The sequence below is a fragment of the Nerophis ophidion genome, unplaced genomic scaffold, assembly GCF_033978795.1.
Source record: "Nerophis ophidion isolate RoL-2023_Sa unplaced genomic scaffold, RoL_Noph_v1.0 HiC_scaffold_33, whole genome shotgun sequence".
NCBI lineage: Eukaryota > Metazoa > Chordata > Actinopteri > Syngnathiformes > Syngnathidae > Nerophis > Nerophis ophidion.
In genome coordinates this window covers 1,167,176-1,232,631 of record NW_026906955.1, presented here as the reverse complement: position 1 = coordinate 1,232,631, position 65,456 = coordinate 1,167,176, and the positions used below count along the sequence as shown (strand labels likewise).

Sequence of the window (65,456 nt, the reverse complement as noted above, 5' to 3'; positions counted from 1 at the left end):
TACAACAGCCAATCACATTGCAGGTCAGCTTGTATGCTCTCAGTACAACAGCCAATCACATTGCAGGTCAGCTTGTATGCTCTCAGTACAACATCCAATCACATTGCAGGTCAGCTTGTATGCTCTCAGTACAACAGCCAATCACATTGCAGGTCAGCTTGTATGCTCTCAGTACAACAGCCAATCACATTGCAGGTCAGCTTGTATGCTCTCAGTACAACAGCCAATCACATTAGTACTGTTGTTTTGCTCCCACAGCACTCATCCAATCACATTGCAGGTCAGCTTGTATGCTCTCAGTACAACAGCCAATCACATTGCAGGTCAGCTTGTATGCTCTCAGTACAACAGCCAATCACATTGCAGGTCAGCTTGTATGCTCTCAGTACAACAGCCAATCACATTGCAGGTCAGCTTGTATGCTCTCAGTACAACAGCCAATCACATTGCAGGTCAGCTTGTATGCTCTCAGTACAACATCCAATCACATTGCAGGTCAGCTTGTATGCTCTCAGTACAACAGCCAATCACATTGCAGGTCAGCTTGTATGCTCTCAGTACAACAGCCAATCACATTGCAGGTCAGCTTGTATGCTCTCAGTACAACAGCCAATCACATTAGTACTGTTGTTTTGCTCCCACAGCACTCATCCAATCACATTGCAGGTCAGCTTGTATGCTCTCAGTACAACAGCCAATCACATTGCAGGTCAGCTTGTATGCTCTCAGTACAACAGCCAATCACATTGCAGGTCAGCTTGTATGCTCTCAGTACAACAGCCAATCACATTGCAGGTCAGCTTGTATGCTCTCAGTACAACAGCCAATCACATTGCAGGTCAGCTTGTATGCTCTCAGTACAACATCCAATCACATTGCAGGTCAGCTTGTATGCTCTCAGTACAACAGCCAATCACATTGCAGGTCAGCTTGTATGCTCTCAGTACAACAGCCAATCACATTGCAGGTCAGCTTGTATGCTCTCAGTACAACAGCCAATCACATTAGTACTGTTGTTTTGCTCCCACAGCACTCATCCAATCACATTGCAGGTCAGCTTGTATGCTCTCAGTACAACAGCCAATCACATTGCAGGTCAGCTTGTATGCTCTCAGTACAACAGCCAATCACATTGCAGGTCAGCTTGTATGCTCTCAGTACAACATCCAATCACATTGCAGGTCAGCTTGTATGCTCTCAGTACAACAGCCAATCACATTAGTACTGTTGTTTTGCTCCCACAGCACTCATCCAATCAAATTGCAGGAAAACCAAGGAAGAATAATTCTTAAACAACGCGCCATTGAGAAAAAAAATATGCCAACGTTGGTTTCGTCCGGGTATAAAAAACTACGACTTGGTCAACAAAAAACGAATTGCCGTATGCAAAACATGCAGTTCGAATATGTAGACGCAACAACTTCCAATTTCGTTCGACATTTGAAGATGCACAAAGAAGGGTAAGTTTTGATTGTAAGCTAAAGTTTATTGGCTGAGTAATGTGACTTTTATTTGCTGTGTAGTTAAATGAGTGAGGCTGTAAACTCACTGCTAACGTTATAACCATAGTCATCTTATAAGTAGACGCGGTATAGAGCACTTCTGCTACTGGCGCTGAGGAGACGAGACGCGCGGCCGCCATCTTGGAGTGGTGATCCGCTTCACTCAGTGCAATTAATTTGGCAGGAGCAATGAACAGTCGGCCGCCATCTTGGAGTGGTGATCCGCTCCACTCAGTGCAATTAATTTGTCAGGAGCAATGAACAGTCGGCGCATTTAATTAATCTTACCTCACTAAAAACCACTGATTTTCGTCATACGTGTAACTATGATAAAAGGACACATGTTTTGGTGTGTTTTATTATTCATTGTTTGCTTAACAGTAACAGAATATTTGTATATGCTATAAGTGACCAGACGTCCCAGATCAATACTGGGAAAATAATCCCAGAGAAGGGGGAAAAAACATATGCATGTATATATGTATATACATGCATATATTATACATAAAAAATGTATGAATACATTAGATATCTATGTATCTTACGGACCTATAGACTATCTCTGTTGCTGCAGCAGCAGGGAGTTCATTCTGCCTTGGCATTTTGTATTGATATTCTATTATATTCTTCCCTTAAATGATCATGTTTTCAGTGATTGTTTTGTATGTATTTTTTATGTATGTCACTTTGGATAAATGCGTCTGCCAAATACTTCAACATAAACATATATTAACACGCCGAGTCATACCAAAGACTATAAAAATGGGACTCATTACCTCCCTGCTTGGCACTCAGCATCAAGGGTTGGAATTGGGGGTTAAATCGCCCAAAATGTTTCCCGGGCGCCCACTGCACCCCTAACCTCCCAGGGGGTGAACAAGGGGATGGGTCAAATGCGGAAGACAGATTTCACCATACCTAGTGTGTGTGTGACAATCATTGCTACTTTAACTTTAACCTGTAAGTTTTTATATCAGCTAAAACCACCAATCTGTTTGACTGGATTCAGAATAAAACTAAATTCTGTTGTACCCAACAGTGTTAGTATTTGAATATTGTTACTTGAAAACTTATTCCTGGTTACCTACATACTGTTAAGAAAGTATTGTCTTATATTTTGCCTAAAATGAGAATGCATCATAATCATTGGCAACTGGTGAATTTTGTTTTAGGTGGGGCTGAAAGTTTGTAAAGCAAATACCTGTAGGGGCGTCATCCTCCCCCAGAAGATTTCTTTGTGATTTTCACATACAAATATTGAAGATCTTTGCTCCTTCACAACTCTGTTGTAATATTCTTTTCACAAAATACAACCATCCATCCATCCATTTTCTACTGCTTATTCCCTTTGGGTAGCGGGGGGCACTGGTGCCTATCTCAGCTACAATCAGGCGGAAGGCAATAGTACGTTAATGTTAAATCTTACTTGTGAAAAGTAATCCCCCAATTCCTATTTTCAACAGTCCGCTAATATTAACAGGAAAACGCTGAACACCGCCCGGCATCTTTGTTTTCTACCTGTCAACTGTCAGTTTAAGCTGCTCGCCAGCTCCTCATCACCACTTCAAGATGGCGGCCAAATTGCTCGCGTCACAGCAGCCAATGCGGCGTCTACTTATAAGATGTCTCTGGTTATAACGTCATTGCAAACACGACAATCTGTTGCATCCACTGCAGTTTGCTACCATATTCATACTTTTTGTAAAGTGATTTTTTTCAAGCAGGGTTGCATGAGGTACCTACACATAGCGTCACGTTAGTCAGTGTATCACAAACGGTAACGTAAGGTTATACGGTGGTCAGCAGCCCCGCATATTTTAGCCACCTACAAAAAGACAAACATAGTCAAATAAAGGTCAGTTAAAATGTACACTATATTAAGAATATGTGTACAGATTGCTTTTGCATAGGGCCCTGAAATCTAAACAGTACATTGTTCATTGTTATTTTCATGTATTTGTTATGTTTTTCATGTGTACGCACACATCAACACACAAACAGTATGAGATGAGATCAATGACATAAGGTAAGAACAGGATAGAAACTGCTGTGGAACTAACTAGCTACAATGCAATATGACATGGAAATACAATGTTAACACTTTGTTTACAAATAAGTACAGTTCAACTTGTTTTTCCAAATGTGTTTATTCTGTAAAGCAATGAGTTAAATGTTTAAAATGACTGGTTAATAGTGTTATTATGAATTGCAAGGTCAGCACTATTTTTTTTCCTGCAATTTCAAATGCACCTGGTTTTAATAAATAAATACAGCATTTTAAAAACATACATAATCTGTGTAAATGTATTAGTCTGTGATTAAAATGACTTGAAAGGACTCGAAACTCAAAATGCAGGACTTGGGACTTGACTTGAGACTTTCCAGTCTTGACTTTGGACTTGACTCGGGACTTGCCTGTCTTGACTCGAGAGTTGAGGGCAAAGACTTGAGACTTACTTGTGACTTGCAAAACAATGACTTGGTCCCACCTCTGGCATGAACTCTGACATAAAACAAATTGTAAGTCCAGGAAGTGACGTACTCTTCGCGCATGCGTGGATCGATCGTGTCGTGAATTTATATCAATTTTTAAAAAGTGTGAAACATTTGCTCTCATACACAAAAGTGTCTTTCTTAAAGTGAAATCCAAATTCTAACATTGTGTTAATGATTTGAATTTATTAATTCAATCTTGGAAGATTGTACAAAATAGAAAAAGCCTTTATTATATTTACTGAAATAATTTAAGTGTATCATTTATTTATATATATTTTATTTTAATCTTATTGGAATGGTCTCTCATTTTTACTTTTACTTTCTTTAACGGGTTTTGTTTGTAAGAGGATTGGATTCAATGTGATGTTTTTTATATTGCTGAGTAAAATATTGAAAAATCATTGACTCATATTGTATTGAAAGTACCTTAATGTGTCTAAACATTGTTTATGTGTGTTTAATTGTTCAATAAGAAAAGAAAATAAATACTCAGAAGTAGAACTGGTTAGCAAATAAAGTCTTATGTTAACATAAGACATGTTGAATTCATATTACATGACATTATATAAATATGTATATTAAATATAATTTGAATAGTTGGCAAGTAAACAAAATGCATTTGCCATACCTAATTGTATTATATCAATTATAACTCAACCCCACACTTTACAACATGTATTCACACTTTGTTGTGTGAAAATATTTTACACAAACTTACATTCAATTATAGTCATGATTATAATATATTAAGATATATAACAATGTGTGTTCTGGATCTAAATTAATTCATGGAAAATAAATTGATAAACAATTAATCTTTTTAGTGAGGTGGCATCTTTTTCACCTGGAAACTTATCTCCTTAAGTGTGCAAATAAAGTCTTACGTATTACTTGTATTACATTTGAATAGAACCTTATTGAGCATATTAACAAGATTCTGTTAGAAAATGTGCTGAGTATGAAAAATGTCATTTTGAATTTGCGCACAGGATGTAGAATGACAATGATCTTCACCCACCATAAAACAAATCAGGAAGATTGGAGCATGTGGAAGGAAGTTATGACTGTTATAATTTTCCACCACAAGGGGGCGATGTTGGTGTCGATATTTATGACTAGTCATGATCAGACCCCGACCTAAAGACCTACTGAAAGCCACTACTAGCCACCACGTTGTCTGATAGTTTATATATCAATGATGAAATATTAACATTGCAACACATGCCAATACGGCCACTTTAGTTTACTAAATTGCAATTTTACATTTCCCGGGAGTTTCTTGTTGAAAATGTTGCGGAATGATGACGTATACGCGTTACGTTAAGGACTGTCAGGAAATATTAGCGCTGCGCACACACACAGCTAAAAGTTGTCTGCTTTAATCGCATAATTACTGAGAATTTTGGACATCTGTGTTGCTGAATCTTTTGCAATTTGTTCAATTAATAATGGAGACTATAAAGAAGAATGCTGTTGGTGGAAAGCGGTGGATTGCAGCTGTCTTTAGCACCGAGACACAGCCGGTGTTTCTTTGTTTGTTGTGAAAGCAGAGCGGTCAAGCGAACATGTTTTCTCTACGTCAACCAGCATGTTTTTGGATGGGAAAATGGTGATATATATCTTACCGAAGACATCAGTGGATTATTTGTCGTTCTGCAGCAGCTGTGAGCTTGGCTCCTCGGCTTCTCTCTTAGACTCGAGGTATGCCTTTACAATCTTTAAAACCTAAAACACTATTAAAACAATAAGCAGATAAGGGATCTTTCAGAATTATCCTAGTAAATGTGTCTAATTGCATCTGAAACGCTCACACTGCCGTCGCCTGGAGCTGTCGCTTTATTTTTTTTCCTTTCTATTCCTTCACTTTCAATATCCTAATTCAAGAATCTTTCATCCTCACTCAAATTAATGGGGAAATTGTTGCTTTCTCGGTCCGAATTGCTCTTACTGCTGGTGGCTCCCATTAAAAACAATGTGAATATGTGTGGAACCCTGCAACTCGTGACATCACGCGCACATACTTCCGGTAAAGGCAAGGCTTTTCTATTAGCGACCAAAAGTTGCGAACTTTATCGTCGATGTTCTCTACTAAATCCTTTCAGCAAAAATATGGCAATATCGCAAAATTAAATGATGAAGTATGACACATAGAATGGACCTGCTATCCCCGTTTAAATAAGAACATCTCATTTCAGTAGAGATTTTCAATGAGATTTTCTTATTTAAACGGGGATAGCAGGTCCATTCTATGTGTCATACTTCATCATTTCGCGATCTTGCCATATTTAGTAGAGAACATCCACCATAAAGTTCACAACTTTTGGTCGCTAATAAAAAAGCCTTGCCTGTACCGGAAATATGTGCGCGTGACGTCACGAGTTGTAGGACTCCACACATATTCACATTGTTTTTAATGGGAGCCACCAGCAGTAAGAGCAATTTGGACCGAGAAAGCGACAATTTCCCCATTAATTTGAGCGAGGATGAAAGATGTGTGAATTAGGATATTGAAAGTAAAGGACTAGAAGAAAAAATGGCAAAAAAAAAAAAAAAATGTGACGGCTCCGGGCGACGGCAGTGTGAGCGTTTCAGATGTAATTAGACACATTTAGTAGGATAATTCTGGAAAATCCCTTATCTGCTTATTGTTTTAATAGTGTTTTAGTGAGGTTTTAAAGATTGTAAAGGCATACCTCGAGGTCGGATGGCTGTGGTGAACACACTGTGTCTCAGAGAGAAGCCGAGGAGCCAAGCTCACAGCTGCTGCAGAACGACGAATAATCCAATGATTTCTCCGGTAAGATATATATCACAATTTTCCCATCCAAAAACATGCTGGTTGACGTAGAGAAAACATGTTCGCTTGACCGCTCTGTGTTAAAAACAAACAAAGAAACACCGGCTGTGTCTCGGTGCTAAAGACAGCTGCAATCCACCGCTTTCCACCAACAGCATTCTTCTTTATAATCTCCATTATTAAATGAACAAATTGCAAAAGATTCAGCAACACAGGTGTCCAAAATACTTTGTAATTGCACGATGAAAAGAGACGACTTTTAGCCGTGTTTGGTGCTACGCTAACATGTCCCCTCCAACAGGTGATGTCACGCGTATGAGTCATCATTCCGCAACGTTTTTAAAGCGGAACATTATCAGCAGACCTATGTAAGCGTCAATATATACCTTGATGGTGCAGAAAAAATACCATATATATTTTTAACCGATTTCCGAACTCTAAATGGGTGAATTTTGGCGAATTAAACGCCTTTCTGTTTATCGCTCTGGAGGGGATGACGTCAGAATGTGACGTCACCGAGGTAATACAGCCGTCTTTTTCATTTTGAACCCATTGTAAACATTGGGTCTCAGCTCTGTTATTTTCCGTTTTTTCGACAATTTTTTGGAACCTTGGTGACATCATGCCTCGTCGGTGTGTTGTCGGAGGGTGTAACAACACTAACAGGGAGGGATTCAAGTTGCACCGAAGATGCGAAAGTGTCTGCCGCCAGACCCCCATTGAATGTACCAAAGTGTCTCCACATTTTACCGGCGATGACAGACATGGCACAGAGTTGTATGGATAACCTGCAGATGCATTTGCAACGATAGTCAACGAAATCACAAAGGTGAGTTTTGTTGATGTTGTTGACTTATGTGCTAATCAGACATATTTGGTTGCGGCGTGACTGCGAGCTAATCGATGCTAACATGCTATGCTAATCGACGCCAACATGCTATTTACCGAGGGTGCTAAAGCAGACATGGCACAGAGATGTATGGATAACCTGCAGATGCATTTGTAACGATAAAGTCACAGAAATCACAAAGGTGAGTTTTGTTGATGTTGACTGCCAGCTGATCGATGCTAACTTGCTTAGCTAATCAATGCTAACATGCTATTTACCAGGGGTGCTAAAGCAGACATGGCACAGAGATGTATGGATAACCTGCAGATGCATTTGCAACTATATTACGTTTCTTTCCACCCACATTTAATGCGAAAAAAACACTTACCAATCGACGGATTTAAGTTGCTCCAGTGTCACGAGATGCGAAAGTCCTGATCGTTTGGTCCGCACATTTTACCGGCGATGCTAACACAGCTATTCGGCCATGCTATGGCTATGAATAGCGTCAATAGCTATTCGCTCAATAGCTTCAGTTTCTTCTTCAATACTTTCATACTCCAACCATCCGTTTCAATACATGCGTAATCTGTTGAATCGCTTGAGCCGCTGAAATCCGAGTCAAAATCAGAGCTAATGTCGCTATATCTTGCTGTGCTATTCGCCATTGTTTGTTTACATTGGCAGCACTGTATGACGTCACAGGGAAATGGATAGTGGCATCGCAAATAGCAAAAATCAAGCACTTTGAAGCTTTTTTTAGGGATATTCGGAGACCGGCAAAATTTTGAAAAAAACTTCAAAAAATACAACATGCCACTGGGAACTAATTTTTATTGTTTTTAACCCTTTTGAAATAGTGATAATGTTCCCCTTTAACAAGAAACTCAAGGGAAATTTAAAGGGTAACATTATCACAATTTCAGAAGGGTTGAAACCAATAAAAATCAGTTCACAGTGGCTTATTTTACTTTTCGAAGTTTTTTTCAAAATTTTACCAATCATGGAATATCCCAAAAAAGGGTTTAAAAAGCCTGATTTTCGCTATCTGTAAATCCACCGTCCATTTTCCTGTGACGTCACATAGTGATGCCAATACAACCAAACATGGTGGATAGAACAGCAAGATATAGCAACATTAGCTCGGATTCAGACGTGGATTTCAGCGATTTAGGTGATTTAACAGATTACGCATGTATTGAAACGGATGGTTGGAGTGTGGAGGCAGATAGCGGAAGCGAAATTGAAGAAGAAACTGAAGCTATTGAGCGAATAGCTTTTGAAGCTATTCGGCGATCGCCTTCTAACCAACGATTGCATCTTTTGACCACTGGAGCAACTTAAATCCATCGATTGGTAAAAGTTTGTTTGGCATAACATGTGGGTGGAGGGAAAGTCTGGAGGCAAATATAGCTACAAATGTACATACAGCTAGCCTAAATAGCATGTTAACATGGATTAGCTGGCAGTCATGCCGTGACCAAATATGTCTGATTAACACATAAGTCAATAACATCAACAAAACTCACCTTTGTGATTTCGTTGTCTTTATCGTTGGAAATGCATCTACTTTGAGTGTCGCAGGATATCCACACATCTCTGTGCCATCTGTCGTAGCATAGCTGTCGTCGGTAAAATGTGCAGAACAAACAAGGGACTTTCGCATCTTTTGACCACTGGTGTACTTGAATCCGTCAATTGGTATGTGTTTGTTTGGCATTAAATGTGGGTGGAGGGAAAGGCTGGATGCAAATATAGCTACAAATGAGGCATAACGATGCAATATGTACATACAGCTAGCCTAAATAGCATGGTAGCATCGATTAGCATGCCATGCTAATCGATGCACACGCCACATAAGTCAACTTGAATCCGTCCCTGATCGTGTTGTTACACCCTCCGACAACACACCGACGAGGCATGATGTCTCCAAGGGACGGAAAACAGTGGTAAAAAAATAATAAATAACAGAGCTGATTTGACTTGTGTGTGTAATGTGTTTGAGAAAATAGTGTATTGCTTCCCGTTGTAACGTCACAGGTGAAAGGTCATCGCTCCGACAGCGAACAATTGAAAGGCGTTTAAATCGCCAAATTCACCCTTTTAGAGTTCGGAAATCCGTTAAAAAAACATATGGGCTTTTTTCTGCAACATCAAGGTATATATTGACTCTTACATATGTCTGGTGATAATGTTCTCCTTTAAAATTGCAATTTAGTAAACTAAAGCGGCCGTATTGGCATGTGTTGCAATGTTAATATTTCATCATTGATATATAAACTATCAGACTGCGTGGTCGGTAGTAGTGGCTTTCAGTAGGCCTTTAAATTTAACAGTAGAAGATGAGAGGCACTACATACAACATCAAATATACATTCATATTAAACATGCTGTGTTTTTAAAGTACATTTAGCACAATCACTAAGTGTTTTTAAATCCCTGCAGCTTCCATGACTGTTACACACTTGTGTTTACTGACCTGACACTTATGCCGGAACATCTTATCACACACAGTGCAACTAAATGGTTTCTCTCCAGTGTGTGTTCTCATGTGTCTGGTCATGACAAGCTTTGTGGAGAAATGCTTCTTACAAACAGGGCAAGTAAAAGGTTTCTCGCCAGTATGTGTTCTCATGTGTGCGGGCATCTTAGGCTTTGTGGAGAAACTCTTCTTACAAACAGAACAAGTAAAAGGTTTCTCTCCAGTGTGTGTTCTCATGTGTATGGAGATGTCAGGCTTTTTGGAGAAACACTTCTTACAAACAGAGCAAGTAAAAGGTTTCTCTCCAGTGTGTGTTCTCATGTGTCTGGTCATGACAAGCTTTGTGGAGAAATGCTTCTTACAAACAGAGCAAGTAAAAGGTTTCTCGCCAGTATGTGTTCTCATGTGTGCGGACATCTTAGGCTTTGTGGAGAAAGTCTTCTTACAAACAGAGCAAGTAAAAGGTTTCTCGCCAGTATGTGTTCTCATGTGTGCGGACATCTTAGGCTTTGTGGAGAAAGTCTTCTTACAAACAGAGCAAGTAAAAGGTTTCTCTCCAGTATGTGTTCTCATGTGTGAGGTCATGTTAGACTTTGTAGAGAAACTCTTCTGACAAACAGAGCAAGTAAAAGGTTTCTCTCCAGTGTGTGTTCTCATGTGTATGGAGATGTCAGGGTTTCTGGAAAAACACTTATTACAAACAGAGCAAGTAAAAGGTTTCTCTCCAGTATGTGTTTGCATGTGTGTGATCATATGCTGCTTTGTGGAGAAACGCTTCTTACAAACAGAGCAAGTAAAAGGTTTCTCTCCAGTATGTGTTCTCATGTGTTCGGTCATGTTAGACTTTCTGGAGAAATTCTTCTTACAAAGAGAGCAAGTAAAAAGTTTCTCTCCAGTGTGTGTTCTCATGTGTCTGGTCATGGCAGGCTTAACGGAGAAACTCTTCTTACAAACAGAGCAAGTAAAAAGTTTCTCTCCAGTGTGTGTTCTCATGTGTGTGGTCATGTGTTGCTTTGTGGAGAAACTTTTCTTACAAACAGAGCAAGTAAAAGGTTTCTCTCCAGTATGTATTCTCATGTGTCTTGTAAAATCACTCTTCAGTCTAAATGATTTCCCACATTCAGAGCAGTCAGAGTCTTTGTTGTTAGTGTGATGTCTCGTATCACCTTTAGAGTCATTTTTACTCTCCAAAGGTTCTTGGATGTGGTCACTGTGATCAGAAGAGTCTGACATCATGTGGTCCATGTCTGACAGTGGAGCAAAGATGCTGTCTGGTTCCGACTTTATATCTTCACAATGCTCTCCATCAGCTTCTGTGATGTGTTGACTTACAAGCTCCGCCCCTCTGTTCTCCTCACTTTGACTGTGATGAAGCTGTGAGGACTGAGCTTCAGCTTCATCATTATCCTCCACCAACATTTGAAGCTGCTTCCACAGTTCCTCCTCTTCCTCTTTAATGTGGGAGGGGGCCTGTAGCTCCTTCTGTCCCACACTGGAGCTCCACTCCTGCTGCTTGGAGGGAATCTCTTCATGACTCTCTGCTGACACCTGCTGGACGTCTGCAGAACATAAAACACAAATGAGGTGTTACTGTATTGAAGTTTGCAGTATTCAAACTATTCACATGTGAGCTAGGCCAAACAGACAGTGATGGGCAAGCGACCTGGAAAATGTAGTAAGCTAAGCTACAAGTTACTCTCCATTAAATGTAGCTAAACTATCCTCAGAGAATTGTAGCAAGCTACACTACACGCTACACTGCAATAGTAGCTTGCCACATCAAAGCTACATTTAACAGCATTTCTATCTATTGGCCCACATGTATAATATCAAAGTTAATGTAACTGAGAGTGTACAAATGGACCCAGTGAGGTTCCATTGCTGTTAACTATCTGTCGTTCAGCTGGGGATACCTTACAACTACCTCAAGGGGTCCCCGCAATCCACTGTATGTATTTATTCATTTATTTTATTTCTACCCTTCTTGAGACACCATCAAGGAAAAGTAGCTTCCGTATGAGCAGGTGTGAACAAGTTAGGACATACATCATGGTCCCTATACGGAAAACCATTGCATCTAATAGAGAATGTCTCATTTGCACCCCTGGTGGTGAAATCTATCAAAATGAGAGTGGTCCCAAAAAGGAGGAATTTTTCAAATTGACTGTGTGTCAGTTTTGAATGTGTTCCCCTTCTGAGCAACGTATGAAATAACAAGTGTATGTAAGACATTGAAATGTGACCCTTTTGGCCAAAATTATTTAAAAAAATATGTTTACACACACAGAGAGAAAGAGAGAGAGAGATCGTAATAACATCAAATAAATAATGTATCAATCAATGATTATTTATATAGCCCTAAAACACTAGTGTCTCAAAGGGCTGCACAAACCACAACACAAACCACAACGACATCCTCGGTAGAGCCCACATAATGTAGAATAAAAACCAGTTAAAAAACAGAATCCAAAAGAAATTTACAAAAAGCTTATTTTTTTATATTGGAATAGTATGTATATTTTATTAATGTTGTAAATATAAATCTTGATATATCTAAAAAGGGTGAACCTAAAGAGGTAGGCATTTTTCAGAGGTCTCAAGAAGGTCACACATACAAGAATGTACAGTATGTGTGTATGTGTGTGTGTGTGTGTGTGTGTGTGTGTGTGTGTGTGTCTGTGTGTTTTGTACAAACCCTGTTTCCATATGAGATTGGAAATTGTGTTAGATGTAAATATAAACGGAATACAATGATTTGCAAATCCTTTTCAACCCATATTCAGTTGAATATGCTACAAAGACAACATAGTTGATGTTCAAACTCATAAACATTTTTTTTTGCAAATTATTAAATTTAGAATTTGATGCCAGCAACATGTGACCAAGAAGTTGGGAAAGGTGGCAATAAATACTGATAAAGTTGAGGAATGCTCATCAAACACTTATTTGGAACATCCCACAGGTGTGCAGGCTAATTGGGAACAGGTGGGTGCCATGATTGGGTATAAAAACAGCTTCCCAAAAATGCTCAGTCTTTCACAAGAAAGGATGGGGCGAGGTACACCCCTTTGTCCACAACTGCGTGAGCAAATAGTCAAACAGTTTAAGAACAACATTTCTCAAAGTGCAATTGCAAGAAATGTAGGGATTTCAACATCTATGCTCCATAATATCATCAAAAGGTTCAGAGAATCTGAATAAATCACTCCACGTAAGCGGCATGGCCGGAAACCAACATTGAATGACCGTGACTTTCGATCACGAATCTCTAAATGAAATCACCACATGGGCTCAGGAACACTTCAGAAAACCACTGTCACTAAATACAGTTGGTCGCTACATCTGTAAGTGCAACTTAAAGCTCTACTATGCAAAGCGGAAGCCATTTATCAACAACATCCAGAAACGCCGCCGGCTTCTCTGGGCCCGAGATCATCTAAGATGGACTGATGCAAATAGGAAAAGTGTCCTGTGGTCTGACGACTCCACATTTCAAATTGTTTTACGAAATATTTGACACTGTGTCATCCGGACCAAAGGGGAAGTGAACCATCCAGACTGTTATCGACGCAAAGTTCAAAAGCCAGCATCTGTGATGGTATGGGGGTGCATTTCCACTTCCTGGGAAACTGATCAAGGAGCTCTTTGTATTATTAGGTTCATCAGTGCTAAATATTATAAACTTATCACTTTCCTCGGGCACTGTTCCCCTAGCATTCAAAAAAGCGGTTATTCATCCTCTTCTTAAAAGACCTAACCTCGATCCTGACCTCATGGTAAACTACCGACCGATGTCTCACCTTCCCTTTATTTCAAACATCCTCGAAAAAATTGTTGCGGAGCAGTTAAATGAACACTTAGTGTCTAACAATCTATGTGAAACCTTTCAATCCGGTTTCAGAGCAAATCACTCCACGGAGACAGCCCTCGCAAAAATGACTAATGATCTATTGCTAACGATGGATTCTGATGCGTCATCTATGTTGCTGCTCCTCGATCTTAGCGCTGCTTTCGATACTGTCGATCATAATATTTTATTAGAGCGTATCAAAACACGAATTGGTATGTCAGACTCAGCCCTGTCATGGTTTAACTCTTATCTTACTGATAGGATGCAGTGTGTCTCCCATAACAATGTGACCTCGGACTACGTTAAGGTAACGTGTGGAGTTCCCCAGGGTTCGGTCCTTGGCCCTGCACTCTTCAGCATCTACATGCTGCCGCTAGGTGACATCATACGCAAATACGGTGTTAGCTTTCACTGTTATGCTGATGACACCCAACTCTACATGCCCCTAAAGCTGACCAACACGCCGGATTGTAGTCAGCTGGAGGCGTGTCTTAATGAAATTAAACAATGGATGTCTGCTAACTTTTTGCAACTCAACGCCAAAAAAACGGAAATGCTGATTATCGGTCCTGCTAGACACCGACCTCTATTTAATAATACAACTCTAACATTTGACAACCAAACAATTAAACAAGGCGACACGGTAAAGAATCTGGGTATTATCTTCGACCCAACTCTCTCCTTTGAGGCACACATTAAAAGCGTTACTAAAACGGCCTTCTTTCATTTCCGCAATATCGCTAAAATTCGCTCCATTCTGTCCACTAAAGACGCTGAGATCATTATCCATGCGTTTGTTACGTCTCGCCTCGACTACTGTAACGTATTATTTTCGGGTCTCCCCATGTCTAGCATTAAAAGATTACAGTTGGTACAAAATGCGGCTGCTAGACTTTTGACAAGAACAAGAAAGTTTGATCACATTACGCCTGTACTGTATATACCTTTATATACATATATACATACATATATACCTATACTGTATATACCTTTATATACATATATACATACATATATACCTGTACTGGCTCACCTGCACTGGCTTCCTGTGCACTTAAGATGTGACTTTAAGGTTTTACTACTTACGTATAAAATACTACACGGTCTAGCTCCATCCTATCTTGCCGATTGTATTGTACCATATGTCCCGGCAAGAAATCTGCGTTCAAAGGACTCCGGCTTATTAGTGATCCCCAAAGCCCAAAAAAAGTCTGCGGGCTGTAGAGCTTTTTCATTTCGGGCTCCAGTACTCTGGAATGCCCTCCCGGTAACAGTTCGAGATGCCACCTCAGTAGAAGCATTTAAGTCTCACCTTAAAACTCATTTGTATACTCTAGCCTTTAAATAGACTCCCTTTTTAGACCAGTTGATCTGCCATTTCTTTTCTTTTTCTTCTATGTCCCACTCTCCTTTGTGGAGGGAGTCCGGTCCGATCCGGTGGCCATGTACTGCTCGTCTGTGTATCGGCTGGGGACATCTCTGCGCTGCTGATCAGCCTCCGCTTGGGATGGTTTCCTGCTGGCTCCGCTGTGAACGGGACTCTCGCTGCTGTGTTGGATCCGCTTTGGACTGGACTCTCGCGACTGTGTTGGATCCATTATGGATTGATCATTCACAGTATCATGTTCTCATAGTCATCATTGTCACCGACGTCCCACTGGGTCATTATTGTCACCGATGTCCCACTGGGTGTGAGTTTTCCTTGCCCTTATGTGGGCCTACCGAGGATGTCGTGGTGGTTTGTGCAGCCCTTTGAGACACTAGTGATTTAGGGCTATATAAGTAAACATTGATTGATTGATTGATTGAAATTACTCAAGGCAAGATGCAGAATTAGTAACACAAATAGAAGCATGTAAAGTAATGAAAGATCTAAAGGTCACAATATACACAGATAGCCAATACACATTTTCAACAGTGCACACATTTGCATAACACTGGAAGAATATAGGAACGTCAACAGGAAAACCTGTAAAACATGGAGAATTATTGGAAAAAAATGAGTAAAAGCAGTACAGCTACCAGCTAAAATAGCAATATGCAAATGTGCAGCACACACCAAAGGAGCAGACGCAGTGTCACTGGGAGGTGTGTTTGCTGACAGAGCAGCAAAACAAGGAACAGGAAAAAGAAATACACATTTACAATGACAAATTAGTGACATGAATAATGATATACTAAAATATATGCAACAACAAAGTACTCCAAAAGAAAAAGATAAATGAATAAAAAAAAACAGAGTCACGTTGTACAAAGAATACATCTATGTATGTCCAGACAATACACTAATCGTACCAAACAATCAGTAGAAGTGGGTAGCAGTTGTGAGCCATAGGTGAACTTATGGCTCAACAGGAGGGACATGACTAGCCTCATATACAAGTACCATACTTCCTATAGTTTAATTCATACAAAAAATAAAAAAAATGTATTCAACATCTATGCATGGATTTTATTGAACTAAATGAGAGTGAAGGAAAACATTATTGTCTGGTCATAGTAGATACATTTTCAAAGTGGGCAGAAATATTTCCTAAAGGAAAAGCAGATGTGCTAACAGTAGCAAAAGCATTATGCAAGAGTTAGTACAAATGTACAGTATATGAACCTTACAAGTACAACAGGACTAAGACCCTTTGAAATAATATTTGGAAGACCTTGTCAGCTCCCAAAATTTTGAAAAATCAATGAAAAGGAAACATTGGCATTCTCCAAGGGGGGAGAGAGGTTGTAAACAACTAAGACAGCAGTAAAGATAGTGGAAAGACCAAGCTGAGTACACTTAGCACATTGTAAAAAGGTCATATAATGGAAAAAAAAGTATTTGGGATTGTATTTGTCTTATTAAAGGGACATGTTAACTAGCACACTACAAATTCCACTGTCACAGTTGTGTCAAAGTTTGATAATAATTGGTTCCTGTTTTGGCAATTAATTTGTTCCTTATGGCAGAGCAAGTAGGAAAGGCTACACAAATTGATTGTGTTGTATGTAAAAGCCCAGACAATTAGTCAAGATGAGTCAAAAAGGTTTGATTGAAGTAATGAGCAAAACAAAATGTACCTGTAGCTAAAGAGACAAAACAGAAACTAATATTTGATAAATATGTAAAATAATAAAATTAAATAAAAAAAAAGCTAATTATACCTGCATTGACATGTACAACAGTTAGGAAACTTATCATAAGATAACTGCTTACACATAGTAAATGTATGAATATTTGTACAAGGATTGTTAACATATCTGAACAGTTTTGATACCTGGACATTGGAAAATAACTAGACATGATGTAAACTGGCAAAGTGTTTTAGATCTAACTTGATCGATCCAATGGGTGTCCAAAAAAGTGTATCTGACGACTATAAATTGGTAAATCAGGTTGCAGCTGGATTTGAATCCTCCGTCTACTGGTGGTGTACGATTAACAAGAATGTTGATAGAATAAACTATGTCCACTAGAACGTAGAGGGATTAGAAAATTACACAGGCCGACTTGAAGCCGTCGCTGATCAACTCGTCGCCACCTTCCTTATGGCTTTTCAAAACCGTATGACACTAGACATGTTGTTAGTGGAAAAAGGGGGCGTGTGCACAATATTTGGTGAACAGTGTTGCACGTTCATACCAAACTACACTGATGCAGAAAGTAGCCTGACCAAAGCACTGGAAGGCCTGCACACCCTTAACGGTAAGATTAAAAAGTACTCTGGCATAGATACATCTATGTGGGAGGGGTGGTTGGACGTGTTTGGCAAATACAAGTCTTTGATATTTAGTATCTATGGCCGTGTTCAACAAGACTGACGTTGTGTGGATGTTGTTATATTTCCTGTCTTGTGTTCTCTGCTTAACCGTCTTGATTACCACAGTGATTAGCCCAGCAGACAATAAAGCTGTTCAGACGCACTTTCTGGCGGACGACAGAGAAGATGAATCTGACGACGAGAATACCTACCTGGATGGTGTTCCTGATTTATTTCCAGAAATGTCATAATAAATAAAAAAATACCGGACAATTCCGCAAACTTCATGGCTGGCTCACATCGTGGTCACTCCGTGATCACTTACGACCGCCAGACACTTCTGGATGTGGACAGATCGGGCCATTTTGGACTGATAGACGCGTGCTTGCTAGACCTGCTAGCTAGCACGGGAATACTTCACCGGCTACATCCAGCGGCCTGTGAAGCAGCGGAGTATAGTAGCAGCGGAGGCCGTCAACGGAGCAGACGCCAGTGGTGTGATCGGAAACGCGGATGCCGAGCGGGGCTAAAAACAAAGCTAAAGGCTAATGCCCACAGAACACCACTTCCCTCCATCCTGAAGCAGGATTTAAATGGAAGATACGAGACGACTGGTCTAGGTAAGGAGTTAGTTAAATTAGAACAAGTTTTTTCTGCTTTGATTGTTTCAGAGTTAGACATGCGTTCTACTGAGGTGGAAAACTATGATGCGTGCAGTTTATCAAAGCACCAAACAAACAATCGGAAAATTCCCGTCGTATCAATTCCTAGATATGGTCGTAATTATACTAAATGCACTGGGCATAATAAACACAACATTATTAATATTACTACTACAGATAATTTGATCAAAAATTCCCTAAAACAGCCCACTACCTATAATATAGGTTTTTTAAACATAAGATCATTGTCTCCCAAAACGTTGTTAGTTAATGATATTATCAGAGACAACAACCTTAACGTCATCGGTCTCAGTGAAACCTGGCTTAAACCAAACGACTTTTTTGCGCTAAATGAGGCATGTCCTCCTAACTTTACACATGCGCATATTGCCCGTCCGCTCAAAAGGGGTGGGGGGGTCGCACTAATATACAACGAAAACTTTAACCTTAGTCCTAATATAAATAATAAATATAAATCGTTTGAGGTGCTTACTATGAGGTCTGTCACACCGCTGCCTCTACACCTGGCTGTTATCTACCGCCCCCCAGGGCCCTATTCGGACTTTATCAATGAATTCTCAGAGTTCGTTGCTGATCTAGTGACACACGCCGATAATATAATCATAATGGGGGACTTTAATATCTGTATGAATACCCCATCGGACCCACCGTGCGTAGCGCTCCAGACTATAATTGATAGCTGTGGTCTTACACAAATAAAAAATAAACCCACGCATTGCAACGGTAATACGATAGACCTAGTGCTTGTCAGGGTTATCACCGTTTCCAAAGTTACGATACTCCCGTATACTAAACTATTGTCAGATCATTACCTTATAAAGTTCGAGATTCAGACGCATGTTCGGCAAACTAATAATAATAATAACTGCTATAGCAGCCGCAACATTAATACGGCCACAACGACAACTCTTGCTGACCTACTGCCCTCGGTAATGGCACCATTCCCAAAGTATGTGGGCTCTATTGATAACCTCACTAACAACTTTAACGACGCCCTGCGTGAAACCATTGATATCATAGTACCACTAAAGTTAAAAAAGGCTCCAAAAAAGCCTACCCCGTGGTTTACAGAAGAAACTAGAGCTCAGAAATTATTATGTAGAAAGCTGGAACGCAAATGGCGCACGACTAAACTTGAGGTGCACCATCAAGCATGGAGTGATAGTTTAATAACTTATAAAAGCATGCTTACCTTAGCTAAAACTATATATTACTTGAATCTCATCCACCTTAATGAAAACAATCCTAAATTTTTGTTTAGTACGGTAATAATAATAATAATGGATTAGATTTATATCGCACTTTTCTATTGTTAGATACTCAAAGCGCTCACAGAGAAGTGGGAACCCATCATTCATTCACACCTGGTGGTGGTAAGCTACATCAGTAGCCACAGCTGCCCTGGGGTAGACTGACGGAAGCGTGGCTGCCAGTTTGCGCCCACGGCCCCTCCGACCACCACCAATCATTCATTCACCAGTGTGAGCTGCACCGGGGGCAAGGGTGAAGTGTCCTGCCCAAGGACACAACGGCAGCGATTTGGATGGTAATAGGTGGGAAGCGAACCTGCAACCCCCTGGTTTCTGGCACGGCCGCTCTACCCACTACACCATGCCGCATCGCTAACCCAACAAGGGACCCCTTCCAGTAGCTCCACCCACTCAGCAGATGACTTTATGCTATTCTCTAATAAGAAAATTGAAGTCATTAGAAATGAGATTAAAGACAATGTGTCCCAGCTACAACTGGGTTATAGTAACACAGATACGACTGTATATACAGCGGATACTGCAAATATCCAAAATAGTTTCTCTCGTTTTGAGGAAGTAACATTAGAGGAATTGTTACAACGTGTAAATGGAATAAAACAAACAACATGTTTACTTGACCCACTTCCTGGGAAACTTATCAAGGAGCTCTTTGTATTATTAGGTCCATCAGTGCTAAATATTATAAACTTATCACTTTCCTCGGGCACTGTTCCCCTAGCATTCAAAAAAGCGGTTATTCATCCTCTCCTTAAAAGACCTAACCTCGAAACTGACCTCATGGTAAACGACCGACTGGTGTCTCACCTTCCCTTTATTTCAAAAATCCTCGAAAAAATTGTTGCAGAGCAGCTAAATGAAAACTTAGCGTCTAGCAACCTGTGTGAAATCTTTCAATCCGGTTTCAGGGCAAATCACTCCACTGAGACAGCCCTCATAAAAATTACTAATGATCTATTGCTAAAGATGGATTCTGATGCGTCATCTATGTTGCTGCTCCTCGATCTTAGTGCTGCTTTCCATACCGTCGATCATAATATTTTATTAGAGCATATCAAAACACGAATTGGTATGTCAGACTTAGCCCTGTCTTGGTTTAACTCTTATCTTACTGATAGGATGCAGTGTGTCTCCCATAACAATGTGACCTCGGACTACGTTAAGGTAACGTGTGGAGTTCCCCAGGGTTCGGTCCTTGGCCCTGCACTCTTCAGCATCTACATGCTGCTGCTAGGTGACATCATATACAAATACGGTGTTAGCTTTCACTGTTATGCTGATGACACCCAACTCTACATGCCCCTAAAGCTGACCAACATGCCGGATTGTAGTCAGCTGGAGGCGTGTCTTAATGAAATTAAACAATGGATGTCCGCTAACTTTTTGCAACTCAACGCCAAAAAAAACGGAAATGCTGATTATCGGTCCTGCTAGACACTGACCTTTATTTAATAATACAACTTTAACATTTGACAACCAAACAATTAAACATGGCGACTCGGTAAAGAATCTGGGTATTATCTTTGACCCAACTCTCTCCTTTGAGCCACACATTAAAAGCGTTACTAAAACGGTCTTCTTTCATCTCCATAATATCGCTAAAATTCGCTCCATTCTGTCCACTAAAGACGCTGAGATCATTATCCATGCGTTTGTTACGTCTCGCCTCGACTACTGTAACGTATTATTTTGGGGTCTCCCCATGTCTAGCATTAAAAGATTACAGTTGGTACAAAATGTGGCTGTTAGACTTTTGACAAGAACAAGAAAGTTTGATTATATTACGACTACAATGTATATACCTTTATAAACATATATACATACATATATACCTATACTGGCTCACCTGCACTGGCTTCCTGTGCACTTAAGATGTGACTTTAAGGTTTTACTACTTACGTATAAAATACTACACGGTCTAGCTCCAGCCTATCTTGCCGATTGTATTGTACCATATGTCCCGGCAAGAAATCTGCGTTCAAAGGACTCCGGCTTATTAGTGATTCCCAAAACCCCAAAAAAGTCTGCGGGCTATAGAGCGTTTTCAATTCGGGCTCCAGTACTCTGGAATGCCCTCCCGGTAACAGTTGGAGATGCCACCTCAGTAAAAGCATTTAAGTCTCACCTTAAAACTCATTTGTATACTTTAGCCTTTAAATAGACTCCCTTTTTAGACCAGTTGATCTGCCGTTTCTTTTCTTTTTCTCCTATGTCCCACTTTCCCTTGTAGAGGGGGTCTGGTCCGATGGCCATGGAACGTACTGGCTGTCCAGAGTCGGGACCCAGGATGGACCGCTCGTCCAGAGTCGGGACCCAGGATGGACCGCTTGCCTATGTATCGGCTTGGGACATATCTGCGCTGCTTATCCGCCTCTGCTTGGGATAGTTTCCTGCTGGCTCCGCTGTGGACGGGACTCTCGCTGCTGTGTTGGATCCGCTTTGGACTGGACTCTCGCGGCCGTGTTGGATCCATTATGGATTGAACTTTCACAGTATCATGTTAGACCCGCTCGACATCCATTGCTTTCGTCCTCTCCAAGGTTCTCATAGTCATCATTGTCACCGACGTCCCACTGAGTGTGAGTTTTCCTTGATCGAGAATGTCGTAGTGGTTTGTGTTGTGGTTTGTGCAGCCCTTTGAGACACTAGTGATTTAGGGCTATATAAGTAAACATTGATTGATTGATTGATAATTATGAGGGAAAAATTGATGCTCAATTCTGAGTGTAAACACAGCTTGGTTCAAGGGAAGTTAAACAATAACTGAAAATCGCAAGAAGAAGTTATTAGGGATACGAAGATTATGGGGAATTTATTTGATAAACAGGGGGGAATGTCAGAAAAATTCTGTGTAAATTATCAAATAAAACCTTGTATTACATCATTGTGTTCCTGACGAGAAGAAAAAAGGCTGGAGCTTTCCAAGAAGAATGCTGGACTTCCAGGCGGACAGATGGCAGAATCTGCCCAACTTCCAGAGGAACTCTTTTAAGTATTTTTACGAACCCTCTTTGATCTATTTTATGGGACTCTCTGTGATCTATTTTTTGGGATTTTCTTTGATCTGTTCGGGAACCGAAGGCAATGCTGGTCATGACCCACTTCCATGAGGAAGCAGCTGTGGGAAGGAGGGGGGTGAAAATCAAATAAAGAACCACGAGAACGATCTTGGGGCAGAGCATGGTGCAGGATTTGTACAGGCAGTACAATGGCCATGCCTCTCCTCGGATCCGAGTATAAATTGAATTCTGTCTCTGTTTGATTCTTTGCCTTTTTGTCCTGTTTAATAGATGTCATCAATGTTTGAACCTGACAGATGGAGGTCTCGCAACTACGGTAAGCAGCTGCCAACTTCATTTTACCCCGTAGAAGAAGTGCGCTTCTTTTTCTTTTTGAGCCGCCGACCTTATTTTGCCCCGTAGAAGAAGAAGTGCGCTTCTTCTTCTACAGCCGCCAACCTTAATTTCCCCCATAGAAGAAGAAGTGCGCGGTGCATGCTGGGATACATGACTGCGGGAGGCATGCCATTTCTGTGTGTAGTGACTCCAAAATGGCTCCTACCACGCAGAGTTTAAACTCAAGGAGATCAGTCACACAGTAGAAGACGGGAATAGAGCAGCAGCGAGAAAATTTAACATTAACTGCAACGACAATGACTCATTTAATGACGACTTTGACGAGACATGTTGGATGTTGTATACGCCCAACTGTTTGATTGGAACACTGAGGAAGAAGAATTAGAGGGATTAGTGGATGAGGAATAACTTAATAAAGTGAGCTTTACATGTTTATTTTGTGTTTTGTGACATTAGGGTTTGAGCAACGTTGAGTTATTGATATATTATTGCTTTGCACTATTTCCAGTGTTACTATATTGTGATTGCACTAACCTTTGATTTACCGTAACAGTATCAGACTGTTTTTTACCTGTTTATTGAATCGGGGAAAATAATAAAACAGCTGTTTATTCATTTTGGGAGTGAACGGAGCTGTCAGAACGCTGGTTTGTAATCTATTAATAAAGTTTGACTGACCTATCTGACTGTTTTGTTGACATTCCCTTTAGCTCAGCTCCCTCCAAAGCAGGGGTGTCAAACATTTTAGGTGGGGGGCCATATGGAGAGAAATCTACTCCCAAGTGGGCTGGACTGGTAAAATCACGGCACAATAACTTAAAAATAAAGACAACTTCGGATGGTTTTCTTTGTTCGAAAATAGAACAAGCACATTCTGAATTTTTTTTTTTTTACATTTATATGTTGCTGTTGATAGTATTCTATCTTTATTTGTTGTTATCTATACTTTCTGATTAAATTATGTGATAAGGTTCATCAATCAACTCGTTGGTGTTAATGTTCCATCCATCAAGATAAAAAAAAAAATATTAAAATCAAATTACAGGATGCTATTTATGTACTTTGATCATTTTTGTCTACCGGTGCACTAAAATCATGTGTGCTTTTTGTGTTTTTACATATGTAGCATCATCTACAAAAATACACAAAATTGTTATTGCGACATCTAGTGGACACATTTAGAACAGCAGTTTCTTTCATTCAAACATTTTGGCTCATTTTCATACTTAGCCACCTCATCCCGCGGGCCGGATAAAACCTGTTTGAGGACCTGATCCGGCCCGCGGGCTTTACGTTTGACACCCCTGATGTAAAGGATGCATAACGTGACCCCAGCTTCTACTCAGTGGCCTAGTGGTTAGAGTGTCCGCCCTGAGATCGATAGGTTGTGAGTTCAAACCCCGGCTGACTCATACTATAGAATATAAAAATGGGACTCATTACCTCCCTGCTTGGCACTCAGCATCAAGGGTTGGAATTGGGGGTTAAATCACCAAAAATTATTTCCGGGCGCGGCACCACTGCTGCCCACTACTCCCCTCACCTCCCAGGGTGTGATCAAGGGTGATGAGTCAAATGCAGAGAATAATTTCACCACACCAAGAGTGTGTGTGACAATTATTGGTACTTTAACTTTAACTTTACTGTAGAATCTATTCTATGCACCTTATAATGCGGTGTGCTTTATATATGAACAAAGTTTTAAAATAGGCCAATCATTGAAGGTGCACCTTATAATCCGGTGCGCCTTATAGTGCGGAAAATACAGTATATCTCCATCTTTAGTGATAAATGTGTCCCCCGGATGAACATGTGTCACAAACATTGTATTAGATGATATGTGGATGTTGTGCTTACTTGGACTGTGATGAAGCTGTGAGGACTCAGGTGGTTTGTCTTCATGCTCTTCAGTCTTCACAGAGACAACAGTCAGTGGAAACTTGCTGACATCAGCCTCCTCCTGCCCTACAGGACACTCTCCCTCCTGACTGATCCACACTTCCTCCTCTTCCTCTTTAATGTGGGGGGGCTGTGGATCCTCCTGCTGCTGAAGGGGACGTTCTTCTTGACGAGCGTTCATCTGTTGGACGTCCGCAAGACAACACAAACAAACTTCAGCTCAGATGTGTCAAATATTTTTTAGTCTATCAAATATAATATTTTCCAAGTGGACTGACACCACTCTGTGGTGATGTTCTTCTACACATGGAATAATCATCAGTGATTGATTATTATGAATTGTGTCATTGATCTTGTTTTCTGCATTTACATTAATTATTGATTAAAAAGTAACAACTTAAAGAAAACCTCCTGCTGGGATTTTAATACCGTCATGACTGCATGAAGTCAGTCTGCACGTACAAAAGTGTCATTGTGCTGCAGCATCAAGTGACGCCAACTGGCTCCTCCCACTACCAACCTACCAGCCAACCTTGACGTGCACCTCCAAAATAGTCCCACCTCACGTCAACGGTGACCAGGACTACAGAGCTGTGGTCGGTTGGCTTTACTTTTACACGCAATATCCTCTCCTTGTTTTCCATTACCTTCCTGCTTGGCACTCAGCATCAAGGGTTGTGATTGGGGGTTAAATCACCATAAATGATTCCCGGGCGCAGCACTGCTGCTGCTCACTGCTCCCCTCACCTCCCGGGGGGTGATCAAGGGGATGGGTCAAATGCAGAGGACACATTTCACCACACCTAGTGTGTGTGTGACAATCATTGCTACTTTAACTTTCTTCTGCGAAAGCAACATTTTTAACCCAACAGAAAACAAACAGAAGTGCAGCAAAGCACGTGGAACAAGTGCCAGCGAGTATATATATATATATACATTTATAAATATAAACAAATATTTAGAATATTTGGGTACCTCATGTTCCGATTACAAACAAAATATTGATGCAAATTCATTTTGTGTGCAGTATATTAAAGCTATTTTTTAATATTTAACATTTATATAATAAATATTTGTTTTAGTCTGACTGAATAAGCATTAATCACTTACAATTGTGCAAATAGTGTATTCGTAATAACAAACATCAGTTGATTTAATTTCCATGATATGTCCACCCAATGCAGCTGAGATAGGCTCCAACACCCCCCCGCAACACCAAATAGGGACAAGCGGTAGAAAAATGGATGGATGGATGTTATCAAGGTAATAGAAGTGCGTGCAAACATCATTTGTATTTATTGCTAATAAAGTTGACACCAACATAAAGCAGACCACTGCAATAATACATTATATCACACTGTCATTACAATAACAATAATATTTTTTGTTCATCCTGTAAAGCATCTTTGAGTACACTGAAAAGCGCTATACCAAATAAAATGTATTATTATTATTATTATACCATGTGACTTATTCCAGACTTAAATTTCGAGACGTTCGTTTCTTTCTAGTAACAAATATTCAATGATGTTAAGCGTGACTGTAATATACAACAAAAATACTGTTAAAAGTATTAAATAAGTCAATATAATTCTTACATAGAACATATAAAATACACTCCTCAAAAAAATGCTCGCATTTGCTACAAAGGCCTGCTAGCGGGCTAAAGCTAGCACGTTAGCTTCGAACAACATATGAGGTAAATAAGATAAATAATATGAAAATATATCATGTATATTACCTCATAAGCCGCGTGTACAAGAGAGGAGTGGAATATATTCTTCCTATTGTTACACCAGCAACTCTTTTTTGTCTTCTGTGGCCGGGCGAAGGAAGTGTGCACCACTCACTATTGTCCCAGTGAAACACGTGTTTGAAGGAAGTGTGCACCACTCACTATTGTCCCAGTGAAACACGTGTTTGAAGGAGGTGTGCACCACTCACTATTGTCCCAGTGAAACACGTGTTTGAAGGAAGTGTGCACCACTCACTATTGTCCCGGTGAAACACGTGTTTTGGCCAACATTTGTTCCGCGGTTGAGAACACCTCGATGACGTCACACAGGAGGAAGACCAGAACAAGATGGCGTCTGGCGGAGAATACGTTGTTTTGGTTATTATGGTTTCTAGGTCTTAATTACAACGTACATGTGCACATTTGTGTCGTTTAACAGAGTAAACGTCGTTATTAATTGTTTGTATGCGGATACATTAGTCTGAGTGCACTTTGACGTGCTAGCCTAGCCTGCTGGTTAGCTTAGCTTGTTAGCTGCTAACAAAGAGAGGCGGAAGTGATCGACACATCAAAGCAGAGATCCAATGTAAGTGTAAAGTGTTTTTATTGTGTGGACATGTCTACATTACAAATGATGTGAGTGTTGCTGAATCAGCGACTAATGCTGCTGTTGAAGAAATATTTGTGATGTTGGAAAAAAAAAAAAAAACGATAGCAGAGTACAAGGAGGATCTTTGTCCAACAAAAGAGGAGAAGGAGCGACAACATCAACTACTGGACGCTGTTTTCAAGAAACATCAAGTTGTGTTACACATCCAGCCTTCCATCCCTCTTCTTCTGCTTATCTGAGGTCGGGTCGCGGGGGCAGCAGCCTAAGCAGGGAAGCCCAGACTTTCCTCTCCCCAGTCGCTTCGTCCAGCTCTTCCCGGGGGATCCCAAGGCGTTCCCAGGCGAGCTGGGAGACATAGTCTACCCAACGTTTCCTGGGTCTTCCCCGGGGCCTCCTACCGGTCGGATGTGCCCTAAACACCTCCCTAGGGAGGCGTTCGGGTGGCATCCTGACTAGATGCCTGGACCACCTTATCTGGCTGTTCTCGATGTGGAGGAGCAGCAGCTTTACTTTGAGTTCCTCCCGGATGACAGAGCTTCTCACCCTATCTCTAAGGGAGAGACCAGCCACACGGCAGAGGAAACTCATTTAAAATAGAATAGAATAGACTTGATTGTCATTATATTTGCGTATAACTAGATCAAAGACTAAAGGTGCGTTAGGGGGGAACAAATATAGGGTCAAATAAATAACACAAGAGCTAATAAGGGAAAACTAACACTTGAAATAAACAGACCGCTTCGGCCACTTGTACTAGTGATCTTATCCTTTCGGTCATGACCCAAAGCTCATGACCATCGGTGAGGATGGGAACGTATATCGACCGGTAAATTGAGAGCTTTGCCTTCCGGCTCAGCTCCTTCTTCACCACAACGGATCGATACAGCGTCCCCATTACTGAAGACGCCGCACCGATCCGCCTGTCGATCTCACGATCCACTCTTCCCTCGCTTGTGAACAAGACTCCTAGGTACTTGAACTCCTCCACTTGGGGCAGGGTCTCCTCCCCAACCCGGAGATGACACCCCACCCTTTTCTGTACGAGAACCTTGAACTCGGATTTGGAGGTGCTGATTCTCATCCCAGTCACTTCACACTCTGTTGCAAACCGATCCAGTTAGAGCTAAAGTTCCTGGCCAGATGAAGAGACCTAATCCTGCAGCCACCAAACCGGATCCCCTCAACGCCTTGACTGCGCCTAGAAATTCTGTCCATAAAAGTTTTGAACAGAATCGGCGCTTTGGCGGAGTCCAATCCTCACTGGAAACGGGTCCGACTTACTGCCGGCAATGCGGACTAAGTTCTGACACTGATCGTACAGGGAGCGGACCGCCACAATCAGACAGTCCGATACCCCATACTCTCTGAGCACTCCCCACAGGACTTGCCGAGGGACACGGTTGAATGCCTTCTCCAAGTCCACAAAACACATGTAGACTGGTTGGGCAAACTCCCATGCACCCTCAAGAACCCTGCCCAGAGTATAGACCTGGTCCACAGTTCCACGACCAGGATGAAAACCACACTGTTCCTCCTAAATCTGAGGTTCGACTATGCGGCATAAACTCCTCTCCAGTACACCTGAATGGACCTTCCCGGGAAGGCTGAGGATGCTTCTACATATTGACACAAATATATAGAAAACAGTAACCTTATGACGGATGCTTTTGCAATTGTTTTATTTGATCTTTCCCAACACCTGGTGGCCACAATAATTCATGAAGTCAAGCTCATGGCGCAGAATGTTGGCTAACGCAGACTTGTTTGTTACTGGATACTTGCTATCAGACTTCTGTTTTGGAGACTTTGTGTCCGTATTAAGCAACTATAATTATTTGATATGCTTAAATGTGCTGTTTTAGCTTAGCTGTTGTGTAGCTGCTCGCTCCTTGTAGCTTACAGCAGGTGTGTCCAAAGTGCAGCCCATAACTATGTTTTTAATTGACAACGGGGAATTTTGAAAATGTGGTATTTGCGTGTCGGTCCAATCAGCAGCAGTTACGCCCTGTTTCATCATTAAATGGGTTGTACTTGTATAGCGCTTTTCTACCTTCAAGGTACTCAAAGCGCTTTGACACTACTTCCACATTTACCCATTCACACACACATTCACACACTGATGGAGGGAGCTGCCATGCAAGGCGCCAACCAGCACCCATCAGGAGCAAGGGTGAAGTGTCTTGCTCAGGACACAACGGTCTTGACGAGGTTGGTTCTAGGTGGGATTTGAACCAGTGACCCTCGGGTTGCGCACAGCCACTCTCCCACTGCGCCACGCCGTCCCTATTGGACCTAAGTCTTTGGCTTGGTAGGCGGGTACGAGGCTACCAAGCCAGGTGGTACGAGCACGAGCACGGAGGAGCCTTTGTAGTGGTGTCGCAGCTCGGTGGTCGTGCCGTCAGGTAACACCAGGAAGGTTCCTTCTGTGCGATATTGACTGGTGCTTTTTTTCTCCCTGGACTCTGACTTCATATCTGGTGTTGTCCTTCAGACCTCGGCCAAGAAGCCACGTAAACAGTGTGAAGAATGTGGGCGATAAGAGTGTGTGTGCGTGGGCATGAACTTGCACCCACTTTCAACTGGAACTCAGGACATATGATTAGTTGCACGGCCTATTCTAATCTATATTAAACAGCGTCCGGGGCTTGCGTCCACTGCGGGGGTGCGTCATCGCTCTCTCGGTGTGGGTCGTTGCGCTCTTCGTCTGCTGGCCGTTGTTTCCTCCTCCGTGCTGCTCTCCCGCTCGTTCCTCCCTCGCCCTTTTTGTACTCTAGCAGCAGATAGACAGATTGTAAGCAGGTGTGTAATATACGCACCTGGCTCAGATTGCCGCTGCAGTGTCGCTTCGCGTGTGTCATGCCTCTCCTCGCCGCCGCATGCCCCGCCTCCTGGCCTCCAGGTGGGCCCGCGCTGCTGCTTTCCGCCCATTGTCGGCCCGTCGGCTGTGTCTCACCACACATACAATGTCTGCTTTCACTGGGATGCCGACTGATGGGATGTTCATTTCTTCCCGTTTAGATGAAGAATTAATCATCGCAAACGGTTAAAAAGGGTGGGTGCAAAAGAGCATATTACTTAATCTTTCTAGCCATCCGTCTAAGTTGGATGTCAGTGTTGACCAAGTTCTCGGTTTATGTCCACAACCTTCTACTACATAAGTGAGAAGCATGATTTATATTCTAGAATTAGCTTTCACCATCTTAGAGGCGAGAAAGCAGCTCAGTATGTCAATATAGCAGCATAAGCTAGTTACTTCTGTGATCAATGCGCCGCTAAAAGTAGGTCCTTAGCGTTAGTGCTTATAATAACAATATCACTAATACTTGGTTAATATTCGGGTCACAAAATGTAAATGGTGTATTGTTGGCAGTTTTTTTGGAGGACTTTGTGGGTCTAATAGAGGAACTCCCATTGACTCCAATGTTAACTGATTTTTGCTCACGTTTATTTAATAATTACATTCATAAAAGTTTGAAACAAATGTCTTACATAAGGATTGTGAATGATAGGCAACATTTTAAAAAAGTGCAGTTTCCTTTGAATTTGTCAGATAAGTAAACAGTCCTTCAAATTAAAGATGTAAAACAATTGAGGTTGTTTATAGATATTATCCACTATGAAGTTACAGTCAAACTAAGCACACAAGGGAAAGTACATTCATATACACATGAAGTACACACACGTGTAAGAATCATGTTAACCACCAAAATATTGACTCGTTCTCCTAAAGCCAATATCGAGTATCCTTTGGTGAGCTGACCGTATCGTCACACCCTACGTTGAAAGCACACCATCCCCATGACATGACACTTCCACGAGATGTAGAACAGTAGTCCCACATTTTAAACATACACACACATCTGAAGAATATTAAAAAATAAAATTGGTGGGCCAAACAAAAGACTCGGCAAACCAATGTTTGGTATGGGCGATATGACCTCAAATCTATATCCTAATAACAATACATGTCACGATATATAATTTGGTGTATAATTGATACTAGAAGAATTTTAAAGCGGGTTACAAAAGCTCCTAATTTGGCAGCTGACATATGCAGTAACATATTGTATCAATCATAACTGTATTATTTTGTTGAAACAATTCTTTTTAATGTACTTGTTTATTTACTGTTAATATGTGGTTATTTTATTTGGGAAAATAATACTGGAAATGATGTAATATTTTACTGCATATTTCAACAACTAAATTAACGCGGGTGCAGGAAGAGACCAGGTACCGACCATACCTCCTTCCGGAAGCCACGGAAAGGCGGGCCAGGAGTGCCCTAACTCTCACCAGCTGGCCGCCACGTTTGCCGCGGCGCCGGTGGCGCTTTCGCCGGGGGGGAGGAGCCAGTGGGCGAAAAAGGAAAGGAGGAATCCGGCCAGGTGAGAACGCTGACTTGGACGTCGAAAAACCAACGTCCAAGATGATCATGTCCGTGTGAGAGGGACACAGATCCAACAGCGTTTGGCGATCATACACCAACAGTGAGTTGACAGGGACAACAAAAAACGTGAACAGCACAAAAACAAACAGAACTGACAGCGAGAGACGGCAGGCCACAGCACACACTGGCGCCATCTTGGATTGTTATAACTGCGGCTCAATTACTATTATTAATAAGGTAAACAAGTTATCTTTTGAAGGTGTAGTCAGTAATGTGATTACTTCTTCCCAGTTTAACTGTGGTGACACTATCTAAATGAAAGCAAAACAGATGTCATCTTTCTTGGCCAACATGTTGACTGTGCTCATGCTTCTTTTATAACAGACATGTCTCTAAAGATGAATGTGAAAATGACTTTAATTATTGTCCACCAGCAGGGGGAGCTCATCACTAGTACTACTGCGTGGAGGCTGGCATGTGGTACATTATTTCCTGTGTGTGTATGACTTATTCAGAGGGAGAACAGCACACTTTCATGTATGGCGTCTACCATTAAGGATTGCAGGAATGACTTTTAGGATGTTTTTATATGAATAAGATGGATTGGATGTTGGCCTGGGAAGACATTCCCCTGAAGGTCTTCTTCATGTGTCAGCTGGAAGTACCCTGACTGCTGTGAGGGGAAACTGATGAGATTGTGAGATCATATGTTGGTGCAGGACAATGTCTCATGTAACTGAGCAAAGCTGGACTTTTCTAAAGAATGTTTGTTTTCTCCTGTCCCGCAGACCTCAATGAAGCACATCGTCCTCGTGAGCAGGAGGATGAACCAAAGTCCTCCAACATACACAAGGAAGAAGAGGTACCACATTCCCAACATATCAAAGAGGGAAGAGAGGAGCCACAACCCCCCCACATTAAAGAGGAAGACGAGACGCCACAGACCCATAATGTTAAACTGACCCTTCACATTAAAGGGCAAGCGGAGGACCCACTGATCTTACACATCAAAAATGAAGAGGAGGACCCACTGACCCCTCACTTTAAGGAGCAAGAGGAGGACCAAGAGGCGCCGCACATTAAAGAGGAAGAGGAGGAAGAGGAGGAAGAGGGCATCAGTCAGCCTAAATGGTTGGAGGAGTTCCCAGTGACTGGTGTCCCTGTGAAGAGTGAAGATGATGAGGTGAAAGGTGAAAGTGAGGAGAGGGGAGGGGGGGAGCCTCCAAGCAGCAGCTCAACACAACACATGACAACAGAAGCTGATGGAGACCACTGTGGAGGATCACAAGCAGACAAGCTCTTAGCTCCACTATCAGATAGTGAGGACACAACGTCACACTCTCCTGACACTGATGATGAAGACTCTAAAGATGATAAGACATGTCACACTGACAACACTCACTTCACATCTTCTCACTGTCACAAAACCTTTAAATACCATTGTCGTCTAAAATCACACATGAGAACACACACTGGAGAAAAACCTTTTTCATGTTCTATCTGTGGTAAAGATTTTACCCAGAGGCCACATTTGAAGGTACACATGAGAACACACACTGGAGAAAAACCCTTTTCATGTTCAATCTGCGGTAAAGATTTTACTCGAAGGGAAAATTTCAAAAAGCATATGAGAATACACACTAGAGAAAAACCTTTTTCCTGTTCAATCTGCAGTAAATATTTTGCGCAACGGCACTATTTGAAAGAACACGTGAGAACACACTGGAGAAAAACCTTTTACATGTTCAGTATGTTGTAAAAGTTTTTTACAAAGTCAGCATTTGAAAAGACACATGAGAAGACACCCAGGAGAGAAAGTGTTGAGTTGCAGTGTGTGTGGTGAAAGATTGTCTTCTAAGTAGCAGTGTAAGAAACACAAGTGTGCTGGTGAGAACAGCAGCAGCAAATGAAACTGCAGGATTTGAAATAAACTGTCAAAACTTTAACTTTGACCTTCTAAAAACATCAGTACATAGTTTCTAACATTTATAGATGAGCTATTTTAGATTATTTCCTTTTTTCAGTCAAGTACATGTTTTAATATACAACATTGTGAACACAACACTTTGACTGTAAAGGTGAGAATAAACAGGACAAAACATGTTGCAAATACTTTTTGTGTATAGAGGTATTCAGAAATGATTTTTCATTATTAATGATGTTATAAAGAACTCCTTTATATGATATATATATTTGTTATACATTTTTTTCACACCTTTGCTTTTGAGTACACATAAATCCCTCTTAGTTCATATTTACTGGTTCACATCTGAAACATCTTCTGGACCACTTCTGGAAGCATATTATTATTTACTTTATACATCATTTCAGCAGTTGTCTTTTATACAATTTTAAAATGTGTGACTATGAATCCTTTTTTGTGTCTCAATAATCCATTCTTTAAATTATCTTTATTACTCTCTTTTGTAAAATGAATATTGTTGTATATGCATGTCCCCTTTATGCAATACGTAGATTAGAGAAAATGGCAACATTATATGTGTGAGGTTATGAAGGATAGTTTTGTTTTTAATGATCTACTTTTCTTATTATAAAACTACACATGACAAGTATTTTTTAAAGTTGCTCATGATTTATCCCCCTTGTTTAGAATTCCTCAAACATTATCAATTTCAGAAAACATGGGAATGTTTGGGAAAAGTTAATTATGTACATCATCCCACAGAACTTTACTGTACATCCATCCATTTGTTCTACCACTTGTCTCTTTCATTTTATATGTATAGCCTTTAATCACATACTTGTCCCCCGTGTAAGGAATCGCCGAGTGCCATCCAGCTGTCAAGGTGCTGCTTAAGTAGCACCAGGGTCAATAGGAAGCAGCTGTGCATGTCCCACAACTCCGCCCACAAAGGCAACACAGGAACTCTAGGAGGAAGGAGAAATGTAAGAACAAGGTCAACTGCACCAAAAGAGGAAAACTGACTGTTGGAACCAAATTTCCTTATTTGTTTATATTGTTTTTATTTTGTTTTCTCTGATTGATTGCTGGCTTCAGTTCATGCTGAGTTTCCCTTTCAGCACGCGTCAAACTGGTCAACAGTATCAGCCCAAAGATAAGTGCTGTACAATGAGAATAAAATGCCTCATAGCCGATTATACAAATGTGATCAATTCATCTTGATATTGTCCTGCCACAGTGAATAGGTTTCCCTTTGAAAGGGCAAAGTCCTTGCAGGGTCTTTTGTCCTAAAGACTGTCTGGATAAAGTGAGGAGACTATAATATAGGAAAACAATTTATTTTACAAATAAACTAGAATAACTATAACATTTTTACAGTTAGCTAAATTGGACAGAACACCTGCATCATCTTCTCAACAACACCCACATTCTTACAAACAACATATTTAAGAATGGTGGTGTTAAATACAAAGTGCATTCAGATACAAACAATTATTTTTGATGTTTACTCTATTAAAGGACACATATGTGCACATGTATGCACTGATTAAAAATACAGAACAATAATGCCCACGTTTAGACTTTCTCCATCCAACGCCATCTTGCTTTCTCCTCTTTTCTATTTCCAGCAGACTAGTAGAACATCTTAGGTGTATTGCTGCCCTCCACAGTCTATTAACAAAATGTCTTCCTTCTGTCCTATGGCCCACACTACAGACTTGGACACAAACAGGAGAGAAAGTAAAAAGCAGCTTTAAGGAGGTCAAAACAAAATGTATGCATTCTTTCCAACGGCCGCTGGGTGGCAGCAGAGGCTCCATGTATCACCTGAAGAAACATTTTGACTTCTGACCTTTCCACATTATTTCTCTCATCTTTACTGCTGGAGTTCAGCTCACTGAGGATGTAAGCTACATTTTGGTATCTTAATTATCTTTAATTATTCATAAACAGGCTTAAAACAAAACATTATTATCATTACTACCTCATTTGTTTCACTCTCTACTAATTAAAACTATTCTAGCACAAAAACATTCAGGATGTTCATACAAAAAATATTACACATCTCCAAACGTACCATTTTATTATGGTATTCATATCATACATTATAATATTGAATATTCACATGTTTATAACAGTGCTGAACATTTTAATTTCCCATCGGGGATTAATAAAGTATTTCTGATTCTGATAATTACATCACTCTCATAAAGCCTTTAATGCTGAATATGTTTTTTACCATAGCTCAGCTTCACCATGTTGGAATATTGACTGCTGATATTAACATTCTTCTATTGTTTACAATATTACACTTTACTCTTTTTCTTTGCTCAAATGAACAGGATGAAAGTGTCTAATTGTCACTACTATCTATATATAATTATGTATATAATAATCTTCCATTCTTCACCTTCATTACCGCTTGATTTAACTCTCATCTTATTTTATCCAGAGAGAACTTGACCATAAAAAGATGGCTGCACATCAATAAACTGTCACTAAACTTCAATACAACTAAATATTATCATATTTGGAGTTTGTAAAAATGTAAAACACAAATTAGGATGGATAATATTGAAATGAAAGGAATAAAGGTCATCACATTTTTAGGAGTTAATATAGATGATGAAGTAAGCTGGACACTACTTGTAAATCATACAAAAAAAAAGTAAAAAAAAACAATTGAGTGCAGTACTGAATAGAATAAAATACATACTTACAAATATGAACTAGAATTATTGTAGCCAACTTCAGTTGAAACATACATTGTTTATTGCATAAAAGTCTGGGGACATACATATAAAACAATCACACAACAATCATCATATTACGCAAGAGAGTAATAAAGACAACTAATAGAATGGATTCTAGAGACCCAACAAATGATTAATAAAGTCACACATTTTAAAAGTAAATGATCTTGTATAAAAGACAACTGTTCAAATGATGTATAAAGTAAATAATAATATGCTTCCAGAAGTGGTCCAGAAGATGTTTCAGATGTGAAGCAGTAAATATGAACTAAGAGGGATTTATGTGTACTCAAAAGCAAAGGTATGAACACATGTAAAACAAATATGTACATCATATAAAGGAGTTCATCTATGGAATTATCTACAATTAGAAAATAAAATATGTAACACGTCATTCTTCAAAAAACATACAAAACACTATGTTGCGATCTGCTGCTCAGATCTACACTATTTATTTTTCCATTTTGTATATTTGTCCGATTCCTTATTTCCTGTTTGCTTTGTCATCATGGTCACTCATCAGTCCACCTGCTAGTCTCGCCCCGCACACCTGCTAATAATTATCACCCTCCTATTTAAGCTCACCTTTTCTGTTCACTCATTCTCGGATCCTAATTTGCCCACGCGCAACAAGTGACGACTCTCATCATTCTATGTATGTATTTTCTCGCTAGCTCTCACGCCAAGCCACTTTATTTTCTAGCTTTCATGCTGAATGTTTTGTTTACTCTTTTGTGTCCTCGTACCAAGTTTTAGTTTTCCTTGTGTTTTATCCTAGCTTTCACGCTAGCGTTTTTTTGTTTACTTTTTCTCTTTACACCAGTATTTTTGTTCATAGACTTTTGTTATTAAATAAATACCGTATACCTTACCTTTGCTGTGTTCTGCTTCGACGCATCCACGGGAAAACTACACCGGCATTACCATGCCGAAGAAGAGTCTTCACACACTATTATGAATAAGTATAAAGGTAAATTATGGATATTTACACATACAATGTTTATTGTCCATCCATCCATCCATTTTTTACCGCTTATTCCCTTTCGGGGTCGCGGGGGGCGCTGGCGCCTATCTCAGCTACAATCGGGCGGAAGGCAGGGTACACCCTGGACAAGTCGCCACCTCATCGCAGAATGTTTATTGTATGTAACATAATTTTATGTACTGTTTATTCGCACCCATCCATCCATCCATTTTCTACCGCTTATTCCCTTTCGGGGTCACGGGGGGAGCTGGCGCCTATCCCAGCTACAATCGGGCGGAAGGCAGGGTACACCCTGGACAGTTATTCGCACCCTTTCAGTCAAATTGTTGTGTTCATTTTCAAAGTACACAAATGTGTATATTAACTCATGTATTTGACTGTAATAAAATCGCTAATCTGAAGTCTCTAATCTATAAATGTTAGAATCATATTAACAAGATTGTTAGACAAACAACAATGTCACACATGTTATATGTGCTGATGTTGTTAGAAAGTCAAAATGAAAGTCTGGACAGTTTATTTCAAATCCTGCAGTTTCATTTGCTGCTGCTGTTCTCACCAGCACACTTGTGTTTCTTACACTGGTACTTAGAAGACAATCTTTCACCACACACACTGCAACTCAACACTTTCTCTCCTGGGTGTCTTCTCATGTGTACTTTAATAGATCTTAGGTGAGATAAGCGTTTATTGCAGATTGAACAGAAGTATGGTTTTTCACCAGAGTGCGTTCTCATGTGTGATTTTAATTGCTGACTTTCTATTTAACTTTTACCACATACTGAACATATAAAAGGTTTTTCACCAGTGTGTGTTCTCATGTGTACTTTTAAACTACAATTTATACAGCACGTTTACCACAATCTTAGCAAGAAAAAGTTTTTTCTCCAGAGTGTACTCTCATGTGTTTTTTCAAATTGTTCCTTCGAGTAAAATCTTTACCGCAGATTGAACATGAAAACGCTTTTTCTCCAGTGTGTGTTCTTATGTGTACTTTCAAATTGTGTTTTCTTACAAAACTTTTACCACATTCTAAACAGGAAAAAGTTTTTTCTCTAGCATGTATTCTCATGTGTTCTTTTAAATTTTGATTTAGTACAAAACTTTTACCACATTCTGAGCAGGAAAGAGGTTTTTCTCCAGTGTGTGTTCTCGTGTGTACTTTTAAATTGTGATTTCTTACAAAACTTTTACCACATTCTAAACAGGAAAAAGTTTTATCTGTAGTGTGTATTCTCATGTGTTCTTTTAAACTTTGATTTAGTACAAACCTTTTACCACATTCCGAGCAGGAAAAAGGTTTTTCTCCAGTGTGTCTTCTCATGAGTTCTTTCAACTGTTGACTTACAACAAAACCTTCACTACAGATTGAACAAGAAACAAGGTTTTTCTCCAGTGTATCTTCTCATGTGTGCCTTGAAATAATCCTTTTGAACAGAATTTTTACCGCAGATTGAACATGAAAAAGGTCTTTCTCCAGTGTGTATTCTAATGTGTAATTTTAAACTTTGATTTAATACAAAACTTTTACCACATTCTGAGCAGGAAAAAGGTTTTTCTCCAGTGTGTCTTCTCATGTGTGCCTTGAAATGGTCCCTTTGAGTAAAACCTTTACCACATTCTGAGCAAGAAAAAGGTTTTCAGACGACTTTGGTATTTAAAAGTTGTGTGACAGTGAGGACATGTGAAGTGAGTGTTGTCAGTGTGACATGTCTTATCATCTTTAGAGTCTTCATCATCAGTGTCAGGAGAGTGTGACGTTGTGTCCTCACTATCTGATAGTGGAGCTAAGAGCTTGTCTGCTTGTGATCCTCCACAGTGGTCTCCATCAGCTTCTGTTGTCATGTGTTGTGTTGAGCTGCTGCTTGGAGGCTCCCCCCCTCCCCTCTCCTCACTTTCACCTTTCACCTCATCATCTTCACTCTTCACAGGGACACCAGTCACTGGCATCTTGGTGACATCAACCTCCTCCAGTCCTTCAAGATGCTCTCTCTGCTGACTGATGCTGTGTTCCTCCTCTTCCTCTTTAATGTGAGGGCTCAGTGGGTCCTCCTTCCTTTTTAATGTGAAGGCTCAGTGGCTCTTCCTCTTTAATTTGAGGGCTCAGTGGGTCCTCCTCTTCCTCCTTAATATGAGGGCTCAGTGGATCCACCGCTTCCTTTTCAAAATGGGGTGTCAGTGGGTCCCCCTCTTCCTCTTTAAAATGGCTTATCAGTGGCTCCTCCTCTTTCTTTTTAAAATGGGGAGTCAATGGGTCCTCCTCTTCCTCTTTGATGTGAGTGGTCAGTGGGTCATCCTCTTCTGCTTTAAAATGGGGGATTAGTGGGTGTTCCTCTTCCTTTTTAATGTCGGAGGGCTTTGGCTTCATCCTAAATATATAAATATATAATATATAAACTATCAGACTGCATGGTGGGTAGTAGTGGCTTTCAGTAGGCCTTTAAGTCAGGACTTTGGCAAGGCCATTCTAAAACCTTAATTCTAGCCGGATTTAGCCATTCCTTCACCACTTTTGACGTGTGTTTGGGGTCATTGTCCAGTTGGAACACCCAACTGCGCCCAAGACACAAAGTCTGGGCTGATGATTTTAGTTTTTCCTGAAGAATCTGGAGGTAATCCTCCTTTTTCTTTGTCCCATTTGAAGCACCAGTTCAATTAACAGCAAAACAGGCCCAGAGTACAATACTACCACCACCATGCTTGACGGTAGGTTGGTGTTCCTGGGATTAAAGGCCTCACCTTTTTTCCTCCAAATATATTGCTTGATATTTAGGCCAAACAGCTCAATTTTTTGTTCCATCTGACATCACATGGACAAAGATAAGACCTTCTGGAGGAAATTTCTGTGGTCAGATGAAACAAAAAGTGAGCTGTTTGGCCACAATACCCAGCAATATGTTTGGAGGCGAAAAGTTGAGGCCTTTAATCCCAGGATTCCTGTCATCAAGCGTGATGGTGGTATTGTTATGCTCTGGGCCTGTTTTGCTGCCAGTGGAACTGCTGCTTTACATCGAGTGAATGGGAAAATTTAAAAAAAGAGGATTTGCTCCAAATTCTTCAGGACAAGCTAAAATCATCAGCCTGGAGGTTGGGTCTTGGGCGCAGTTGGGTGTTCCAACAGGACAATGACCCCAAACACACGTCAAAAGTAGTAAAGGAATGGCTAAATCAGACTAGAATTAAGGTTTTAGAATGGCCTTCCCAAAGTCCTGACTTAAACGTGTGGACAATGCTGAAGAAACAAGTCCATGTCAGAAACCCAACACATTTAGCTGTACTGCACCAATCTTGTCAAGAGAAGTGGTCAAAAATTCAAGCAGAAGCTTGTGGATGGCTACCAAAAGCGCCGTATTGCAGTGAAACTTGCCAAGGAACATGTAAGCAAATATTAACATTGCTGTATGTACACTTTTGACCCAGCACATTTGCTCACATGTACAGTAGACCCATAATAAATTCATAAAAGAAGCAAACTTCATGAAAGTTTTTTGTGACAAACAAGTATGTGCTCCAATCACTACATCACAAACACATAAGGGTTGTAGAAATGATTGGAAACTGAAGTCAGCCATGACATGATGTTCTTTACAAGTGTATGTAAACTTTTGAGCACGACTGTACATGAAGACAGACACACTAAATGGATTGCACTCTCTATTTTGCTCATTTCAGAGACTCTGGGCAGGAGTTAAGTAGATGAGGTTTGCACATGTTTTAATACACACAAATCTTTAGTACAAACCCCGTTTCCATATGAGTTGGGAAATTGTGTTCGATGTAAATATAAACGGAATACAACGATTTGCAAATCCTTTTCAAGCCATATTTAGTTGAATATGCTACAAAGACAACATATTTGATGTTCAAACTCATAAACTTTGTTTTTTTGTTGCAAATAATCATTAACTTTAGAATTTGATGCCAGCAACACGTGACAAAGAAGTTGGGAAAGGTGGCAATAAACACTGATAAAGTTGAGGAATGCTCATCAAACACTTATTTGGAACATCCCACAGGTGTGCAGGCTAATTGGGAACAGGTGGGTGCTATGATTGGGTATAAAAGCAGCTTCCATGAAATGCTAAGTATTTCACAAACAAGGATGGGGTGAGGGTCACCAATTTGTAAGCAAATTGTCGAACAGTTTTAGAACAATATTTTTCAACGAGCTAATGCCAGGAATTTAGGGATTTTACCATCTACGGTCTGTAAAATTATCAAAAATTTCAGAAAATTTGGAGAAATCACTGCACGTAAGCGATGATATTACGGACTTTTGATCCCTCAGGCGGTACTGCATCAAAAAACGACATCAGTGCGTAAAGGATATCACCACAGGGGCTCAGGAACACTTCATAAGACCACTGTTAGTAACTACAGTTGGTCGCTACATCTGTAAGTGCAAGTTAAAACTCTACTATGCAAAGCCAAACCCATTTATCATCAATATCCTGAAATGCCACAGGCTTGGCTGGCCCCGAGCTCACCTAAGATGGACTGATGCAAAGTGGAAAAGTGTTCTGTGGTCTGACGAGTCCACATTTCAAATTATATTTGGAAACTGTGGACGTGTTGTCCTCCAGAACAAAGAGGAAAATAACCATCTGGATTGTTATAGGCGCAAAGTTGAAAAGCCAGCATGTGTGATGGTATGGGGGTGTATTAGTGCCCAAGGCATGGGTAACTTACACATCTGTGATGGTATGGGGGTGTATTAGTGCCCAAGGCATGGGTAACTTACACATGTGTGATGGTATGGGGGTGTATTAGTGCCCAAGGCATGGGTAACTTACACATGTGTGATGGTATGGGGGTGTATTAGTGCCCAAGGCATGGGTAACTTACACATGTGTGATGGTATGGGGGTGTATTAGTGCCCAAGGCATGGGTAACTTACACATGTGTGATGGTATGGGGGTGTATTAGTGCCCAAGGCATGGGTAACTTACACATGTGTGATGGTATGGGGGTGTATTAGTGCCCAAGGCATGGGTAACTTACACATGTGTGATGGTATGGGGGTGTATTAGTGCCCAAGACATGGGTAACTTACACATGTGTGATGGTATGGGGGTGTATTAGTGCCCAAGGCATGGGTAACTTACACATGTGTGATGGTATGGGGGTGTATTAGTGCCCAAGGCATGGGTAACTTACACATGTGTGATGGTATGGGGGTGTATTAGTGCCCAAGGCATGGGTAACTTACACATCTGTGATGGTATGGGGGTGTATTAGTGCCCAAGGCATGGGTAACTTACACATGTGTGATGGTATGGGGGTGTATTAGTGCCCAAGGCATGGGTAACTTACACATGTGTGATGGTATGGGGGTGTATTAGTGCCCAAGGCATGGGTAACTTACACATGTGTGATGGTATGGGGGTGTATTAGTGCCCAAGGCATGGGTAACTGAATGGGAAAGAATTCCACTTTCAAAGCTTCAACAATTAATTTCCTCAGTTCCCAAAGGTGCCCTGTGATGAGGTGGCGACTTGTCCAGGGTGTACCCCGCCTTCCGCCCGATTGTAGCTGAGATAGGCGCCAGCGCCCCCCGCGACCCCAAAAGGGAATAAGCGGTAGAAAATGGATGGATGGAGTTCCCAAAGGTTTATTGAGTGTTGTTAAAAGAAAAGGTGATGTAACACAGAGGTGAACATGCCCTTGCCCAACTACTTTGGCACGTGTTGAAACCATGAAATTATAAGTTAATTATTTTTTCCCCCAAAAAAACAAAGTTTCTGAGTTTGAACATCAAATATGTTGTCTTTGTAGTGCATTCAATTGAATATGGGTTGAAAATGATTTGCAAATCATTGTATTCCATTTATATTTACATCTAACACAATTTCCCAACTCATATGGAAAAGGGGTTTGTAGATCAGGCCCTTGATGTTCTTTATCATTAGCACTCATCAAAAGTTGGCTGTGATACTTTCTATTGCGTGCGCTTACACCAGTATCAAGGAGGGAAGCTTTTATTTCCCTGCTAAACTTGTAACAGGTGTCTACATCACACCTTCAAACAGCAAGTTTGCAAGTTGACCCTTACAAAGATACCAACAATCCAGAATGTAACAGAAGGTCAATATTATATTGAATATGGCTGACATAAAGGTGTATAACAAAGATGAATAAATTATATTAATAACTTCAACTTACAAAGTGTGTGAGTGATGCTTCTTCACCACTGCTTTGTTTATTGTTCTGGTTTCCAAGAAAGAGAAGATGTTTTACTTAGCAGCTGGATGGTATTGGGCTGAAATGAAAGAGAAAGCAGGTGAAATTCACATCTCATGAATGACAGCAGATACTTTTGTGTCCCTCACCTTGTCTGCTTGGGCGACGCTTGATGATGAAGATGATGATGGGGGTGGGGGCCGCCAGGAGGAGCACCACAGCGAGGACCGCCAGCGTGGCAGTGACGCTCACGTTGCCTGTTGGTATGGTATGATTGATTTGTTTGACAAGTCACATGAAGGAACATCAGGTGCTTCCATTGACACTATTCAACATGTCCTAGATGTGTCTTTCTCACCTTCATGGCTTGCTTCTTCTCTCCAGCTTGGTGACCAGGTCCTCCTTCACGCCAGACAGCTGGAACACACATTCCTACTTGCCCTCCACCTCCACCCACATCTGGAAGGTTCCGTCGTGGTTGAGGAGCAGCTCTCCGTGCTCCACCTCCTCCATCTGCTCGCCATCTTTCCTCCAAAACAAGTGGGCTCGGTCGGGGTAGAAACCTGTCGCCGTGCAGCTGACCGGAGAGGATGGACTCTTCTGGAGGAGGAACACCTTTGGAAGCTCTGCCCAGGAAGTCACGTGTGAATGGAGGATGACGTGGAGAGAAGATGGAGGTAAAGATGGAGAGAAATGGAGAGAATGGAGGAATAGATGTAGAGAATAGAAGCGAATAAAGGTAAAGATGGAGAAAAAAGGAGAAAACGGAGGTAAAGATGGAGAGAAAAGGTGAGAATGAAGGTAAGGATGGAGCAAATAAAAGGTAAAGAAGGAGAAAATGCAGTTAAGATAGAGAAGAGAGGAGAGAATAGAAGTAAAAAGAAAGAGAAAAGGAGAGAATGGAGGGTATTATGGAGAGAAGAGGCAATAATGAAGATAAAGATAGAGAGAAGAGGAGGAAAGGGAGAATGAAGGTAAAGATGGAAAGAATGGAGGTAAAGATGTATAAGGCTTGAAAAAAAATGATCCTCTTGGATCACATTTTTCAGGGCCTTACTTGGCACCAAAACTCTCCAAATCTTGCAAGCAAAAAAATGATTTAGTTTAGGAGCCCCGAGGCCAAACATCAAATATTAACTCTTGAAAATGTGAATGATTGTGCCCCTCGCCCCAGATTCACGTATCGCCACCAACATCACCAGCGGCATCTATCATGACAGGAGGAACGTAAAAGTCTCAAGAAGCCATATTTGAAAGCCAAAAGGAAGTCAGCCATTTTGGTTTCCATCAGCCATGTTGAAGTCAAAAAGGGGTGGTACTTGAACAAACTCCTCCTCGGGACTTTGACCAAACTTTGACCTGATGGCTCGCCACACAACTTGACACATTTATATCTCGGCTCCACAAACTGAGATTGTACTCAGAGTTGGTACAAATGATGATGATGACACCCTGTCGTGCAGAATGGGTCAGTACCTGTTGGTAACCATTGGTGGTGGGCGGAGCCTGGCAGCCAAAACTGCCCCTCGCCATCAACCATCAAGTTGTCTTTACTTCTCTTTAGATGATGGGATCTCCTTGCAAACTGATATGAGGCCTTTAGGTCGGGGTCTGATCATGACTAGTCATTGATATCGACACCAACATCGCCCCCTTGTGGTGGAACATTTTAACAGTCATAACTTCCTTCCACATTCTCCAATCTTCCTGATTTGTTTCTTTATGGTGGGTCGAGATCATAGTCATTCTACATCCTGTACGCAAATACAAAATGACTTTTTCATACTCGGCACATTTTCTAAAATAATCTTGTTAATATGCTCAATAAGGTTCTATTCAAATGTAATACAAGTAATACGTAAGACTTTATTTGCACACTTAAGTAGATAAGTTTTCAGGTGAAAAAGATGCCACCTCACTAAAAAGATTATTGTTTAACTATTTATTTTCCATGCATTAATTTAGATCCAGAACAAACATTGTTATATATCTTATTATATTATAATCATTACTATAATTGAATGTAAGTGTATGTAAAATATTTTCACACAACAAAGTGTGAATACATGTTGTAATGTGTGGGGTTGAGTTATAATTGATATAATACAATTAGGTATGGCAAATGCATTTTGTTTACTTGCCAACTATTCAAATTATATTTAATATACATATTTAAATAATGTCATGTAATAGGACTTCAACATTATTTATGTTAATGAAATAGTTTATTTGCTAACCAGTTCTACTTCTGATTATCTTTTTTTTTTTTATTGAACAATTAAAAATACATAAACAATGTTTAGACACATTAAGGTACTTTCAATACAATATGAGTCAATGTTTTTTTAATATTTTACTCAGCAATATAATAAACATCACATTAAATCCAATCCTCCGACAAACAAAACCCGTCAAAGAAAGTAAAAGTAAATATGAGAGACCATACCAATAAAATAAAATTTGAAAATATAAATAAATAATAAACTTGTGCTTGAACATACGTATTTAAAACCACTTAAATTATTTCAGTAAATATAATAATTTAAGTGTTTTTTCTATTTTGTACAATCTTCCAAGACTGAATTAATAAATTGAAATCATTAACACAATGTTAGAATTTGTATTTCACTTTAAGAAAGAGACTTTTGTTTATGAGAGCAAATGTTTCACACTTTATAAACATTGAAATTAATTCACGACACGATTCACGCATGCGCGAAGATCACGTCACTTCCTGGACTTACAATTGGTTTTATGACAGAGGTCCTGCGACATCACGTTCTGTGATATTTGAATGTTTTATTAATGTTTTGTATGGAAATAGATTATCTAGGAGTAAACGGGAATAACAATAAAAACACGTGGAAGGGTACATTTTAATAAATCAGGCAGTAATATCGCTACAATTTCTAGCACTTTCACTCTTGTCATTACAATGAATGTCGAAGGGGGGGCGCCACTGAACCCCAACATTAAAGCTTTGTTTGATATACTTTGAATTTATTTTTGAAAAACAAGACACTCTTTTATATCACATTGTATTTCAAATAAATATTACGTAAAATAAAAGCATGGTAACAGTGACAGCAGGCAATATCTTATATAGAGCTACCTCTTCGTCCACTCGGCTGTGACGTCATTCCCAGCTTCCGGGGTAAACGGAAAACATCAGAAAGAGAACATCGAAGGAGAAAGACGCTAATAAGTCAGTCCTATTATTTGTTCTCCAGTTTGAAATACTTACGTCGTATAAAATACATCTTTGATTCTTTATTTAAGGATAGAGTCGTCTCGATGCGCTAGAATAACTGTGCCGCTTCTCGTGCTATCTTTGCTTGTTAGTTAGCTTAGCTCGCTAGTTAGCTTAGCTTGTTAGCTGCTAACAAAGAGACGCGGACGTTATCAACACATCGCTAAGTAGAGATCAAGTGATTGATTGATTTATTGATTCTTTTATTAGTAGATTGCACAGTACAGTACATATTCCGTACAATTGACCACTAAAAGGTAACACCCGAATACGTTTTTCAACTTGTTTAAGTCGGGGTCCACATCAAGTGTGAGTGTAAAGTGTTGTGATTGTGTGAAAATGTGCCAAAGAACCATAGCAAAGTATGAGGACGAATTCACACAGTACTTTGTAGAAAGTAGCATTTAAAATACAAATAAATGAAATTACAATTTCAAATAGATAAAAGGCTATGTATATTCCGAGTTATAAGTAGCCGCAACCTGTAATGTATTTTCTTTTTGATAGGGACTTCCACATATTGGTGGTATAGCAGGCAAACAAATCAGAATTTTTTTTCTGAGTGAAATCTGTGTTGAATGTGATTTGTACAACTACCTCTGGTGTTATAATGGTCAATATATTTTGAAGTATCTAGACAGGTACATGGGTATGTTAGTGGTATGGTGTATCTTGTACACCAGACCAACTGCAAGAAGATGTACTCTGTCGGCCACCAAGAGCCTCCCCATGTTAAGGAAATGGTTGGCGGAAAGGTGAGCCCGAGATGGACAGTTGAGTAGAAGCCTAATCATTTGGTTTTGGGCTGTCTGGAGTTACTTTTTCAGGGCTTTTAAGGCGTCACGGTACCAAACATGAACTCCGTAGTCAAAGTGAAGTTAAATGAGTGCTTGTGTTAGTCTTAAAGGGGAACATTATCACCAGACCTATGTAAGCGTCAATATATACCTTGATGTTGCAGGAAAAAGACCATATATATTTTTCAACCAATTTCCAAACTCTAGATGGGTAAATTTTGGCGAATTAAACGCCTTTCTATGTGACGTGTTAACGTGACGTCACAAAGGGAGTCAATCCGCCATTTTCTCAAACACATTACAAACACCAAGTCAAATCAGCTGTTATTTTTCGTTTTTTCGACAGTTTTCCGTACCTTGGAGACATAATGCCTCGTCGGTGTGTTGTCGGAGGGTGTAACAACACTAACAGGGAGGGATTCAAGTTGCACCACTGGCCCAAAGATGCAAAAGTGGCAAGAAATTGGACGAAATTTGTTCAAAATACGAGGGTGTGGGGAAAGCCGACAAAATGGTCAGTGGTTTGTTCCGCACACTTTACCGACGAAAGCTATGCTACGACAGAGATGGCAAGAATGTTTGGATATCCTCCGACACTCAAAGCAGATGCATTTCCAACGATAAAGTCAAAGAAATCTGCCGCCAGACCCCCATTGAACGTGCCGAAGTGTGTGAGCTATTCAGGGACAAAGGACCTCGATAGCACGGCAAGCAATGGCGGCAGTTTGTTCCCGCAGATGAGCGAGCTAAACCCCCTGGATGTCTTGGCTCACACCGCTTCTACCGAAGGTGATCACGTGAAGAATATGGGCCCTAGCTTCCCTGGCCTGCTGACATCAACTCCAAAACTGGACAGATCAGCTTTCAGGAAAAGAGAACGGATGAGGGTATGTCTACAGAATATATTAATTGATGAAAACTTTATGATTACTCACGGTTTTACGTAAATTAATATGCATGTACTGACTGTGTTTACCAATAATTTAGCTTAAAAACATACATTTTTTTCAATCATTTGAGTACATTCGGGTAGTCTTGTGTAATGCAGTATTTTGTGTCTATTTAGGTATGGTTAACCTGAGTGAAGTCTCCCCATTATTTTGTTACAGGTGTTACAGGACATGTTTTCAAACTCTTATCGACATTCCACTGAAGAGGATGATTATCAAACTTTTTCAAGAGCGGATATTGGAGTTCAGATATACCCTGATGTGAAGTCTAAAGGTAACAATTAATGTTCAAGTAGGCTGTGGAATACTCATGATACTGGAGATGGCAAATAGTACAAGTAAAATACTTATCGCAATGATAAATGTATATTTCACAGGTGTCCAGGTATTTCCACCCACCAGCGGGGTGATCCTGCTATGTAAGAACTAGGGTTGTACGGTATACTGGTATTAGTATAGTACCACGATACTAATTAATCATATTGGGTACTATACCACCTGTAAAAAGTACTACTTCTATGAGTACATCAATATTTTTAGGCATCACATCTTCTTTCATTAAAAAAAAAAAAAAATGTATGTTTATAAACTCAGAAAATATGTCTCTGGATACATGAACACTTGAATATGACCGATGTATAATCATGTATACCTGGTATCAGATTGATACCCATATTTGTGGTATCATCCAAAACTAATGTAAAGTATCCCAACTACAGAAGAATAAGTGATTATTACATTTTAATAGAAGTGTAGATGGAACATGTCGAAACAGAAAATAAGCAGATATTAACAGTAAATGAACAAGTAGATTAATAATCAATTTTCTATCACTTGTCCTTTTATAATTTTGACAAAATAATAGAATATAAATGACACAATATGTTGCTGCATATGTGAGCAGAATACAATAGGAGCTTTTGTTTGTTTACTTACTACTAAAAGACAAGTTGTCTTGTATGTTGACTATTTTATTTAAGGACAAACTTGCAATAAGAAACATATGTTTAATGTACCCTAAGATTTTTTTGTTAAAGCCAATAATGCAGCTTTTTGTGGTCACTTTTATTTAGAAAATTATCGAAATACATTTTGGTACAGGTCCCGGTACCAAAATATTGGTATCGGGACAACACTAGTAAGAACAGAACTCGTTGGTCGATTCTTTGACTAACTTAGTAGTAATGTTTTCACTGGAGAGATTAGTCTTTACGATGCAGCCAAGATAGGTAATCTCATTTTTGTTTGTTATAATATTGTCACCCACTTTGACTGTGAAGTTGTCTACTTTTCTGAGTTTAGGATTAGGAATTGATCCAAAGACCTGTGTACTTGCAAGTACCGGGGAGAGTCTTATTTTGGCAGTATGTCATTGAAAGCCTTGCCAGTCTAGGTCTTGAGGATTGTAGCTTCGCTTATTTTGTGGCCGTCAGCCTCGGTTCTATGTTCTTTATGGGTACAGAAAATGATGGAGTGATCACTTAAGCCGCATACAGTAGTTCCACTTGTGGTGATCTGAGACTGGTCAGAAGTAACAAGGAGGTCTATGAAGGTTTAAAAGGACTCACTCACCCTAGTAGTTTGCTTAATGAGCTAAGTGAGACAATGTTGGTGGCACAGCTTAGTGAAGGTTTTAAAAATGGGTGCATCCTTTCAGGACATATCTGTGTTCCAGTCCCCAAGAAGATGGAAACCTGTATCAACATGTTTACACAAAACTCACACACTCACCAAATACATTTTATACTGTAATCAAATCTAATAATTTCGCTTCCTGATTTTCACTTACATGCATCAATAAGTGAAAGTAAACAATTATTTTCAATAACCAAAGAAGTCAACACTTGATTTATTAAAAGAACATAAAGGTGACTGACTTTCCTTCAGCGTGTCGTAGATGGTCTCCAATTCCTAAAGAGGAATTGTTGATGAAGATACTCCACAAAACAGCACATATTAAAACATGCTTTTGGTAAAAGTTCCTTTTGGCCCAGCCAACAAAATGACCACCAAAACGTATTTTGCATGATAACAAAAACATACCATGAATGTTTTTTTTAGTGATTTTGGTATTAGGTTTTTTTTTAATTTCCATGATATTGAAATTATGGTAATGACAATGTCATTATAATATTATGGTTAAGTTTAGAGATAAAGTTTAGGTGTAATAGACCGTATAGAGAATAAAATATTTACACACTTTCCCTCAGTGACCCAATCAATGCTGCCTCGTACTTATAAAAACTTTTCAAATTGCCCCTCATCAAATTTCCAAGTCTGTTGTTTGTACTCACTGTACCACTTTTGAATAGTTTTAGGAAACAAATAGGTATTTCTGTGTTTTTATTGGTTGTTTTGCTACACACTTTTAACACAACACACAAAAGAACACAAATAATGTCATTGTGTTAACAGCGTCAGTTCAAAACTATTTCTATTCTCTCTTTATCTTATTTACTTATTTACCCAACAGACGTCCAGCAGCCCCCTCACATCATAGAGGTAGAGGAGGAAGTGTGGATGAGTCAGGAGGGAGAGTGTCCTGTAGGGCAGGAGGAGGCTGATGTCAGCAAGTTTCCACTGACTGTTGTCTCTGTGAAGACTGAAGAGCATGAAGACAAACCACCTGAGTCCTCACAGCTTCATCACAGTCCAAGTAAGCACAACATTTTATTCTCAGGGCATTCAATCCATCACAACTGGACTCTTCACTTTGTCTTACAAGACCTTTGTCCTCTCATCCAAGTAGGCTTCATCACTTCATGCTCATGCACTTTAAGTCTTGAATATAATCACTGGAATTTAGAGAAAAACTGCACTTTTTGGAGAAATGTTTTTTATTGTTCACAATCATTATAAACGACATGACTATATATATATATATATATATATATATATATATATATATATATATATATATATATATATACATACACATACAGCACATTCTAACTCATAAATGTAAATACAAGTCTACATGCAATGGAGCCAATGAGAGGTCCTCTATAACCATCCAAAAAGTGCCAATAATACTACATTTGCATTTTGAGGTTTGGATACCAACCAAGTATTAGTGATATTGTTATTATGAGTGCTAACGCAAACAAACTATTTATAGCTTGTGTGTCTATGTTTATATCACCGGCTGGTGAGCTCCTTCCTTGCCTCGGTGCTGGTGAAAGATTATTCCAGATCATGAATCGTGCCTCTCACCTGGATAGTAGAAGGATGAGGACATACTCTGACAAGTTGTTACCCTTTTGAAAGCCAGTTGAGGCCCGAATAGGTGCTTGGCTTCACCCCCCATATCGTGCGACGATTATGAGTCTTTCTCCATCCAAACGAGAATATAACAAGAGTCTATCAGTCTGCGTCATAGTGACAGCAGACCTTGTACAGTAAGTGGTGTTTTAGAAAGTAGGTTGGCTCTCATGAAGTCTGCAGTGTGTAATATTCAGTGATGTTAAAAAAAAAAAAAGCAAATGTAGTGATGCTTTTTTGAAAGTAATGCGCTAATAAGCTAAAATATGTAAATATTCCATCTTTTTAAAAAAGTACCTGTTACTAAATGACATATATACCTACTGCATGTACATAAAACCTTAATGGAGGTGTTTGGATGCTTTTTAAGTTCTTTGTAGGCACAATCAATCAATCAATGTTTATTTATTTAGTCCTAAATCACAATTGTCTCAAAGGGCTGCACAAACCACGACATCCTCGGTACAGCCCTCATAAGGGCAAGGAAAAACTCACACCCAATGGGACGTCGGTGACAGTGACAATGATGACAATGAGAAACCTTGGAGAGGACCGCATATGTGGGCAACCCCCCCCTCACATAACGGTGAGAGTCCAGTCCAAAGTGGATCCAATATAGCAGCGAGAGTCCCATCCAAAGTGGAGCCAGCAGGCAACCATCCCAAGCGGAGGCGGATCAGCAGCGTAGAGATGTCCCCAACCGACACACAGGCGAGCGGTCCATTCTGGGTCCCAACTCTGGACAGCCAGTTCTTCATCCATGGCCACCGGACCTGTCCCCCCCCCCCCCCCCCCCCCCCAACCCCTCCACAAGGGAGTGGGGGGCAGAGGAGAAAACGAAAAGAAAAGAAACGGCAGATCAACTGGTCTAAAAGAGGATCTATTTAAAGGCTAGAGTATACAAATGAGTTTTAAGATGAGACTTAAATCCTTCTACTGAGGTAGCATCTCGAACTGTTACCGGGAGGGCATTCCAGAGTACTGGAGCCCCAATGGAAAATGCTCTATAGCCCGCAGACTTTTTTTGGGCTCTGGGAATCACTAATAAGCCGGAGTCCTTTGAAGGCAGATTTCTTTCCGGGACATATGGTACAATACAATCGGAAAGATAGGATGGAGCTAGACTGTGTAGTATTTTATACGTAAGTAGTAAAACCTTAAAGTCACATCTTAAGTGCACAGGAAGCCAGTGCAGGTGAGCCAGTATAGGTATATATGTATGTATATATGTATATAAAGGTATATACAGTATAGGTATATATGTATGTATATAAAGGTACATACAGTATAGGTATATATGTATATAAAGGTATATACAGTATAGGTATATATGTATGTATATATGTATATAAAGGTATATACAGTATAGGTATATATGTATGTATATATGTATATAAAGGTATATACAGTATAGGTATATATGTATGTATATATGTATATAAAGGTATATACAGTATAGGTATATATGTATGTATATATGTATATAAAGGTATATACAGTACAGGCGTAATATGATCAAACTTTCTTGTTCTGGTCAAAAGTCTAGCAGCCGCATTTTGTACCAACTGTAATCTTTTAATGCTAGACATGGGGAGACCCCAAAATAATACGTTACAGTAATCGAGACGAGACGTAACAAGCGCATGGATAATGATCTCGGCGTCGTTAGTGGACAATTTGGAGCAAATTTTAGCGATATTACGTAGATGAAAGAAGGTCGTTTTAGTAACGCTCTTCATGTGTGACTCAAAGGAGAGAGTTGGGTGGAAGATAATACCCAGATTCTTTACCTAGTTGCCTTGTTTAATTGTTTGGTTTATTATTAGTGGTTTAAAGGCCTACTGAAATGAGATTTTCTTATGTAAACGGGGACAGCAGGTCCATTCTATGTGTCATACTTGATCATTTCGCGATATTGCCATATTTTTGCTGAAAGGATTTAGTAGAGAACATCCACGATAAAGTTCGCAACGTTCGGTGCTAAGAGAAAAGCCCTGCCTTTACAGGAAGTCGCAGACGATGACGTCACATGTTGATGGCTCCTCACATATTCACATTGTTTTTAATGGGAGCCTCCAACAAAACTTCGATTCGGACCGAGAAAACGACAATTTCCCCATTAATTTGAGCGAGGATGAAAGATTTGTGTTTGAGGCTATTGACTTCTACAAAAAACAAACAAAACAAAAAAACAAGTTAAAAATGAAAAACGCGACTGCATTGGGACGGATTCCCATGTTTTTAGACACATTTACTAGGTTAATTCTGGGAAATCCCTTATCTTTCTATTGTGTTGCTAGTGTTTTAGTGAGTTTAATAGTACCTGATAGTCGGAGGTGTGTGTCCACGGGTGTGTTGACGCCAATGTCTGAGGGGAGTCGACGGCAGCTATGGACAGCACAAGCTCAGCTTTTCTCCGGTAAGGAAGCGACGTTTTAACCACATTTTTATCACCGAAACCTGCTGGTTGACATTCCGTCGTGATTCATGTTCGCTTGACCGCGCTCTGATCCATAGTAAAGTTTCACCTCCAGGAATTTTAAACAAGGAGTCACTGTGTGTTTGTGTGGCTAAAACTTCCCAACTCCATCTTTCTACTTTGACTCCTCCAATATTAATTGAACAAATTGCAAAAGATTCAGCAAAACAGATGTCCAAAATACTGTGTAATTATGCCGTTAAAGCAGACGACTTTTAGCTGTGTGTGTGTGCAGCGCTCATACTTCCTAAAAACCCGTGATGTCTTGCGTACACGTCATCATTACACAACGTTTTCAAGACGAAACTCCCGGGAAATTTAAAATTGCAATTTAGTAAACTAAAAAGGCCGTGTTGGCATGTGTTGCAATGTTAATATTTCATCATTGATATATAAACTATCAGACTGCGTGGTGGCTAGTAGTGGCTTTCAGTAGGCCTTTAACAGAACGTATACATATTTTTAAATGTCCATTTTTCTTTCACAATGACTGAGATAGGCCCCTGCGCCCCCGAAAGGGACAAGCGGTAAAAAATGGACGGATAATTATATTGAATAAAAATGGTTAGGAATGAGTTTGGCGTTCATGCTTGTCACTTACTGCTGTGTCGTCCACACACTGTGTGCAAATGTGCAATGTTTCGGATTAAAAAAATCACATTTATTTTTCATAGTTTGGCTTGGGGTGCGACTTATACTCTGGAGGGACTTATGTGTGAAATTATTTACACATTACTGTAAAATATCAAAAAATATTTATCTTATTCACATAAGTGCCTAGACGTACCGATAGAAGATGAAGCGGTACATTGTCTACTTTGGACTTGGCAGAGTTGTTTAGAAGCGACACCGACTAAGTAGATTTCATCAGATTTAGCGATTTGGAATGACAGATTGTTTGGTAAAGGTATAGCATGTTCTATAAGTTATAGTTATTTGAATGACTCTTAGCATAATATGTTAGGTTAACATAGCAGGCACCTTCTCAGTTGGTTATTTATGCCTCATATAACCTACACTTATTCAGTCTGTTGTTCACTATTCTTTGTTTATTTTAAATTGCCTATCTAATGTCTATTCTTGGTGTTGGATTTTATCAAATAAATGTCCCCAAAAAATGTGACTTATTCTCCAGTGCGACCTAGATGTTTTTTTTCCTTATTTATTATGCATTTTCGGCCGGTGCGATTTGTTCTCCTGAGCGACTTGTAATTCGAAAAATACGGTAAAGGGAAACCAATCCAAATCCATTGCTACTCTTTATAAAGTAAAACATGCTGAATAAGACATGTCTGCATATGTTATATTATTCTATTGTTTTTCCACATTTAACATATTGTGTTGAAGTTTGGGGAAATGTTTATAAAACAAATATAGACCCAATAATTCAACTTCAAAAAAGGGTCATCAGAATAATACACAACGCGTGCTACTATGGACATACCAATCCATTATTTATGAGTTCTAATGTGTCAAAATTTTCAGATATTGTGTTTTTAAAAACCTTGGAAATTATATTTCGAGTAAAGCAACAGTCTTCCAGCTTGTATTATTCGGTTATTTCAATTAAGAAAAGAAAACTATCATTTACGGGGATATTGATTTTTGAAATAGGTAAAGTAAGAAGGAATACAAAATACAAATGTATTTCAGTTTTAGGAGTTAAGTGGTGGAACAAGCTCAGTGATGAGTTGAAGACATGTAGTTCTCTCACTGGGTCCATGTGTACACTCTCAGTTACATTAACACTGACATTATACATGTGGGCCAATAGATAGAAATGCTGTTAAATGTAGCTTTGATGTGGCAAGCTACTTTTGCAGTGTAGTGTAGCTTGCTACAATTCTCTGAGGATAGCTTAGCTACATTTAATTGGGAGTAACTTGTAGCTTAGCTTACTACACTTTCCAAGTCGCTTGCCCATCACTGTCTGTTTGGCCTAGCTCACATGTGAATAGTTTGAATACTGCAAACTTCAATACAGTAACACCTCATTTGTGTTTTATGTTCTGCAGACGTCCAGCAGGTGTCAGCAGAGAGTCATGAAGAGATTCCCTCCAAGCAGCAGGAGTGGAGCTCCAATGTGGGACAGAAGGAGCTACAGGACCCCTCCCACATTAAAGAGGAAGAGGAGGAACTGTGGAAGCAGCTTCAAAGGTTGGTGGAGGATAATGATGAAGATGAAGCTCAGTCCTTACAGCTTCATCACAGTCAAAGTGAGGAGAACAGAGGGGTGGAGCTTGTAAGTCAACACATCACAGAAGCTGATGGAGAGCATTGTGAAGATATAAAGTCAGAACCAGACAGCATCTTTGCTCCTCTGTCAGACATGGACCACATGATGTCACACTCTTCTGATCACAGTGACCACATCCAACAACCTTTGGAGAGTAAAAATGACTCCAAAGGTGATACGAGACATCACACTAACAACAAACACTTTGACTGCTCTGAATGTGGGAAATCATTTAGACACAAGAGTTATATTACAATACACATGAGGATACATACTGGAGAGAAACCTTTTACTTGCTCTGTTTGTAAGAAGAGTTTCTCCAGAAAGCTTGACATGACCACACACATGAGAACACACACTGGAGAGAAACCTTTTACTTGCTCTGTTTGTAAGAAGAGTTTCTCCACAAAGCTTGTCATGTCCACACACATGAGAACACATACTGGAGAGAAACCTGTTACTTGCTCTATTTGTAAGAAGAGTTTCTCCAGAAAGCAATACATGACCAAACACATGAGAACACACACTGGAGAGAACCCGTTGAGTTGCACTGTGTGTGATAAAAGGTTCAGGTATAAGTATCAGGTCAGTAAACACAAGTGTGTAACAGTCATGGAAGCTGCAGGGATTTAAAAACACTTATAAACAGTGATTGTGCTAAATGTACTCTAATACCACAGCATGTTTAAAGGGGAACATTATTACCAGACCTATGTAAGCGTCAATATATACCTTGATGTTGCAGAAGAAAGACCACATGTTTTTTAACCGATTTCCGAACTCTAAAAGGGCGAATTTGGCGATTTAAACACCTCTCAATTGTTCGCTGTCGGAGCGATGACCTTTCACCCGTGACATCACAATGGGAAGCAATCCGCCATTTCCTCAAACACATTACACACACAAGTCAAATCAGCTCTGTTATTTTCCGTTTTTTCGACTGTTTTCCGTACCTTGGAGACATCATGAATCGTCGGTAGGTTGTCTGAGGGTGTAACAACACGATCAGGAACGGATTCAAGTTGGAATGTGCATTGATTAGAACGTCATGCTAACATGCTATTTAGGCTAGCTGTAGGTACATATCGCATCGCTATGCCTCATTTACACCTACATTTGCATCCAGCCTTTCCCTCCACCCACATTTAAGGCCAAACAAACACATACCAATCGACAGATTCAAGTTGCACCATTGTCAAAAGATGCGAAAGTCCCTTGTTTGTTCTGCACATTTTACCGCCGATGCTACGACAGACATGGCACAGAGATGTGTGGATATCCTGCGACACTCAAAGCAGATGCATTTCCAACGATAAAGTCAACGAAATCACAATGGTGAGTTTTGTTGATGTTATTGACTTATGTGCTAATCAGACATATTTGTACACGGCATGACTACCAGCTAATCGATGCTAACATGCTATTTAGGCTAGTTGTATGTACATTTGTAGCTATATTTGCATCCAGCCTTTCCCTCCACCCACATTTAATGCAAAACAAACACTTACCAATAGACAGATTTAAGTTGCTCCAGTGGTCAAAAGATGCAATCTTTGGTTAGAAGGCGATCGCCGAATAGCTTCAATAGCTATTTGCTCAATAGCTTCAGTTTCTTCTTGAATTTCATTTTTGCTATTTGCTTCCACACTCCAACCATCCGTTTCAATACATGTGATATCTGTTGAATCGCTTAAAGGGGAACATTATCATCAAACCTATGTAAGCGTCAATATATACCTTGAAAAAAAGACCATATATTTTCTTAACTGATTTTCGAACTCTAAATGGGTGAACTTTGGCGAATTAAACGCCTTTCTATTATTCTTTGTGATGTCACATAGGGAGTCAAGCCGCAATTTTTTCAAACACATTGCAAACACTGAGTCATATCAGCTCAGTTATTTTCCGTTTTTTCGACTGTTTTCCGTACCTTGGAGACATTCTGCCTTGTCGGTGTGTTGTCAGAGGGTGTAACAACACGATCAGGGACGGATTCAAGTTGATTTGCGTGGAGTCTGCATCGATTAGCACGGCATGCTAACCGATGCTAAAATGCTATGTAGGCTAGCTGTATGTACATTTGTAGCTATATTTGCATCCAGCCTTTCCCTCCACCCACATTTAATGCCAAACAAACACATACCAATCGACGGATTTAAGTTGCTCCAGTGTCCAAAGATGCGAAAGTCCCTCGTTTGGTCTGCACATTTTACTGGCGATGCTACAACAGACATGGCTCAGAGATGTATGGATATCTTGCGACACTCAAAGCAGATGCATTTCCAACGATAAAGTCAACGAAATCACAGAGGTGAGTTTTGTTGATGTTATTGACTTATGTGCTAATCAGACATATTTGGTCGCGGCATGACTGCCAGTTAATCGATGCTAACATGCTATTTAGGCTAGCTCTATGTACATTTGTAGCTATATTTGCATCCAGCCTTTCCCTCCACCCACATTTAATGCCAATCAAACACTTACCAATCGACGGATTTAAGTTGCTCCAGTGGTCAAAAGATGCACTCTTTGGTTAGAAGGCAATCGCCGAATAGCTTCAATAGCTATTCACTCAAAAGCTTCAGTTTCTTCTTCAATTTCGTTTTCGCTATCTGCCTCCACACTCCAACCCTCCGTTTCAATACATGCGTAATCTGTTGAATCGCTTAAGCCGCCGAAATCCGAATCTGAATCTGAGCTAATGTCGCTATATCTTGCTGGTCTGTCCGCCATGTTTGATTGTATTGGCATCACTATGTGACGTCACAGGAAAATGGACGGTGGATTTACAGATAGCGAAAATCAGGCACTTTAAAGCCTTTTTTTGGGATATTCCATGATTGGTAAAATTTTGAAAAAAACTTCGAAAAATAAAATAAGCCACTGGGAACTGATTGTTATTGGTTTTAACTCTTCTGAAATTGTGATAATGTCCCCCTTTAATATGAATGTATATTTGATGTTGTATGTAGTGCTTCTCATCTTCTACTGTTATATGTTGTCCTGGAGTTTTTAAGTTGTGTGCATGTATTGAATATCATGTATGTAGCTACTAATTTATTTGATTTTCTCATTGTTAAAGAGAGGACATCTTTATTTTCACTTGGGGTTTTTTTTCACACATTTTCTTCCTATGTATTTTTATTGATGTTATTATCCAATTAAAAGTATGAATGAATAAAATATTTAACAAAATGTGGACTCTAGTAGATTAGCAGCATTGTTACATCATGGATGTTAACTACAGAAAAACATCAACAAAGAAGAAAAAGGCTGAAGTTAGCAACACATCACTGAACTTTAGAGTCATCGTGAGTGGAGTTGCTTGTTTTTATTGCTGCATTTGTACTTATTTCACCTCACATCTTCACTTTTATTCCTAAAGTTTTCTTCAAATATATTGTTCTGGGCTTCTAAGATTGATGTTTACTATGTGTGTGTAGTCTGTGGAAAGGGTTGTTGTCCCTTGTGGATCCATTTGTTCACTTGAACAGATACATCATCATCATCATCATCATTATCAAAATACAGATTTAAGCACTGTATTAGAGTGCCTCTTGTAGTACTCCAACTCGCCACACTGAGAAGTGGGGGCGATCGTGAGCTAGCAGATGCATGTTGCTATCATGTTTTATCAGCGAGGAAGACAGCATTTGTGTTAACTTTTTTGTCAGATCCAAGTGGTATTGCTCCGCTGAATAAATGAATCACTATGGCTGCCAATATGGAGGATTTTATATATATATATATATATATATATATATATATATATATATATATATATATATATATATATATAAGGCCTACTGAAATGAGATTTTCTTATCCAAACGATGTGTCATACTTGATCATTTCGCGATATTGCCATATTTTTGCTGAAAGGATTTAGTAGAGAACATCCACGATAAAGTTCGCAACTTTTGCTTGCTAACAGAAAAACCTTGCCACTACCGGAAGTCGCAGACGATGACGTCACATGTTGATGGCTCCTCACATCCTCACAATGATTTTAATGGGAGCCTCCAACAAAAACAGCTATTTGGACCGAGAAAACAAAAATTTCCCCATTAGTTTGAGCGAGGATGAAAGGTTCGTCCATCCATCATCTTCCGCTTATCCGAGGTCGGGTCGCGGGGGCAGCAGCCTAAGCAGGGAAGCCCAGACTTCCCTCTCTCCAGCCACTTCGTCTAGCTCTTCCCGGGGGATCCCAAGGCGTTCCCAGGCCAGCCGGGAGACATAGTCTTCCCAACGTGTCCTGGGTCTTCCCCTTGCCCTCCTGCCAGCTGGACGTGCCCTAAACACCTCCCTAGGGAGGCGTTCGGGTGGCATCCTGACCAGATGCCCGAACCACCTCATCTGGCTCCTCTCGATGTGAAGGAGCAGCGGCTTTACTTTGAGTTCCTCTCGGATGGCAGAGCTTCTCACCCTATCTCTAAGGGAGAGACCCGCCACACGGCGGAGGAAACTCATTTGGGCCGCTTGTACCCGTGATCTTATCCTTTCGGTCATGGCCCAAAGCTCATGACCATAGGTGAGGATGGGAACGTAGATCGACCGGTAAATTGAGAGCTTTGCCTTCCGGCTCAGCTCTTTCTTCACCACAACGGATCGATACAACGTCCGCATTACTGAAGACGCCGCACCGATCCGCCTGTCGATCTCACGATCCACTTTTCCCCACCTGTGAACAAGACTCCTAGGTACTTGAACTCCTCCACTTGGGGCAGGGTCTCCTCCCCAACACGGAGATGGCACTCCACCCTTTTCCGGGCGAGAACCATGGACTCGGACTTGGAGGTGCTGATTCTCATTCCGGTCGCTTCACACTCGGCTGCGAACCGATCCAGTGAGAGCTGAAGATCCCGGCCAGATGAAGCCATCAGGACTACATCATCTGCAAAAAGCAGAGACCTAATCCCGTGGCCACCAAACCGGAACCCCTCAACGCCTTGGCTGCGCATAGAAATTCTGTCCATAAAAGTTATGAACAGAATCGGTGACAAAGGACAGCATTGGCGGAGTCCAACCCTCACTGGAAACGTGTCCGACTTACTGCCAGCAATGCGGACCAAGCTCTGACACTGATCATACAGGGAGCGGACTGCCACAATAAGACAGTCCGGCACCCCATACTCTCTGAGCACTCCCCACAGGGCTTCCCGAGGGACACAGTCGAATCCCTTCTCCAAGTCCACAAAGCACATGTAGACTGGTTGGGAAAACTCCCATGCACCCTCAAGAACCCTGCCGAGAGTATAGAGCTGGTCCACAGTTCCACGACCAGGACGAAAACCACACTGTTCCTCCTGAATCCGAGGTTCGACTATCCGGCGAAGCCTCCTCTCCAGTACACCTGAATAAACCTTACCGGGAAGTCTGAGGAGTGTGATCCCACGATAGTTGGAACACACCCTCCGGTCCCCCTTCTTAAAGAGAGGGACTACCACCCCGGTCTGCCAATCCAAAGGTACCGCCCCCGATGTCCACGCGATGCTGCAGAGTCTTGTCAACCAAGACAGCCCCACAGCATCCAGAGCCTTAAGGAACCCATCCACCCCCGGGGCCTTGCCGCCGAGGAGCTTTTTAACTACCTCAGCAACCTCAGCCCCAGAAATAGGAGAGCCCACCACAGATTCCCCAGGAACCGCTTCCTCAAAGGAAGACGTGTTGGTGGGATTGAGGAGGTCTTCGAAGTATTCCCTCCACCGATCCACAACATCCGCAGTCGAAGTCAGCAGAACACCATCCGCACCATACACGGTGTTGAGAGTGCACTGCTTCCCCTTCCTGAGGCGGCGTATGGTGGTCCAGAATCGCTTCGAAGCCGTCCGGAAGTCGTTTTCCATGGCTTCCCCGAACTCTTCCCATGTCCGAGTTTTTGCCTCCGCGACTGCTAAAGCTGCACACCGCTTAGCCCGTCGGTACCTGTCCACTGCCTCCGGAGTCCTATGAGCCAAAAGAACCCGATAGGACTCCTTCTTCAGCTTGACAGCATCCCTCACTGCTGGTGTCCACCAAGGGGTTCTGGGATTACCACCACAACAGGCACCAACAACCTTGCGGCCACAGCTCCGATCAGCCGCCTCGACAATAGAGGTTCAGAACATGGTCCACTCGGACTCAATGTCCAGCACCTCCCTCGTGACATGTTCAAAGTTCTCCCGGAGGTGTGAATTGAAACTCTCTCTGACAGGAGACTCTGCCAGACGTTCCGAGCAGACCCTCACAATGCGTTTGGGCCTCCCAGGTCTGTCCGGCATCCTCCCCCACCATCGCAGCCAACTCACCACCTGGTTGTGATCGGTAGAAAGCTCCGCCCCTCTCTTCACCCGAGTGTCCAGAACATGAGGTCGCAAATCCGATGACACAACTACAAAGTCGATCATGGAACTGCGGCCTAGGGTGTCCTGGTGCCAAGTGCACATATGGACACCCTTGTGTTTGAACATGGTGTTTGTTATGGACAATCCGTGACGAGCACAAAAGTCCAATAACAAAACACCACTCGGGTCAGATCCGGGCGACCATTCTTCCCGATCACGCCTCTCCAGGTTTCACTGTCGTTGCCAACGTGAGCGTTGAAGTCCCCCAGTAGGACAAGGGAATCACCCGGGGGAGCACTTTCCAGTACTCCCTCGAGTGTACCCAAAAAGGGTGGGTACTCTGAACTGCCGTTTGGTGCGTAAGCACAAACAACAGTCAGGACCCGTCCCCCCACCCGAAGGCGAAGGGAAGCTACCCTCTCGCCCACTGGGTTGAACTCAAACGTGCAGGCTTTGAACCGGGGGGCAACGAGAATTGCCACCCCAGCCCGTCGCCTCTCACTGCCGGCAACGCCAGAGTGGAAGAGAGTCCAGTCCCTCTCGAGAGAACTGGTTCCAGAGCCCTTGCTGTGCGTCAAGGTGAGTCCGACTATATCCAGCCGGAACTTCTCTACCTCGCGGACTAGCTCAGGCTCCTTCCCCCCCAGTGAGGTGATGTTCCACGTCCCAAGAGCTAGCTTCTGTAGCCGAGGATCGGACCGCCAAGTGCCCTGCCTTCAGCTGCCGCCCAGCTCACAATGCACCCGACCTCTATGGCCCCTCCCATGAGTGGTGAGCCCATTGGAGGGATGACCCACGTTGCCTCTTCGGGCTGTGCCCGGCCGGGCCCCATGGGGACAGGCCCAGCCACCAGGCGCTCGCAATCGTGCCCCAACTCCGAGCCTGGCTCCAGAGCGGGGCCCCGGTGACCCACGTCCGGGCGAGGGAAATCTGAGTTCATTTTGTTGTAATTCCATAGAAGTCTTTGAGCTGCTCTTTGTCTGATCACTCACCTAGGACCTGTTTGTCTTGGGAGACCCTACCAGGGGGCATAAAGCCCCCAGACAACATAGCTCCTAGGATCATTGGGACACGCAAACTCCTCTACCACGGTAAGGTGGCAGCTCAGAGAGGAGCAAGGTTCGTGTTTGAGGATATTGATAGCGACGGACAAGAAAAAAAAAAAAAAAAGTTTAAAAAAAAACGCGATTGCATTGGGACGGATTCAGATGTTTTTAAACACATTTACTTAGACAATTCTGGGAAATCCCTTATCTTTCTATTGTGTTGCTAGTGTTTTAGTGAGTTTAACAGTACCTGATAGTCAGATGTGTGTGTTCACGGGTGTGTTGACGCCAGTGTCTCAGGGAAGTCGACGGCTGCTTTATGGGCGGCACAAGCTGACCTAAGAAGAGACTTTTTACCACAATTTTCTCACCGAAACCTGCTGGTTGACATTGGGTCGGGATCCATGTTCGCTGTGATCCATAGTAAAGTTTCACCTCTGTGAATTTTAAACAAGGAATCACCGTGTGTTTGTGTGGCTAAAGGCTACAGTTTCCCAACCCCTTTTTCTACTTTGACTTCACCAATATTAATTGAACAAATTGCAAAAGATTCAGCAACACAGACGTCCAAAATACTGTGTAGTTATGCGATTAAAGCAGACGACTTTTAGCTGTGTGTGTGTGCAGCGCTCATATTTCCTAACAGTCTGTGACGTCAAGCATACACGTCATCATTACGTGGCGTTTTCAGGAAAAAACTCCCGGGAAATTTTAAATTGCAATTTAGTAAACTAAAGTGGCCGTATTGGCATGTGTTGCAATGTTAATATTTCATCATTGATATATAAACTATCAGTCTGCGTGGTGGCTAGTAGTGGCTTTCAGTAGGCCTTTAGGTCGGGGTCTGATCATGACTAGTCATTGATATCGACACCAACATCGCCCCCTTGTGGTGGGAAATGATAACAGTCATAACTTCCTTCCACATGCTCCAATCTTCCTGTTTTGTTTTATGGTGGGTGAAGATCATTGTCATTCTACATCCTGTGCGCAAATTCAAAAGGACTTTTTTCATACTCAGCACATTTTCTAACATAATCTTGTTAATATGCTCAATAAGGTTCTATTCAAATGTAATACAAGTAATACGTAAGACTTTATTTGCACACTTAAGGAGATAAGTTTCCAGGTAAAAAAGATTAATTGTTTATCAATTTATTTTCCATGAATTAATTTAGATCCAGAACACACATTGTTATATATCTTATTATATTATAATCACTATTATAATTGAATGTAAGTCGGTGTAAGATACAACAAAGTGTGAATACATGTTATTATGTGTGGGGTTGAGTTATAATTGATATAATACAATTAGGTATGGCAAATGCATTTTGTTTACTTGCCAAATATTCAAATTATATTTAATATACATATTTATATAATGTCATGTAATATGAATTCAACATGTCTTATGTTAACATAAGAGTTTATTTGCTAACCAGTTCTACTTCTGAGTATTTATTTTCTTTTCTTATTGAACAATTAAACACACATAAACAATGTTTAGACACATTAAGGTACTTTCAATACAATATGAGTCAATGTTTTTTCAATATTTTACTCAGCAATATAAAAAACATCACATTAAATCCAATCCTCTTACAAACAAAACCCGTTAAAGAAAGTAAA

The 65,456-nt window shown here is 40.7% G+C and overlaps 2 protein-coding genes across 3 annotated transcripts; one reads left to right on the top strand and one right to left on the bottom strand.

Annotated features, from left to right (window-relative positions):
* Window positions 1–9,602: 9,602 nt before the first annotated feature.
* Window positions 9,603–26,767, bottom strand: LOC133546575 (gastrula zinc finger protein XlCGF57.1-like). Its single transcript, XM_061892351.1, has 3 exons — window positions 26,647–26,767; window positions 24,864–25,086; window positions 9,603–11,665 (listed from the first exon to the last, which is right to left on the bottom strand). The coding sequence occupies exons 2-3, from the start codon at window positions 25,084–25,086 to the stop codon at window positions 10,056–10,058; spliced, it is 1,833 nt and encodes a 610-aa protein (XP_061748335.1). The 5' UTR covers window positions 26,647–26,767; the 3' UTR covers window positions 9,603–10,055.
* Window positions 26,768–46,627: 19,860 nt separating this feature from the next.
* LOC133546585 (RB-associated KRAB zinc finger protein-like) lies at window positions 46,628–59,650 on the top strand. 2 transcript variants are annotated; one of them, XM_061892362.1, is made up of 5 exons: window positions 46,628–46,687; window positions 47,876–48,416; window positions 48,639–48,753; window positions 50,953–51,135; window positions 56,235–59,650. In XM_061892362.1, exons 2-5 carry the CDS (start codon window positions 47,898–47,900, stop codon window positions 57,086–57,088), a joined length of 1,671 nt encoding a protein of 556 aa, XP_061748346.1. In that variant the 5' UTR covers window positions 46,628–46,687; window positions 47,876–47,897; the 3' UTR covers window positions 57,089–59,650. The 2 variants fall into 2 exon arrangements, with proteins under 2 accessions (XP_061748346.1, XP_061748347.1); XM_061892363.1 differs by having other exon boundaries at window positions 46,653–46,687; window positions 48,267–48,416.
* Window positions 59,651–65,456: the final 5,806 nt, after the last annotated feature.

What these genes read in the sequence shown, in the direction of transcription:
- LOC133546575 (XM_061892351.1), bottom strand. Translation starts at nt 25,086, where the DNA reads ATGAACGCTCGTCAAGAAGAACGTCCCCTTCAGCAGCAGGAGGATCCA. An exon ending in ACAGCTTCATCACAGTCCAA is followed by an intron (nt 11,666 to 24,863) that starts GTAAGCACAACA and finishes TATGTTCTGCAG; the next exon opens with ACGTCCAGCAGGTGTCAGCA.
- LOC133546585 (XM_061892362.1), top strand. Translation starts at nt 47,898, where the DNA reads ATGCCTCGTCGGTGTGTTGTCGGAGGGTGTAACAACACTAACAGGGAG. An exon ending in GGAAAAGAGAACGGATGAGG is followed by an intron (nt 48,417 to 48,638) that starts GTATGTCTACAG and finishes ATTTTGTTACAG; the next exon opens with GTGTTACAGGACATGTTTTC. An exon ending in ACAGCTTCATCACAGTCCAA is followed by an intron (nt 51,136 to 56,234) that starts GTAAGCACAACA and finishes TATGTTCTGCAG; the next exon opens with ACGTCCAGCAGGTGTCAGCA.